Source organism: Clarias gariepinus, chromosome 15 (assembly GCF_024256425.1).
Source record: "Clarias gariepinus isolate MV-2021 ecotype Netherlands chromosome 15, CGAR_prim_01v2, whole genome shotgun sequence".
In the NCBI taxonomy this organism is placed as follows: domain Eukaryota; kingdom Metazoa; phylum Chordata; class Actinopteri; order Siluriformes; family Clariidae; genus Clarias; species Clarias gariepinus.
In genome coordinates this window covers 10,070,564-10,141,230 of record NC_071114.1, presented here as the reverse complement: position 1 = coordinate 10,141,230, position 70,667 = coordinate 10,070,564, and the positions used below count along the sequence as shown (strand labels likewise).

Genomic DNA, 70,667 nt, shown 5'->3' with positions numbered 1-70,667 from the left:
GTTAAAAATGAGAAATGAGCAATAACCAAATTCATGTTTTGTGTCTTAAGTTCACAGGACGTATCACCAGGTTCGGATCTCATTGCGCATCAATGTACATTTTATATGAATTAAATAATAGACTGTAATGGAATAGAATGGAATTGTTCCTTATGAGGTAACTATTCTGTCAATACCTGAACTGCTGTAAGGCTTGTTACTTTAATTTGCAACCTTGGTTTCTTATTAAGCCTAGCAAGCTGATGTGGCTCAGAGATAAAAGAAAACCAAACAAATTATTTCTAAGGAAATCACATTAGCATTGCATTGTTTCAGCTGCCAAGGGTAGTACCATGTAGGTAATACATGGTTGAAATGCAGTTCAGCGTCGAAATGAGGACATAAAACAAGGGTTAAAGTTTTTGATCCCTTTTATCAGTTACTTCCTTTCAAGTTTTTTTTTTTTTTTACTTTGCATGAATGTACAACAAGAACAACCTGTGTTCTACATGATGACATTAACAATGCAAACTCTTTCTTTCTTTTTAATTTTTTTCCTGTAGCAGTCCAGCGTGGACGCATTCCTCCATCACACTCAGGAATCAGCCCAACCTCTATGGTCTCAGTCGGTGGAGGAGGGCCAGGAGGACCGGGCATGGCCGGTGACTTTTTCAACGGTCAGCCAGCGCCTGAGCTTATCTCACAGCTCCTGAGAGCTGAACCATACCCCAACAGTCGCTACGGTGCTCAGTGTGGTCAACAGTTGCCTGGAGGCCACGGATCTGTCATGGGCATCGATAGTATTTGTGAGCTGGCTGCCCGACTTCTCTTCAGCACCATTGAGTGGGCCCGGAACATTCCCTTCTTTCCTGACTTACCTGTCTCGGAGCAAGTGGCCCTGCTGCGCCTCAGCTGGAGCGAACTGTTCATCCTGAATGCAGCACAATCAGCCCTGCCCCTACACATGGCCCCATTGCTGGCTGCCGCTGGCTTCCACGCTTCCCCCATGTCTGCCGAGCGTGTCGTCTCTTTCATGGACCAGGTGCGAGTCTTCCAGGACCAGGTGGATAAGCTTACACGACTACAGGTGGACTCTGCTGAATACAGCTGCCTCAAAGCCATAGCCCTCTTTTCACCAGGTACGTGGTGCGAATTCACGACTCAGTTAATCATATGTCTTAGAAATATGCACACCTATGTAAAAGACACTTTGCTAGTTTTACTGAATTTTCTTAAAAACAATATTTTAGACAAGGCACTTTATCTTTCTGTGGAACTCTGACACTGAAGTTCACTTTCTGTCTCTGATAGATGCATGTGGACTGACAGATCCAGCCCATGTCGAGAGTCTGCAGGAGAAGGCTCAGGTGGCTCTGACTGAATACGAACGCATTCAGTATCCGACTCAACCGCAGCGCTTCGGTCGCCTCCTTCTCCGCCTGCCCTCTCTCAGAGCTGTCCCCGCAAACCTCATATCTCAGCTCTTCTTCATGCGACTGGTGGGCAAGACACCAATCGAGACACTCATTCGAGACATGCAGCTCTCTGGCAGCTCCATCAGCTGGCCGTACGTGCCTGGACAGTAGCTGGGTCGGACACCCTGCAAGCAGATGGCAGTCAGCCACTCAAAACTTTGACTTTCGTGTTCTGTGTGGGCTTTTAGGATTGTGATATGTAATTTCCTTTTAGGGTGCTGCAAGATTATTCATGTTGTGTTGCAGCATCTCATTGCTCATTAGTGTACATGGAGAAGGATGGCCAAAGGTCAATATGCTGTCACATGTCCTTGGGCAGATGAATAGTGTCACTTGATTTTGGGATACCTCAGGTTTTTTACGTAAAATAGCAGAACTTATAGAGGTGACTCTATTGTAAATGCATAAGCACAGTGACAGATCGTTGACAAAAATTATGTCTAGTGAAAGAAAAGACAATACATTTAAGGCATTGCATTCAGAGATGACTATCTCAACGCTGTGATATATGACTGATCCAGGTCCAGCTTTAAACAATTACAGGAACGTTCCTGCTATACCTAAGAAGAATTACTATTTCAGTTATAACAATTGATTATGTAGTTTAGACAAATTAACCTACTCATGAAGGTAATGCCATGGACTGCAGTGCTACTTACTTGAGAAATCAGTAGTGAATATGTATTGTAAAATGTGATGGTCACATTGTTTAAAAAAAGCTCTGTGTACTCTTACGTAATTGGGTCCAAATAGTTTTTTCACATTGTCGGCCATGAAAAAAAAATCCAATATTTTTGCATACGAATAATTAAAAAGCATTCATCCAAACACTCTGAACATTTTGTGCTGAAATTCTGACTGGACTTTTTTAAAATATAGTTTTATAGAACTATTCCATCATAGGTCACATGGTTTTATTCAAGATTTAGTTAATTATCATGAAACGCAGATATTTATGTCCAAATATTTTAGGTATACACTTACCAAGCACTTCTTTAGGTACGGCTTGCTGAGTTAATACTGGGTTGGACACCATTTTGCCTTCAAAGTCTTATTTCATTATGGCATAGATTCAACTGCAAGCATTCATCAGAATTTTTAACAACATGCAGTTGCGGCAGATTTGTTGACTGCACATCCCAAAGGTTTTGTTGGATTAAGACCTGTTGAGTGTGGATATTCATTGTCATATCCAAAAAAACCAGTATACGGTTATTTTAGCTTTTAGAGACATGGCACGCTATGCCGTGGTGTCAAAGGGATGAGTGGTGCTCAGTTGGTATTTAAGGGCCAATCTGCCAATAGCCTGACTGGTTGATATAAGGCAAGATAGACCCATGTTTTCATTTTTGCAGCAGACTCTGACCCTACAACTCGAGATGCATCAGACCAGGCAACGTTTTTCCAATCTTCTATTTTCCAATTTTCATCACGACAATGTTGTTGGAGTCATTGTCTCACCGTCTATACCACTTTATCCTGTATAAAGGGTTGCGGGGGCCCAGGAGCCTATCGCGGGAGACTTAGGGCACTAGGCAGGGTACACTTTGGATGGGGAACCAATTAATCTTATCTGCATGTCTTTGGACTGTAGGAGGAAACCGGAGGAAACACACCAAACACGGGAAGAACATGTATCCTCCATGTCCGCCTCTTGACAATGCCTAAATGCTTTTAGTCACTATGATGTAATTAACTGATTAGATATTTGCGTTAATGAGCAGCTGAACAGGTGTACCTAATGAAGTGGCTGGTGGGTGTAAATTATTCATAAAAACTGAAGAGCTATTTTTTATTCAAACTAAAATTATTTTGCTTTCTTTTTATTTGGTAGTTTAAATTATTTTAAAAATTCCTAAACATTTCTACAAATGTATTGGCCTGATTTCAATGACCAAATAAAATTTCATGGTGCCATTTCATAAATATTTTATTATAGCTTTGTTTTAGATTAACCTCCAAAATAGGAATGTACTGTATGTCAGTGCACTTTACAACCTGAATTCCATAAAATTTTGGATGCTTTTTAAATTTAAATAAAATGAAAACCAAAAGACTTTTAAATGACATATTTACAATATAACATAGAGAACATAAATGCTTAAACTTAGAAATATTACACTTTTATCCACTAACTGATCTCATTTCAAATTTGATGGCCGCCACAGGTCACAAAAAAGTTAGGACAGGGGCAACAAAGGACCGAACAAGCAAGACATTTTGGAATGATTAACTGGAAAAGTATCTAGCATCAGGTCTGTAATATGATTAGCTATAAGAGGGATGTCTTAGAGAGGCACAGTTTCTCAGGAGTAAAGATGGATAGAGGAGCTCCAAAAAAAAAGAACAAAAGAAGATTGTGGTATACGTTAAACAATGTTCCTCGAAGTCAAATTGCAAAGGCTTTGCAAATCTTATGATCTACAATGCATAACATTATTAAAAGATTCAGAGAAACTGAAGAAATCTATGTGCATAAGGGACAAGGCTGAAGACCTTTGATGGATGCCCATGGTCTTCGGGCCCTCGCACGACACTACATCACTCATCTGCATTTTTGTGTTATTGACATTACTAAATGGGCCAGGGAATACTTCCAGAAACCACTGTTGGTAAACACATAATCAGTCGTGCCATCTGCAGATGCCAACTAAATCATCATGAAAAATTATGAAAAAAGGAAGCCATATGTGAACATGGACCAAAAATGCTGTCGTGTCCTATGGGCCAAGGCTCATTTAAAGTTTTTAAGTGGAAAAGTGCGCTATGGTCAGACCAGTCCAAATTTGACATTCTTTTTTAAAATTATGGACGCCATGTCCTCCTTGCTAAAGAGGAGGGAGACATTCCATCGTGTTATCAGCATTAGGTTCAAAAGCAAGCAACTCTGATGGTATGGAGGTGCATAAGTGCATACGATATGGGCAGCTTGCATGTATTGGAAGGCACTATGAATGTTGAAATGTATACAGTATAAAGATTTTAGACGAGGTCTATTTCAGGGAAGCCCTTGTGTATTTTAGCAGGACAATGCAAAACCATATACTGTAACTAAGTAACAACCTGTAACTTGTAACTTTTGAGACCTGTAACAGGCATCAAATTTAAAATTGACTCAATTAGTGGATAAAATAGTAAGATTTCTCAGTTTAAACATTTATGTTTTCTATGTTCTATTGTGAATGGAATATTGACTCGTGTGATTTAAAAGTATTTTAGTTTTTTTATTTTATTCAAATTTAAAAACGTCCCAACTTTTCCAGAATTCGGGTTGTACATAGAAACATAGATAGACTAAATGCAGCGTCAAATTTAGTCCATAATATATATTTTGTTAACCCAACCATTCGGGTCACATGACTGTAATGTTCAGGGGTACAATTAGCTAACAAGTCATTGCAATCTCATGCAGTTTTAATGCAGGGACAAAATGGTGGGAAATAACAGTTTAGAAATGTATTTGGGGCAATAAAGTTCTTTATATTTTAGATATAGTTGTTTTGCTTCACTGAGAACAGATATAAGTTGGAAACAAAAACCACATTTTCCATAAAAGCTGAGGTAATTTCATTGTTTTTGTTGCTAGCTAGTTAGCATGCTGGATCATTAACCATCTAGCTCATAAAATTATACGGGTAAACACACCCCTGTGCTGTAAGTCATTATTTGTGTGATGTAGGTTAATAAATGAACCTGGAAGCAGGAAGTCAGAGCTTGGATTTACAGTTTGGAATTTCTACCTCTAACCTGCAGTGGGAGTAGCTAGCTAACTGTGATAAGTGGTGCATATTTTCCTGCTCAAAACAGCAATTTGTACAGTCAGGTTTATAGATAAACAAGTGTATGTCAATATGCTGATTAAGCTAAGGTTAGGGATAGCCCTAAGGTTAGGGTGTTTATGTTTCTTTATGTTGATCAATCTAGGGTTAAGGGTTAGATTTTAAAAATAGGGTCAACCCTTACCCCTGAAGGGGCTACCCCAAAGGAATATATAGTAGCTAGCTATATATCCAGCAAATACTGGATTGGACCCTGGGCACCCTTATGCACCATATTTAAATTTTGCACATAGCAAATGTATCACAAAGGCTAAACCCTACTTACTTACATCATTTTATCCTTACGGATTACCCATAAAGGAAAAAGCCAAAAGCACAAATAAAACAGCTACAAGAATTATTGACAAATGTTTAAACAGATTATAGTTGGAGACATGGTCTTTCAAAATATTTATGAGCTGAACTAAACAGATGTTACTACAACTATTACAAATACCCTTATCTATGAATGAATTTGGATTCAATTCCTAAATGTATTTAAAGATCCAAGTTACAGCCAGGTCAAGATATATTTAGGCTACGACAATATAAATAGTCGGACAGCAAAATGTAAAAAACAAAATTTTTGGACTGTTAGTGATTTTCGCAAGTAATTTTTCTTTGACAAACGGTGTTGTCTATAATAAAATTGTGTGTGAGAAGCTTTTTCTTTTTCTTTGTCTGGTTCCGTCCTGTTATGTAACAAAATTCATAGACAACAGATGGATACATGGATGATGCACAAATATGGTGCATACCTGTTAGATAGGGAGCTGTCATCGCGCACCATTGTGAAACTAAAACCAGTAGAAGACAAGGCTGATGATGCTGCAAACTGAAGCTTCTGTATTGTTCATAGGATTCTCATGATCTACAATATTTGTAATTAAAAAGGTTTTATGTAAAACAAAACACTTTTTTCTTTGATCTAATTTGCTGTCACTACCTTCTGTTTGACTCAGCATGAGTTTGCTATATTTTTATTAAAATTCTAACAAAACATTACTATAAATTAACACATCATCAACATGATTTATCCTTTGTGTCAGAATGTGGGATGTGGGGTTATAGCTTTTTGTGTAATCATGCATAATGCACACTTATATAACCCAAATGATTTTGACAGGATATTTTGGTCATTGTTCTTTTAACACAATTGCAAAAATATTATATTAGTTTGCATTAGTTTGAATTCGTTATTTGATTTTGCTGTCAAACTGTTTATATACACATAGTAGAGTTGGAGTACAGTGTATTATAGATATTTGGATGAGATATTTGGGGTCTAGCATCATGATAAACAGCAATTTGGCATGTTTCTATGTTTTCTCCAGTTCAACTTACAGTAACCAAATTTACAACATATTAAAGTATTTTTAACCCACAAATTTACATGCTGCATGAATTGGAATTCATGTGGACGTGTTATATTGCATACTTCAATTCATGTGTGAGAGTTGTCAGGTTTCATAATCGATAACCTCAAAAACCTGAAATGTTACTTTAAACAATTACTGACAATGAGTTAACTTTATGGATCTCAGGATTGGTGGATACCATGATGTCTTGGAACAAAGAAGTAGGAGAGAAGTTTATTGGATTCAAGTGGTAAAAACATTGACAAGGCTTCAATACAAGATTCAGTATATAAGGATAGCAGTTAGGCAGTGGTCATTTATTGTTTCCTTAAGTTTTTTAGATGGAAGGTAGAGGGAAACAAACATTTATATTGGTAACATTTGCCCTTTTTTAATGTATTTACTTATTTATTCCATTTATCCATCTAGGAACCTCTGTAGTCCATCTAGGAAACGTAAATGCGAGTGGTGATTACTATTGTATTTTATCCCATTTTTATGACTGTGGTGGTCAACATTTACACACACATTTACACACTATAGAACACCAGTTAACCTAACCTGCAAGTATTTGGGCCATGGAAGGAAACCGGAGTACCCGGACGAAACCCACCAAGCACAGGGAAAACATGCAAACTCCATGCACACAGACCCAAGGTGGAAATCGAACCCGGAACCTGGAGGTGATTTGTTAATTCTATTACTCTTGCAGTATTTATGGATTCTTACTTACTTACCTACTTATTTATTTACTGATTGATTGGTTGATTGATTGATTGATTCTCCTTTACCAGACTTCAAATTCATTGTGTGTGGGATAAACCTGTCTAGGTGATTTAAAAAAAAAAAAAAAAGCACTTATCCTTTTATCATTTAAACTAATTTTAAGCACCTTTCAGACTACCTTCATAGGGTAACCCTAACCCCAACATTGGGTTTTGACATCAAAACAATTGCAAAGTAGGATTTCTTAAGTAGGATGCAGCATAAGCAAAGTAAGATTTTTTATCTTTAAATACAGTACAGTGTCTTAAGTCACACCCTCATTTCTTGAGCCACACCCTCATTTTTAAATATTGAATTAAATAATGTGCAAAGATACAATTTAAATCGGTTATTTATGTAACAACCACAGCAGCAACCTTATTTCCCCTCTCGTCTGTTCAAACCACTCAGCAGTCAACATCACCACTGTATTAAATCACTGGCCTGAACATCTGCCATCATCTGCACCTGTTTCTCACTGTGAACGAAATTATGGCAGATGATCATAAATCTTAAATGATTCATAGGTCACTCTGTGGCATAACAAACAAAAAAATTTCTCTGAAACTGGTCTGATACAGGGGCGGGGCTAAAAATGAGAGTGCTTCAGGAAGCCAGGAGAAGGATTCTTCAAGCAGAATTTAAAGAAATGATATGTAGTATAATCAGAGTAAAAATTTTTTTACACATATCCCAGTAAGAAAGCTGGGTAGACAGAATACAGCACACACGGAGCAGATAGGGCCTTGCTCAAAGGCTCAATCAGTAGCAACTTTGTGGGGCTGGGGCATGAAACCACCCAACCTTCCAATCAATACCCAGAGCTTAAGCTTTTGAGTCAACACTGCCCTCTGTGTTAGGATTAGTGTTTTATTTAGTGTCATACTTTCCTCTATTTTAAAGACTAATTTTACCATTCCCAAGGATTGGTCCTCTTTCAAAGTAATAAATAGGGTAAAATTAACCAAGTAGACAACGGGTATCTTTTCAAATCCACTATAAAACTGAAAGTTGCGCTGAAAATCTAGTAAAAAACTGGCTGTGTGGCAATGGCTTTCAGCTACTGGAGCCATGGCCTGGGTCATCTCCAGAATTAAACTCAATAAAATGGTTCGACAATGGTGAATGCAGTAGGAGTCAAGAAACCATCTTCTGTACATGGTCTTCAGGATGCAACCAAGCAGGCATGAATTGTGCAAATGACACCAAAGTACTGCACACGTCTCTTTGACTTTGTGCCCAGCCGGATCCAGCTGGTTTAGAAGAATAGTTTAGAATAATTCTTTACTGGTTTAGAGGGACCCTCATACTGAATATTGTTGTTGTATAGCAATTTCTTTGCATAAAAACACATTATTATTATTATGAGGAGAATATGATAAAAAAAAAAACACAGAATTTCACTTTTGGCCACCATTGTATAAACAAGAAATCTTTTTGTAAAGGTACTTTACATTTTAAGGTACACAAAAAGGTATTTTACATCTTTTGATATAAAGATTTCTTAAAGATGGTTAGTTCACACATCAACAAACACCGATTTGTCATTATACATACTTTAATGTGAAGAATTTTAAGATAACCCAAGGGCATAGGCCTTGAACTGAATCTGAAGTTATTTTCTTTTAGGAGATAATGTGTGTTTTTAGAGATGACAAAAAAAGCAGCTTACTATATTTAAAGCAACACTTACAGTCATATTTTTATGCTACTGTAAAAAGTTTTTATGTGATAATTTATGCCTCACAGCTATTAGTGCAATGCTCATATCCAAGAACATGATCCTGAGACACTGAAAAAAAGACAGTGAGCTTAATTTGGAAATGGTTTCTGGCTATATTATTCTGAATGTTTGAAGAGAATGAACATCTCTTCCTTGCAATCACCACATTCGAGTAGAATGACAGCCAGCTAAGGAACAATCATAAATAAATAAAAAATGAATATTCTTGTTTTTTTATTTTGCAGAAATAGATGTTCTTTAGACAAGTTAAGAGGGAATGTTTGGATCTTGTACTGTATCTGCCATGCCCTCAGGGAGAAATTATGTTCTCTTAGATAATGAGACATGGTGGCAAACAGAAAAAATTCATACAGTTATATACAACTACTACTGTGTAGAATATTGTTCTTTTTTTAATTTTATTATGTTATATATATATATATATATATATATATATATATATATATATATATATATATATATACATGTAGACTATTGGCATAAATAAGACTGCACTTAGCTGACTTGTTTTCTCTTAACAAAGGCATATGAAAAATGAAAGTGCAAACAGCATTAACAGCAGAAAGATAAAGACATAGCTATAAAAAGTAATAAAAGTTTAAATGATATCACAATTTAATTTGGATTAACTTTAGTAGGTATGAACTACTCACCTTTATGCAGTCACAATGGTAAAAATAAAATGGTTATTTCATGATATTTTTCCTCCTGAGAGGTAACTTAGCTAAGAGGGGCAATTTTAGCTCTGCCTGTGCAGTGGCCTTTACAATCTCCAGATTCGAATCCACACACACACACAAATATATATATATATATATATATATATATATATATATATATATATATATATATATAGTGTGTGTGTGTGTGTGCATATATATGGGGACTACAATTTTCAGCATAGGTGCATTTCCACTGTAAGAGACAGAATCTAAAAAAGAAAAATCCAGAAATCACATTGTATAATTTTTAAACAATTTATTTGTGAATTACTGTGTCAAATAAGTATATGATCACTTGCTTATCAGCCAGATTTCTGACCCTCAAAGACCAGTTATTTTTCTTTAAAATAGTCCAGCTACACTCTGCTCATGATTCTAAATAAGTAGCACCTGTTTGAGGTTGTTAGCAGTCATAAAGACACCTGTGCACCCCACAATCAGCCAAAGTCCAAGTACATACATGGGGTATTAATGATGCAAAGAATGGTGAAGAATCAGCCCAGAACTACGCGGGAGGAGCTGGTCAATGCTGTGAAGATAGCTAGGAACATCGTTTCCAAGGCTACTATCAGTAATACACAAAGATGTCATGGTTTAAAATCTTGCATTGCACGGAAGGTTCCTCTGCTTAAGTCAGCCCATGTCCAGACCCATCTAAAGTTTGCCAGGGACCATCTAGATGATCCAGAGGAGTCATAGAAGAAAGTCCTGTGGTCAGATGAGACCAAAGTAGAACTTTTTGGTCTTAACTCCATTCGCTGTGTTTGAAGGAAGAAGAATGATGAGTATCATCCCAATAATACCATACCTACAGTGAAGCATGGGGTGTTTTTCTGCACAGGGGACAGGACGACTGCACTGTATTAAGGAGAGGAAGAACGGGCCATGTATTGTGACATATTTGGCAAAAACCTCCTTTCCTCAGGAAGAGCATTAAAGATGGCTCGTGGCTGGGTCTTCCAACATGACAATGACCCAAAGCACACAGCCAGGAAAACCAAGGAGTGGCTCCGTAAGAAGCATATGGACTATTTAAAAGCAAAATAACAGGTCTTATCTGGTTGATAAGCAAGTGATCAAATACTTATTTGACACAGTAATTCACAAATAAATTGTAAAAAAATCATACAATGTGATTTCCGGATTTTTCTTTTTTAGATTCTGTCTCTCACAGTGGAAATGCACCTATGCTGAAAATTGTAGTCCCCTCCATGATTTCTAAGTAAGAGAACTTGCAAAATCACAGGGTGATCAAATACTTATTGACCTCACTGTACTGTATATACACATACTACAGGCAATTTCAGAATGCAAAGTAACCCAACCTACATGTTTTTGGACTGTGGGAGGAAATCAGAGTACCCGGGGGAAACCCTCCATGCACACAGAGACGGGAATCGAGCCCAGACCCTGGAGGTGCAAGGCGACAGGGCTAACCACTACACCACTGGGCCGCCCTAAAAAGTGCTCTATGAATCAATATTTTTATTTTAACTTTACCTTATACTTGTGATTATTAAACAATTACAGTTTAGACATTGTTATTGCTGTCTGGACACCTGTGTATTATTATTGCCAATTGTATCACTGTTGTTGATCAAATTATTCTTCACTTACAGTGTAAAACATATTTAAATTTATTATTGGTCATTTATCCTGTTTAGTGTTTTCCTAGTAGCTACTGTGGCATACAACACCTAAATGCATACAGGATCCTCTATCCGCCCACATTGTTCTTCTATAACAATCTACTTGTAGCCTCTGTGCCACTGCCCTGTTTGCCTACAAACAAGAACCATAAACAAAAATTCAGTACGAATTAATTTTCTGTAAACCTGTCACTTGAAACTATAGGATGCAGATTTTGCTTATTTCTTCTATTTCCTTATTCTTTAAATGTGAACCCTCTGATCAACCTTTAATGATTGCAGATTTACATTGATCCTGTAGAGGGCACTCATTGGTCTTTTAAAAAGCAGTGTGGTATTTTGTAAAACATTTAACACTTCTACAGCAACTACTACCACTATGTTTACTGATGTGATTGTTGATACTAATTGGGAAATTTTAAACATAAAGTCACACTTAAAATATCCATATTTACATAAATATTACAAAAAATCCTGCTTTTAACAGTATAAGTGAATAAATAGGTCTGTTTAAGTAGTTAAACCTTGTAGGCCTAAGATTTAATCTAATCTAAGATCTCATCATAGTCTGAAAGAAAGGGGGTTAAAAAAAGAGATTTCAAAATAACTGTCAGGGGTGAAGGTCATGTTGGATTTGGACCCCATGGGACAGGACAGGTGACTGGGTTGTGGTGGGCTGTGATGGATCGACCGAAGGTACAACCAGGATGGGGATGTTCCCACATGCCCACAAACTCATTCAGTGTGCCTGAAGTTTGCATGTTCTATCTGTGCTTGGTAGGTTTCCTCCGGTTGCTCTGGTTTCCTCCCACAGTCCAAAGATATTCAACTGATGTTTACAGGTTGCCCATGCCTTGCATTCTGTCCTAACTCCCTTGAGATAACCTCCAGATCACCAGAGACCCACAGACCCCAAGATGAGAATCGAACCTGGACCCTGGAGGAGGAAGGCGACATTGCTAACCACTAAGCCACTGTTCTAGTGAAACAGTCAGAGGGGGAAAAAACAATTGCATACTTAAACAAACTTATTAAAAAAAAATAGCACATTAATTGTTGGTGGTATTTGTTAGGCTATACAAATTCTTGTATCTAATTAAATACTTCACTCATAATTTGAACATTCAGGCATTGAAATTATTATTTATAATAACACATTATTTGTTAGAAGTAGTGATTTCAAAAGTAAAAATAGTAAATTAGGAGGCGAATACATAATTTAAGCAAATGCACGCACGCGCACACACACGCGCGCCCCTCCCCCCCCCCATTCGCGCCCCCTCCCCCTCTTGGCTCCGCCCACAGCGTGGTATCTGCATGCTGTCACTCATGGGTGGAACCACAGCTCCGTGTCTCAAATCGCTGTAAGGGGCGCGTTTTATTGTTCGCGGATTCAGTGGGTAAAAAAAAATATCAACAACTTGTATTACATTTTTAAGCATGTCGTTCATACCCGGACAACCTGTCACCGCTGTCGTGGTAAGTCGTGTTTGATTCTGGCATGCAGAAAGTTTCAGGCTCGTCCCCAGTCAGGAACACTGGGTTAGCTAGTAAGGCATCAGGCTAACTTGTTTTACTTTCGAACAACAGTCGTGTAAAAACTATAAAACTGCCTTAAATACGGATTTAATTAATTGACATATTGGTCTTTTAGCTAACCTTCGTGTAAGTGCGCCATGTAGCTAGCCAAATGTAGTTTATTAAAGTTACCGGTCTGTCTCGTAGCTAGTAGCTGTGTTGTCTGATCATACAAACATGACTAATGACCAGCTCCTACATTACAGTAAATAGATTAGCTGAATATACAGTGCCTGGTGTGTTTAAATGACTAAATCAAACGATTTATATGACTTGCTAAGAAACAGCAGTTAGGATGTATGTTAACCAGCTAACCGAAGTTTAACGAGAGCTTGATAATTATTAACTCAGTAGGTCTGAGTGGGGAATAACCTCACTCACACTGAGGTAAAATACACAACATTGTTTATAAAGGGCTGTTCTGGCTCCTCAGGTGAACACTGGGCGTGGCTTATTGTTTCTAACTGACCTGCAGGTAACGTTAGTGTGTGTGCTTCCATATAAGGAGAAGCCGCACAATCAGCTCTGAGCTCAGTGTGTCAATGAGCTGCATATGAACACAGCTGAAGAAACTCTGCTTTCTGTGTATCTTTCAGCAACGGATCGAGATTCATAAACTACATGATGGGGATAATTTAATATTAGGATTCAGCATTGGAGGTGGAATTGATCAGGATCCGAGTCAGAATCCATTCTCAGAGGACAAGACAGACAAGGTGAGAAAGAGAGAGAGAGAGAGAGAGAGAGTGTGACATTTGTCTTGAACATGCATGCATGCATGCTGATGTTTTTTTTTTATTTTTGACCTGATCATGAAATGTTACTGCCTGCTTTTCCCTAAAAAATAAGGGCATTTATGTCACGAGGGTATCAAAAGGAGGACCAGCCGAAGTTGCCGGTCTCATGATGGGGGATAAAATAATGCAGGTAAGAACATCAGATGTATTCTGTATAAATGAATCATTGTCGAACTTTGATCACTTTTTGGCCTTTATGAGTTATATCCAGATCTGTAATGTGGAAGGAAGAGACCAGAGGACATTACAGCTTGAACATTGGATGAAAACGCTAATGCAGCACTGACATGAACGAGGAATGCATATTCAAACCAGACAGTCTAAGTTTTAAAGGCTATACGGTGGTCCCTCCTCATACGAATTTAATCTGTTTTGGTCGCAAATTCGCAAGGTGAAAATTCTCAAGGCGAAACGCATTTTCCCATAGGAAAATTGTTTATGCAGATAATCCATTCCAGGCACCCAAAAATATTACCGATCCTACCAATTTCCACATTATAATCATATTTTTAGAAAAGACATGTAAATGAAGTAAAATATGAAATAAATAGACATTAAAACTCACTTAACCTTAATTTATGATCCCTCTTGGCACCGGCTGTTTTAAAAACAAAACTGAAAGTGGCTTCTCTTGGCTTTCCATTGATGCAAACAAGTTTTGAACAGCTCCCCAGATGTACGCCCAACTCAGTTGGCTTTGCTTATTCGCTCATATGCTGGAAATACTTCGTATGCCAGTTTATACTTACAGCGCCCCTGGAGCAGATATGGTTAGGGGCCTTGCTCAAGGGCTCAACAGTGGCAACTTGGCAGTGCTGCAACTTGAACCCCTGAACGTCTGATCAGGAACCCTAAGCCTTAACCGTAACCCTTTAAGCCACCATTGGCCCCAAGGAGAATTTATCTCTTCCTGCATGCAGGCTTATACCACTGTAGCCTCCAGAATGACAACCACTGTGTGTTTAAAACTTACAATGTCTTGTCTGCATGGTCGTTCCTCATTTCTGTTAGTGCTGCATCAGCATTTACATCCAAAGGTCGAGCTGTAATGTCCTCTGGTCGCTCCTAGCCTTTCTTGGTACAGATCAGGGTATAAATATTGTCGGCAAAAAGTGTCCAGAGTTTCTTTTTTTTTTTTTTTTTTAAATATCATGTTTTGTGTTAAAAGTACATTGTATTTATCATTCCCAAAGTGTGTAATTGTTGGGGTGGCCACGAGTTAAGCTGTACTAGAAATTTAAATTATGTACATGTTATGTGTTAATATAATTAAAAAACGATGATGCAGCACTAACCCGCATGAGGAACTATTCAGACCTGACATTCTGTATTTAAACCGGTCATTGTTGTCCTGGAGGCTATACAGATGTAAGCCTGCATGTAGGAATTATTGGATTACTCCATGAGAATTTTTAAATAATTTTGTCCACCAGGGCAGCACAGTGCCATAGTTGTTCGCAATGTGGCCGCACACCTCCTGGTTCGATTTGTGCCTAAGGTCTGCGTGCTTGGAGTTAGCATGTTCTCTTCATCGTTGGTGGGTTTCCTCCCACAATCATAAGACAAGCAGATTAGGCTAATTGTCATTTCTAAATTATCTGTTGTATGTGGGAGTATCCTGGGGGATTCTATGATTGGCACCCTGTCCAGTGTGTCCCCTGCCTAGTGCCCAGAGTTCCCCGGGATAGGGTACAGGCCTTCCACAATCCTGTACCGTATAAGCGGTATAGTGAATGAGAGATTTTGTCCACCAGAGGCTGCTCTCATGTTGATTCTTGGATTTCTGTCACATACTGTACATACAGTAGACCCCCATGTGGGACGTATGTTACTAGGCACAGCCTTAAGATCAATCTTCTGAAATATCTATTGCCAGATTTATGACCGGTTACTGACTGTAGACTTAAAGAGAGAGTGCAACATCTGGGACAATTTAAAGGACATTTAACCTGTCAGAATGGTTGGATTGCTTTTAACATCTGAACACAAGCCAGATGTTTGTGAGCTTTGATCATGCTTTACTTTATTCATTTAGCTGCACATACATGAAATATTTCATTGTCATTAACATTAACATGATTCAAAACACATGGGAACGTAGAGATCTTGGTAATAGTAAATCAAATGCAAACTTAGAATTGACAACAAGATAATTTATGGTACATGTGATAAACCCTGACATGTTTAAAAGTTCATAATCCATCTGTATAAAATAAAACACAATGTAAATGTTTATCCTTGCCCTTGGCCTTACAAGGTTGCCCTTACAACATGGTTTGAAAATAATAAATTAGTAACATTCATAACCTACAAAGGCTGATGTGTGTGGACCGGTCAGCCAGGCAGCCAACATAAAATGCTTGATTTCAGTGTAAATTTCTGTCACATTAACTCAGATGTGAAATTTGCATATTAATCTGCAATAAAAAAAATCTGTTCCACACATGGTTTGTATACACTCTACAAAGTTGCATTTGACTTAACCTGCAGACACATTCAGAAAAGACAAACTCAAGCTATTTCCAGAGTCTTTTATTAAAGTTTCAATGTGCTGAAATGTTTGCATTAGCTAAACCAGACTAAAATTCTGTCAGGAATCTGAGGTTATTATGGGTGCAGACTCAGTAAAAACTAAACAGTTCAAGAGTGAAAAAGTACTAGGTGACTCACGTGTCTGGTTTTAGTGAGTTTGTGCCCATAATTGCTGACAGGAAGGGAACATAATGTGGTCTTCTGCTGTTGTAGCTCATCTTTCCCAAAAATGTATTATTTTATTTTTGGTCCATGCTGAAATGCTTTTATGCTTATCATGGGTGTAAAGAGTGATTATAATTTCTACATAACTTAAAAGACTTTAAGATGCAGTTATTTGTTTAATTTGTTTTAATAACAGTGTATGAGTATTTTTACATATAAGTAAGGAAGCTTGGGTCAGAGTTCAGGGTCAGCTAGGATACAGCGCCCCTGGAGCAGATATGGTTAAGGGCCTTGCTCAACTTGGCAGTGCTGCGACTTGAACCCCTGACCGTCTGATCAGGAACTCTAAGCCTTAACCCTTTAAGGCCCCAAGGAGAATAATTTTTTCTTGCATGCAAGCTTCTACCACTATAGCCTCCAGAGTGACAACGACTATGTGTTTAAAACTAAGTCTTACTGAATGGTGGTTCCTCATTTCTGTTAGTGCTGCATCAGCATTTTTATCCAAAGGTCGAGCTGTAATGTCCTCTGGTCACTCCTAACCTTCCTCCATAAAGTGTCCAGTGTTCATTTTTTTTCTTTTTTTAAATATCATGTTTTTGTGTTAAACGAACATTGTATTAATGCTCCCCAAAGTGTGTAATTGTTGGGGTGGCATCGAGTTAAGCTGTACTAGAAATATACATTTTTGACATGTGTTAATATAATTTGTTGTTAAATTGTGTGTCCATATTTGTATGTAAAACAGGTGAATGGCTGGGATATGACCATGGTGACTCATGACCAAGCCAGGAAAAGACTAACGAAAAAGAACGAAGACATCGTCCGGCTACTGGTAACCAGAAAATCTCTGGAGGAGGCAGTCAGACAGTCCATGATGCACTAAGAGAACTCACTATTGAATCACACGTTTATGAATGACCCGTTTTAGTCGTTCTTACACATTTTGTAACTTTTGATATATAGTTTTTTCAATCAATCCAAAGAAAAACTAAATGTTTGTCTCATAGGATTTACTGTTTTTTTTCTTCATCCAGAAAGAATCTAAAGATGTTTCATCTTTAAATTTAAACTGACAGCATAATTTAGTAAAGTTTGTAAAACATTATCACTTTTTTGTACACCTTGTACTTGCATTCCATAGGGTTAGTTTGACAGTGCATTATTCCAAGTCTTGCAATGAAAATGTCCACATGATCAATCCCCCCCCCCCCCCTCCCCACCCATAGATGACAAGAGCTGCATGTAGGTTTATATCAGTTAATGGTTTCAATTGTGTTTTTTTATGATCTAGAATGATTCCAGTTATGATATTTGTCAACCACAATTAAAAGACCACTAACATTTCCTTTTATATGTTTATATGCTGTATTCATCCATACCTGTTTGTCTACTTGTCTGTGTTTTTGTTGCCAAAATCTGCTAGATTTTTTTTTATGTTATTTCAATTTTACTATAATACACTACACTAATAACTTCCTGTATTTTGTAAGACGACCATGAAAGCCTTATTGTTGCTACATAATAAACCTTGATTCGCAGGAATTCTTACACTGTTTTGTTTATTGTCTTTAATAGACTGTAAAATTGGTTTCCACTTTTTACAAAAAGTAATTCTTTGAGTGACATGTCCGGTTCGTTTCAAGCATTGTTTGTTTTGTAGTTGCTCTGACATAATACACTGCTTAGCCTGCTAATAAAAAGTCACCACCTACCTTTAATTAATTACTTCTGTGATCAATATGGATTCATTTGGCAAGAAGTTATTTAACCCTAACTAATGCAGCTTCTCATTTCCTAAACAATCATATCAGAAGACTTGGCCTGTGGTTGTGACAAAAATTATTGGCCTGCATCAAGCAGTATTGAAACCTGGAAGGATTGTGGTGAACCATCATCTTTGAAGCTTTTTTTTTTTTAATGATCAGCAAAGGTCACAAGCATTTGATATTAAATCATAAAAAAAAACCAACACCTAACTATGTTTAATAGTAAACGTAAGAGCATTTCTGCATACACAATGTGAAGAGCGCACTAAGGATTGGGACTAAACAGCAGTGTAGCCTTAAAAAAACATTTATCGTTAAGGCTAGTTCGCTAGAGAGCATAAACAATGGATTGTGAAGCAATAATGAAAAAAGGTCATGTGGTCCGGCTCTCACATCAATACATGATCATGAAGAGAAATTAATGTGACTCTGGAATAAATATTGTGACATTTTGCATAAGCTTATTAAAATGATGCATGCCGCAATCAAACCAAAGGCAGTGCAGTGAAATGTGAGAGCGTGACTTTTTTTTTTGGCCAGGCAATGTATAAGTCAAGAGAATTTTAAGGAAAATGAGCAAGTTAGCTTCCTGTATGGCAGGGAGATGTGAGAGAGAGAACATAATCAGGTGACATTTCAAAGCATAAAATCTATTGCCTGACCTTTTGCTGTTTGCTCGGTCGGTTGAGTACAGCGATAACTTCACTTTCATCTCTTAATTTAGCCTTTAAGCATTTTCCTTTTATCTCATGAATGTACTCTAAGTACATTACTTTTGTCACTGCTTTATATACAGTAGGTAATTAAATTAATTGTAAATTCTTTTTTTGGATACTAATAGAATGGTAGTTTGATTATGCATTTCAGTGTCATGATTTTGTTAGGCCAGCAATATACTATATATTATTTCATACTGGAAATAATAGCAAAAACTGTATAACTGGTTATAAGTTTTGCCCTCACTTCTCCAAGTTGATTCATCATATAACTGCAAAAGATTTACTAGGAGGAATGAGTCAGCCTCACTAGTTTCATTGACTCAGTCTGGAAGCATGATGATAGAAAATGGCTGTCCTGATGGTGAATAATACAACTTTTGGCAAATCCTCAACAAAAAGGAGTTCACAGTCTAATACAGTGGAAAAGAGCTCTGGGACAATATGGCGTCTGGGATTCAAGAAAGGGTACCGATAAAGTCAGGGTCAATTTAATTCAATTCAATTCAATTTTATTTATAGCGCTTTTAACAATGGTCATTGGTTTAAAGCAGCTTCACAAAAATGAAAGAAATTATTTTTTTTTATTTCAAAAAAAAAAAAAATAATGATGATAATAAATTGTGTATGTGTGAGAAAAATGTGTCTAGATAATAATGAAATGAATGCATGATGAATGAAATGTCTCTTATGAGCAAGCCCAGGGTGACGGCGACAGTGGCAAGGAAAAACTCCTGAGATGGCAATAGGAAGAAACCTTGAGAGGAACCAGACTCAACAGGGAACCCATCCTCATTTGGCTGATAACATTTAGAGATGATATGACATTATGTGTGTTATGCAGGTGAAAGTTCAATATAACAGAAATTCTTTAAATTAACAAGAAGTGCATATACTTTACATTGTATATTAATGTCAAAGGCGTATAAGACTTATGAATTAGACTTATGAACAAAATCGGACTTATGAACTAGCTCCAGGAACAGAACTTGTTCTTAAGTCAGAAGGTGGTGGCACGGCGGCTTAGTGGTTAGCACTGTCCCCTTGCACCTCCAGGTCCTGGGTGGGTTTCCTTCGGGTTCTCTATTTTCCTTTCATAGTGCAAAGACTTTCAGATTAGGCTAATTGGCGTTCCAAAAATGCCCGCAGATGGTCATCTGGACAAGGAACTATCAACTCACTTCAGTATCCTTGCCAAGTATCCTTTCGTCCCGTGGACGAAATCTACGAAGGCCTATTGTGCTATGGTCCATTAAGTCATGAAGAGTCAGACACGACTGAACAACTAAACAAAGTTTTTTGTGAATAAAAACTAACATTTACAAAAAAATTACAGTCCGGTAAGGAGACTCTTACCCACAGTAAAACATTTAAATGGTGTAAACTGGTTAAATGGTGTAAAGAAGGCCATACATCTGTGAATGATGATACCTGTGAGTCATTCTTATGTCATAGTCATTCCCATGAACATTTAAGTGAGGGGAACATCTGATCCTTGAAAATCAAAAGATAACTTGTCACCCACTTGCAGAGGAGACACATCTGTCTGTGGGAACTGTACACACAATCATTCAACACCCTTTGCACATATAGGAACTATGTTAGGAAATCTTGCCACATCCCCCATACAGTCCTGACCTCGCTAAAAGCGTTTTCACATGTATGGCTCCTAAAAGGAGTTCCTGAAAGGCCAGCGCTTTAGACGCCAAGAGGGAAACCAGTCATGGCTCTGGCGTACTGAAAAAGCTTTCTGCATTGATGGTATCAAAGCACTAGTAAAAAGCTGGGGTACGTGCATTAGTGTAGGAGGGGATTATATAGACAGATAAAGGAAGTTTTTACTCTCATAACGTGTTCTGTTATTCTGCACAATAAAAAATCTGGTTTGACTTGAACACTGCACGTACAAAGAAATTCTTAAGATCTTTCATAAAACCCCCTTTACACATTTATTTTTAAACACCACATATAAAACACATAAGAAAGGAGGAGGATAAATATTGCAGTTGATGTGGCAAGAGCTATATAAAGTATACATATTGTTCATTGTATACAATAGGTTCAGGATGCAGTGCATGTAGTGAAAAAACAGATATTTTCAGTTTGTATTTGAAGTGTGCATTGGGGTAATATTGCACTTGATTAAGTATGTGTGCATTGCATTTAATAAATTATTTCCCATCAACATACAGTACAATATAAAGTAGACACGATTAAGAATTACAAGTGAAGTAATCTAAGTGGTGTGAAGAGTGGTGTTTGTAGTAAAGTAACTGGTTCAAGATGATGTACAGGTGGAAAGTGATGAGTCTAAGATGATGTGGATGTGGAAGGTGGGTGTGTGGGAGGCTGGAGGAGTTCACGGTCATCACAACAAGCTTGGACCTTAAGAGACACATAGGTGGGTTGTCATGGCAATGCAGCTCATAGCATGTTTTCTCAGTTAATTCAGTACCGCTTAATCATTTGCATATTGATTTCTTTAATTTGTATCTGTTCATATCAGTATTCATATGATGCATTTATTTCCCAACAATATCATTATGCTTAACTTCCTCAAAGCCAATTTGCTGCATATAAACCTGTGAAAGAATGGGAATTTCACTTGTATGTGCATAAAGGTCCACATTTTGCCAGCTGCAATTAATTCGCTCTGCTTACTCCGGCCAACCCATCTCCTCATGTTTCTCCTCCTCCTCTTCCTCTTCAGTCTACAAACAGAATATTAACCAACGGTGTTGCAGCAACCAGTTGCTCTTTTCACCTGGAGGATGCTTAAGCATCTCTTCCCACACAAACCTACACATTTCTCTTTTTCCCCCAAGTCAGAATCAGGAACCAGAGTCAGATGTTACAGAATTATTAGTCATTGTAGGAGGAACAAGCTGATATAGCATGACTTTCTGAAACGTCTTTATCACTCCTACTTCTGCTGATTTCTCATCACTTACTGGTGCATCGATCAGTTTAGACACGGTAAGTAATTTTTTTTTATATGGTGCAATTAAAAAACTTAAAATATGCACATTGTTCTATTTACAATAGGATAACTATTAATGCAATGAATCTTATTCAGTTGCTGTACCTTGTAGAAAAATTTGTTAATATAATTTGTATGGAGAAGTGATAGATGGAAAAAATGAGGCAAGCCTCGTTCACAGAGTGTGATGTGAGTATATACATATATATATATTGCACAGATCTGAGATATTATTATTATTTTTATTATCATCGTTCATTTCAGGTAAAGTCCTCTAAGTCTTTCCATCATGTGGTGATTAAAAGGTCACGGTGCCACTACTGGCATCTAAAGTCGCTGCTAAGTGAAAAAAACAGATTTTTTTTTTTATGTGTGTGAGAAAATTATTTTATGATAATAACTACTGAAATTATACCAGACTTAATTATCTAAGTAGCACATTAAATCAGGGTATTAGAAATAATCATGGTTTACCTTTTTTTCTCCATGCAGAAACAAATGTCTTGATCCAAGGTCAGGATGTGCAAGTCGTTCCTGCGCCGCAACACCTTTGTGCTCTTTACCGTGGCAGCAGTTGTAGCCGGTAAGAATGAACCATTAACATTAAAAAAGAAGTTGAGCAGATGCTTAGTGATGTTGATTTGCATTGATGAACCCTGAACCTTGTAATATTGCTCAGGAATCGTGTTGGGATTTGTTATGCGACCACACAACTTAACCTTGAGGGAAATAAAATATTTCTCCTTCCCTGGGGAGCTACTGATGAGGATGTTACAGATGCTTGTCCTTCCACTCATTGTGTCCAGTCTTGTTACAGGTACATGGATACAACAGATGTAGTTCAGTGTTGTGACAGAACTGTAAGCTGGTTCGAGGCATGTTTAAGCTGTTCTGGCCTTCTCTCTTAGCTTTTGTAAACAGATGTAAACTGATTTGATTCAGTTTGTAATTAGAAAAGAGTTCTAGTCTAAACGCTTTCCATGTGTAATAAAGTTTACGCCATTTTGCCCCCTTTTTAGGGATTTCCTCCTTGGATAGTGGAGCTTCTGGAAAGATGGGAGCACGAGCTGTGGTTTACTACATGGTGACCACTATCATCGCTGTGTTTATCGGTATTGTCATGGTGATCATCGTAAAGCCGGGAAAAGGCAACAGAGACAGTCCAATGTCCTCTACTGGGAGTATTGAATCAGTGCAAGCTGCTGATGCCTTTCTGGATCTTATCAGGTGAAGAGACACACCCATATGTACAGAAGGGGATTAACGCCACAATAATCGATGTATTTGAGTTTTGACTTTAATCAATATTTATATATAAAGGCAAATAGGTATAATAATTAACTTTTTTTTTTTTACTCCTTTTACAGAAACATGTTTCCTCCTAATTTAGTTGAAGCTTGTTTCAAACAGGTATGGGATATATGATGCTTATATATGATCACTAAGGTAAAGAAAAACATGTGCAATTGAAATAAGTAAAACTTATTTGTACATGTCTTCTATTTTTTTGTTGAGACAGTACAAAACGATTTACAAGAAAACAGTTTTCACCAAGGACATCACTATTTTAGTCAATGTGAGTCATGAGACCAATGCCACCAAGTTCATCCAGGTTGGAAATTACAGCACAGTCCTGCAGACCATACAGGAGACAGTGGAGGAGATGATTCCAGTCTCAGGCTCCTCTAATGGGGTTAATGCTCTTGGTCTGGTGGTGTTTTCTGTGTTCTTTGGCTTAGTGATCGGGAATATGAAGCAGCAGGGCCAGCCGCTGAAGGAATTCTTCGACTGCCTCAATGATGCCATAATGCGCTTAGTAGCAATCATAATCTGGTAGGTATTCTGGTTAAGTAGGAATAGATTATATGTGACACATTTCTTTTGTCTTCCACTAAGTAATAAACATCTTATGCGTCCTATTCACACATTCTTTAGGTATGCACCAGTTGGGATCCTTTTTCTAATTGCTGGAAAGATCATGGAGATGAAAGATCTGGCACAGGTTGGAGGGCAGTTGGGCATGTACACCTTCTGTGTCATCATTGGTTTACTCATCCATGGTCTCTTCATTCTGCCCTCACTCTTCTTTCTGATTACTCGAAGAAACCCCTATACATTTATCGGTGGTCTCATCCAGGCTTTGGTTATGGCCTTAGGAACATCTTCCAGGTAATTAGGGCATTTCCAATATTTCCCTTAATGCATCTATTATGTGAAAAACAGCAGGCAAGAGGGCACCTGGACTATGGTTGAGAGGGCAATGATACTGCACTTTCTGTAGCACCAGGTGGCACTATTGCAACAAACATGAGAAGGACTGAGTGCATAGAGCCAGGAGTAATTGCAATGACTGAGATGGAGACTTGGACTAAGTCTCCATCTCTTGGAGTATAATCCAAGGCCTGGAACTATCAAAAAGACGGTTAAGGTGGGGTTTGAGAGAGAAAGAGGCTATAGCAGGGACATAGTCTTGACACATAATAGAAGGTCCCCAGTAAATAGAAGTCATCACAGACACAGGGGACACGTCACAGACTTGGGATTTGACCAGAAGACCATACAGTAAACTTGTAGTTATGTAAGGCATCTTATTGTTCTAAAGATATCACAGCCATGCTGGTAGTCAGTACAACTGTTGTACTCTATAACAGCACTCATTGAATATCATTGAACACTATGATGTGTGTGAACGAAGCAAAATGTTATAAAGAGCTCTAAGCAAATAATAATGTTCAGCAGTTTTTGTGCAATGCAACACATAATCTGCTTTTTCTGCAGTTCAGCCACGCTTCCCATCACCTTCCGTTGCTTAGAAGAGAACAACCATGTGGACAAACGTGTAACGCGGTTTGTTTTACCTGTGGGCGCCACCATAAACATGGATGGTACAGCTCTGTATGAAGCAGTGGCTGCCATTTTCATAGCCCAAGTTAATGACATGGACCTGAACTTTGGACAAATCCTTACCATCAGGTAATAATGAATTATTCCAAATAAGAATGGTTAAAGTCTTGTTGTTTCAAAGGTCGTTATGTTATAGTGCTACATCAATATACCAATTAGCCATAACATCAACACCACTGCCAGATAAACTGATTAACAACAACAAGCTGCTGACGGGATCATGAGCACTCAAGTCTCCCCCATGGCCATGGGGATCAAAGTCCAGAGCATCTGGTCCAATCCCACAAAAAAGCTATTGCAACACAAGTTGCTAAAGAAATGTAAATTCTGAGCCACGATATAAAGGAATCGGAACATCCAGCCCATCACAGCCTGGCAGGTTTGACCTTGCAGGCAAAGAGCCCAAAAGTGCTGACCCGACCTCCAAATTCCCCAGATTCAAGGATTGTTGGGATCCATCTGATTCACAGAGGACATATCCAACAACCCCCAAAGTCCTGCTACAAGACACCAGAGGACATCCCCAAAGGTACTTTGGAGCCATGCCCCAAGCAGATAGTGCTACCCATGTGGCACAACAGGAACCCAAATCCTAGTTGGTTTAAATGGTAATGGTTTTAATGTTATGGCTTACTGGTGTGTTTCGAATATATATATATATATATATATATCTATATCTATATATATATATATATATATATATCTATATATATCTATATATATATATATATATATATATATATATATATATATATATATATATACCTAAACACTTTTTGAGAATTCCTTTCAATATCTTTCTTATTAAAATGTCATTTTCCAGTATCACAGCAACAGCTGCCAGCATTGGAGCAGCAGGTATTCCTCAGGCTGGTCTGGTAACCATGGTGATTGTATTGACATCTGTGGGACTGCCCACCGAGGACATAACACTCATCATTGCTGTGGATTGGTTCTTGTAAGTCTTGACTAAATGTCACATTCAAGCATGCGGCTCCAGCAGAGAGCACTCTTGCAAAAGGTTATTGATACATAATGCAGGCAGATGATCTGATAAAATAAGAAATGTTTTCAAGCCAGTACGGTGGCCAATGCACCAAATATAGCATGCATCTTGTTATGGATGCAAAATCTCAAATCAAATTTCGAAATGCCTTGAAAGCAAGTCATGTGTTATCTTTTATTGAGAAGATCTGTCTGTGTGTTCGTGTTCAGGGATCGTCTCAGAACCACTGCCAATGTCCTGGGAGACTCCTTAGGAGCTGGTATTGTGGAACATCTGTCACGAAAGGAACTGCAGAACCAGGACACAGATATTGGCAACACTGAGACTGAGGAAAACAAAAAGACCTATAAACTGATCTGCCAGGAGGATGACTGCCTGGGACACCAAAACAGTGAAAGTACAATGTAAAAAATTATAATAAAGATAGGCTGCTTGGAAGAACATCTGAAAACATGTTAAGGTTGATTATAACATATTAGTATAATCAAAAATAAATAGGCATGCCACAATGTAATTAGAGGTCAAATGTGAGTAAATGTTCACCCTTACAGAAGTAATATTACATACCATAATTCTACACAAATCTTTGGTCGATAATTTCTAGCCATTATTTTCAACACAAAGATCCTTCATCATGTTAAATTGTACGTAGTAATATAGGGCAACATGCTAATGAACCTTTTCTAGTATTTAACCTTTGGAGGTTGTGTCTCAACTCTTATTCATTTTACAAAATGTTTCCACTTTAATATAGGCCTAATTCTATGTAATACAGTATGTAGCACATTATATATTATGATTTTAATATTCCAGGGTAATCTTTTACATGGCTATCCAAGCTTTCAATGCTAAATGTACACTACCGCTCAAAAGTTCGAGATCACTTGCAAATGTCTTTGTTTAGTTATTTCTTTCCTACATTCTACAACAATACTGGGGATAAAAAAAATAAACTATGAAATAACATGGAATTAGGTAATTATGTAACAATAACAGTCAATTGTTATTTTAAGACACAGAGGTCAGCCTTTCTGGAACAGTTCTTGCAAAACAGTATTGTCAAGTAAATTTGCAAAACCCATCAAGCACCATGATGAAACTGACCCAGCACAGGAAAGCATGATCGAAACTTACCTCTGCCGCAGAGGAGATGTCATGTAGAGTTACCAGCCTCAAAAATCAAAAGCTGTTATAAAGGCTTTACAGATCATGAGTAGAAGATACATCTCAATATTAACTGTCTAAAAGAAATGATTGCATATTTTGAACACCTTCAGCATTGCTTTACAGTGTAATTTATTTTTTTTTAATCAGGAATGACCATGGAGTTAGAAAGTAATCCCGGTTTTGAGCGGTAATGTACATGATATGTAGTGCCTCCTGAAAATACCTAACTCCTGTAGACTGGCAATAAATAACGTTGGACAGTGTAAACATGTACATACTGTATGTATAAAAGAAGAGTTTGTTTGCAAAACATGCTAAATTCTTTTTTTCAGGCTGTTAATAACTCACTCACTCATCTTCTATACCGCATTATCCTGTATTCAGGGTTGCGGGGACCTGGAGCCTATTCTAGGAGGCTTAGGGTACGAGGCGGGGTACACCCTGCACTCTATGCACACAGAGACGGGAATCAAGTCTGACCGGGAATCGAGGTAGCTCAGTGGTTAAGGCATTGGACTACGGTTCGGAAGATCCCAGGTTCAAACCCCACAACCACCAAGTTGCCACTGTTGGGTCCTTGAGCAAGGCCCTTAACCCTCAACTGCTCAGATGTGTAATGAGATAAAAATGTAAGTCGCTCTGGATAAGAGCGTCTGCCAAATGACTAAATGTAAATGTAAATGAACCTGTGCAAGGCGACAGTGCTAACCACTACACCACCATGCCGCTGTTAATAATAAAATGTTTAATTTGAAAATCATAATATATCATTCAGGAGATATGGTGGTGTAGTGGTTAGCAATGTTGCCTGACCCTTGGCAGTCGAGCGTGCAATTCCCACCTCGGGTCAGTGTGTGGAGTTTGCGTGTTCTCCCTGTGCTTGGTTGGTTTCCTCCAGGTACTTTGGTTTCCTCCCACAGTCTAAAGATATTCAGATTAGGCTAACTGGCAAAATACCCACGGTGTGTGTGTGTGTGCCCTGTAATGGATTAGCACTCTGTCCAGGGTGTACCCCGCCTCGTGCCCTGTCTCTTCTGTACACAAAATAAAGCGGTATAGAAGATGAATGAATCAATAAAGACATATAATTCTTTTAAAAACTTTGAACATACACATTCTTGGGTGAAATGTGACAGCAAATGACTGGAATACATGGCAAAATGCTTTAGAAGCAGATGCATTGCTTCTTTGTGTCTTGTGATCTATGAAGCAAAACTACAGTATAAGCAGGGACAAATAGCGCCTGCCATGAGTAAACTAAATACGCTCCTTAGTTTTTTTGGGAATATTGAAGCCAAGGCGAAGAATGCTTAGAGTCTGTTACTGGAATTGCAGTTTCCCCAGCACTCATGGACTTCTATAATAAGGCACTATCATTAACTACCAATGTGAAGTTGAAACTGGTAGAGAAGGATGTATTGGAAACTGAACTTTTTGTATTGATTTTAATGTTTCTTATTATCCTCAACATTCTGTGTAATTAAAGTGATGAGAGAAACCCTTTTTTTCTTGTTTTAGTTTAGTTCATGATGGAAGGTGGAGTTATAGCATTTTGCAAAACACAAAATTAACATAATAGTTTGCCATTTGTGCTTTTTAATAACATTGTGAACCAAATAACATTCTCTATCAGTTTGTGATTTATTTATTTTGTAATATGCCTTTTCCCCAAAGTGCAAAAAACAAAAAGGATTTATCTTGCAGTCAAATAATTAAAACATGCTTGCACAAACATAACGGAGAGTGACGCAGAAGGGAACGAAACATTATACATGGGTTACTGTAGGCATGATAGTTATCATTATCTTTTTGGAAATCAGAGTGTACAAACAATTCATGAAATTTTACCTGGAATCTGGACCCTCATTTATATTGGATATGTGTGTAAATTGAACATATAAATCTTTCAAGCCATGTGGGATTTATCAAAACAAACAGTTGCTTAAGTGCTTTCCAGTGCGTCACAATGCTTCAATTAAAAACAGGTATTTCTCAACCATGGTATAGGACTGTGCACGTTGGTAAATATCACATCCTCTTGGCTCAAACTAACCACTTCCCCTACAGTGAAGTTAAGTATGCAGATATGAAACAGGACTTGTTGCAAAGACTTTTTTCCTTGACAGTAGTTTGGATGCCTTTATGCGGCAGGTCATGAACTAAATATCTTGGGATATACATTATATAAGCAAAAAGATTTTTTTTTTTACCTGAAGCATTTTGCTTAGATGGTGCCTTCAGGGTTGGAGGTTCAAATTGCATCTCTGGTCTGTGTGGGTGGAGTTTGCATGCTGTCTCCCAGGTGGGTTTCCTTTGGGTAGTCTGTTTTTCTCCCACAATTCAAAGACATACATTGTAGGCATTGTAGCGTGTGAATGTTTTTTGCATTTGCCCTGCAATAGGTTGGCACCCATCCAGAGTGATCCATGCCTTGTGCCATGAGTTCCCCGCTTAAGACTCCAGGCAACTCATGACTCCACACAGGATAAGCGGTATGATAAAAGAGGTGGCGAGTGAGTGAGTCATTCTGGTTATATGCTAGGTTAAACACCAATTACCCTTCTATTTCTTTGTATAACTAAATCGAAAAAAGAGATAATAAGCACTTTTCTCGGCTTGGAATAGCACACCCAGTGCAGCTGAAGCTATGGGTGAAGTGATATGAGAGCAGGTGCACAAACATTTTGAAACAAACCAAAACATCTGGTTGGGCGGTCTACTACAGACGTCATGTCTATTTAGCAGGTGTCAATTAATGCCTTGGTATATTGACCACCTCAGCCATCTTATTTATTAATGAGGTAACATATGATCTACTCTTACACCCCAGTATCATGCATTACACAGTTTCCATGTTTCTTACTTTAAACCCGCAGTCTATTAAAGGAACATCACACTGTCAAATGCCACCACAAGTGGCCACCACCACAGTAAGGTCCATGTCCGAGCTTGGCATGGGATACCTAAAGTACCTCACTGACTAAAATTACCGCGTGAATGTTCAGTATCTCTTGGACCCAGCCTTCTTTAGATATAACTATGGGACTCACAACTAATTCACCTGGGAAAAGGCCAAATGGAGCTCCTCTAACCATTGTTTAACTTCCAAAAAAATTAAATAAAAATAAATAAAATAGTCACAATCACCTGGATATGCCCCGTCTATACACAAGACATTTATACTTGTCACAGCAAACTGTAAAACCTCAATACCTTTACTGTCCACCAGGGGGTTTCAGTGTTCTGAACTCTGTTTCCTGTACAGTATATATGTCTCTGGCCAAGTCTCAGTTGGACAATGTAATGCACCATTCAAATATTTTTGTTTAAAAAATATTTGTGTATGGTCTACAACTGGTACAAGATAGTATTATGTATTTCAAAAAAACTCCTGTTGGCTTTGTATGAAAAGTAAAAATCAAATTGTAAGAATGTAAAGCTTGTTTTTGAGTCATTATGTAATAAAAACAACAGAACAAGTCAATCCGAAAAATTAAATAAAAACCTTTTTTTATTTGATTTATAATTTATATATTTGTACTTATTAAATATACATTATTACAGTATGATATATTATAAAAATGCATTAAAACTAATGTGATATTTATCTAAATCCAAATACCAGGCCAAGAGGAAATAATTTATTAGGTTATAAGGTAAATGAAAATGTTTAAATGAATACCAGATAGATAAATTAACATCAATGTCTAGGAAAAATGATACATAATCTGATGCCAAAAAAAGAACAAAAACCTAATTTGCATTGAAGGACAATTATGGTGATTAAAACCTTGCGTCAGTCGCTCGTCTTAAGCCTCTAGTATAACACTTTAAGCAGTGTTAACTTTATCTTTTTAACTGTTTCCAGGCTTTGTAACCACTAAGTGACATTCAGGTTAATCTCGTGGAAATACCATTAAGTAACATGCATTAGCTTGGTATATTACAAGTTTTAGGGTTAAAAGGAGAAAACTCTGAGACACAAACAAGTATTTAATATTTTACACAGTATCTTTATTACATCACATGAGCAAATCAGTTACATATTTACATATAAGTTATAAAAATGCATTTCTTTAACAGTACCCCTCAATGCATTACCCTATACTACAATTGGATTATTTATATGCAATGCAATACGCACTAAAGTAGTACCCTTAAACCGTGTTAGGAGATAAAGACAATTCTGATATTGTCCTGTGTGCTATACAAGTATCGTCAATCTGCTCTTTACAGCACTGTACAAACAGTGGACGCCTCAGACTTTCTGTTCCATTGCTTCCTGTCACATAAATCTTCGGGATTCAGTGCTGAATATCCCACAGTCTCTACCAATTTCCTTTTCTGGATGCCATGATGCAAAATACGATATGTCCCCGTGATGGGATTACACAAGTCTATGCAAGGGTTATTCTCCAGATGCATGCTGCTGATTCCCAAGTCTTCCAACGCTAACTTGACTGCCTCATCCTCAGCACACAGGCCCTGGGAGGACTTAACCAGGTGACCAGGTGTAAGGCTGAGGCAAGGAAAAGGCTTCGGGTAGTCAATGCCACTCATCCAGGAACAGCTTATTATCTGGGAAATGCTGCTGCGGTCTGGAGGAACAGGCCTTAGCATACCCTTAATGGTCTGCTGGCAGGGCTCAGGGACGTACTGCGGGATGGTGTAGATGCCTTGCAAGATGCAGCGCTTTAGACGACCCAGGTTGTCAGCGTTGAATGGCATGGTAGCGGTCACCATGAAGTACAGCAAAACACCTAGTGCCCAGATGTCTACGTAACGGCCCACGTAGCCTTTCTCTCTAAACAGCTCTGGTGCCGCGTAAGGAGGAGAGCCACAAAATGTGGTCAGGATGTCACTTGGGCCACTTACAGTGCTGAAACCAAAATCACCTATCTTGATGCAGTAGCTGGTAGTGTAGAAAATGTTTTCAGCCTTTAGGTCACGATGAACGATATTGCTCTCATGCTGGAATGGTAGACAAAAAAAAAGGAGTTATTGTAATTTCCTCTAATTATGTTGTCTAATGTTTTTAAGGATAGCTACTATGTCAGACACATATAGTACTGTGCAAAAGTCTTAAGCCATCCCTCTTTTCTTAATATTTTGCTTACAAAACAGCCAGACCTTCATCTCTTTGTAATGTATTTTTGAGGAATAGTTCTTCAGTCTTCCTGGAGAACTTATTTTACTCTCATTTTTGCCAAGTTTTTGACCAGTCCCTCTATGTGACCAGTTTCAAAGGAATGTTTTTTTTTGTTTGGTCTTTAGCCACATGGTGAACTATGTATGATCCAAACATAAAAAACATCTAACATAAGGCATAAAGTGGTGACAAACAGGTGCAGATGATAACAGTTGATCAGCTGATGCTCAATGCTGAATGGTCGGAACTGGCGAGAGGGGAAATGAGGTTGCTGCTGAGGTTGTTACATAAACAACCATTTTTTAATTGTATCTTTAGGCAATTTGCAGCCTATTGCAGTAAAATATTTATTCCCATTTCTTTACTTTAATCTACATCATTTAATTTAATATGAAGAAATGGGAGGGCTGAAAGTGTCATCATAATATAATCTGTAAGAGGAAATACTTCTTATCGATGTATATTACTATAAATTTAGGACTGCTTTCATCACTAACTAATTTTGTATCTTAGATCAGCTTAAATGTAGGAAATGTCTCACCATGTATTTGACAGCAGAAATGATCTGTGCAAACATGAGCTTGCTCTCCAGATCCGACAGCCGTCCCCTTGCGCTGATACGTGAAAAGAGGTCTCCTCCACTTCCATACTCCATAACCAAGTAAAGCTGTTTACGTGTTTCTATCACCTCATAAAGACGCACAATGTTTGGATGGGACAGTCTTTGCAAGCAAGAGATTTCAGAAGCAAAGAACATTGGTGTCTTCTTGTCCAAGCGCCTTTTATTAAGAATCTTGATCGCAACGCGCTCTGGGAAGAGGACAGCAGAGAACACATCAACCAAGAGGACAAGTAAATTGTTCTATAAATAAATGTAAAATAAAAAGTGTATTATACGTAAGCTGGCTATAGGGGGTCATGGAAATAGAATAAGCTCTATTATATAATATAACTGGCATCTACAGTATGTAACTCAAGTCTTTAAATAATATTCCTAGGAAAGGTTTGCAGACAAATATAAAGCCACCATACAAATACCCCAGATTTCCTTCAGGATATCAGAAAAACATCAGTATATGAATGATCCAAACATAACATTTCCATCAGAATATCAGAGAAAAAGAGCCATGATGGACATGATGTTTATATGAATAGATCAGCTATGGCTACTGGCATATACAGTTATAATTACACTATACAATGATTTTTATGTAGTGCCCTGTGGTGAGTTTTTATGGTGTCTTGCACTGCACATTGTAAGGTTTGATTCTGCTTTAAAACATCATACATGACTGTTAATTGGTTAATGAGTTGTTAAGACTGCTGAGAACAGGAAAAACACAAAAATCCTATACAAGCATTGCTCTTCAGGGTATACAGTGAACCATGATTTTTTTTAGAGCTTATGTATAGTAACATAGCATATTATTAATATACAGTACCGTGCAAATGTCTTGAGCTACTCCTCATTTCTTCATATTACGTGAAATGAACAGAATTTTTAAATATTATGTTGATTAAATTAAAGAAATGGGAACAAATGTGTTTTTTTTCTGTAACAGGCTGCAAAGTGCCTAAAGATTTAAAATTTTAAAATTGGATGTTCAATTTTACAACCAATACAACCTCTGCAGCAGCCTCATTTCCCCTCTCGCCTGTTCCATTTTTAGAAGTATTTACCTTTTAAGCATTTTAACCAATTTTAAGCACTTTTTAGACCTACCTCTTCAGGGTAACCCTAACCCTAAACCTAACATCGGGTTTTGGCATCAAAACAATATGACAGCACACAACAATATGGCAGTAACAACCTCAGAAGCAATCACATTTCCCCTATCATCTGTTCTAATCACTCAGCAATCAGCAGCACCAGTATACTAATCAACTGCCCAATCTTCATCTGCACCAGCTTATCAGTGGTTCATGCCTTAGATGAGATGTTTTAGATGCTTTAATGATTCATAGGATGCAAACAAAAACATTTGTCTGAAACTGGTCAGATACAGGGACTGGACTGAAGTTAAGAGTCAAAAACTTGGCAAAAATTAGAATACAAAAAAAAGTCCTTCAGGATGCATGGAGAACTATTCCTCAAGATTACATTAAACAAATACAAGTAATTCTGTCTCTTTGGAAGAAAAATATGAAGAAATAAGGCATGGGTTATGACATTTTGCACAGTATTGTATGTACTGTAGTTACAAGAGTTTCACCTTTAGTTAAGGCGTGAACACCAAGTCTGACATGTGAGAAATTGCCAGTGCCAATTTCCCCTCTGAGATCGTAGAAGGCTATCCTTTTGCCAAGAATAATGTCGCTGATGATCGCTTCATTATGGGACATGTCGTACACAACCCTCTCAAATGCTGTTTGCTTCAATTGTTGCTCTGCTGTTATAGCTGCTGCTTTGGATACCAGCAGTGGAGATCTTGTCGGCTTGATCAGTGTTTGGTTTTTGTTTTTTTTATCTTCATATCGCTTTGGACATCCCTTCGAGAACACGTAACCTGGGTAAGAATCAGAATAGGAAAAATTCTATGATAAAATCCATCTAATTGTTAAATCCAAAAATAGTTAAATAATATACATCTTATATAGAATATATAATATATAGTTCAACCTATTAACTTTTTATTCACAGATTAGAAATAGTACAAAGAGACTAACAATACATGGATCAAGAGCACTAATAAAAACAAAAGTGATTAAATGTGCTTAGACTTTTCTTCAGATTACAGAAGCTGTAATAAGGAAAAGGATGACTTTGCTTATTAGTGCCAGACACTAAGCATGTCTGAAACTCTTACAGGTCATCCTGTGCATGCTAATCATACGAGCAACAAACATGTCTGTGAGTTTGAGGACACTGTATATCTGTAATATTTTTGTCTAATTTATGTCTCAGCACACAATGATATCCAGATTGCCAAATGTTTAAAATCACAACAGCCCAAAACAATGCTTAGTAGAATGCTCCAGTGATGTAATGTGTTGTACATGATATTCTCTTTTGTTCACAATTTGTTCAAATCTGTAAATAGTTATTACACAATAAATGTGTGACTGTAGGTTTACTTTTTTTAATGTGATCTCAAAATCTTAGTGCTTAAGGCTGAGAAGACCTTGAATGCTGATTGATCCTCTACATATAAGTGACTGTCTGGATCCCAACGGATGACCGTGACCATGTCGATGGAGCAGACACCACATGTTAAATCTCCCAGACAGTTACTCAGCAAGGTGAGGACAGAACAGCAAAGCACATTGTAATCAGCTCTTGACATGGTTTATGAAGAATGACTAAATATTTTAAAAGAGGTAATTAATAATATAATTATATACCACATTATTAATTTGTGTATAAATGACAAACATTCTACTATTTTTAAGAACTAGGTTAAATTATAATTTTAAAAAAACTTTTTTTTTTTTTTTGGATCATTCTTATTTTCCTGTTGGTAATGTTAAGTGTTTTCTTTTTGAAGTACAGAGTGTTCTTTCCCGTCTAACTTAATCGCTTTAGCTTTCGATAGCCTGGAGAGATCAAGGCAGTGCCACTGATAGGGAAACGATTTTGTAAGAGTTTGAGATTAGAGGCCAGGTATAGAATCACAGATTAAGGACTAGCTTTGTGTCTAAAAATAGATTTCAACAAATCTGTTAGTTTTATTTTAATTTTGTTGACGTTTAATGTTTAATTCTCATTATATAAACTGGTATCTACAAATTGAATAAAATAAAATAAAACAAAATTTTATTTATGAAACAAAAAAATCTTAGTATTGGATACAGTTTATGCTGGGCATCATTTGGGTTAAATTATTTAAATCGTTTTTTTTTTCTTTCTTTTTTTTTTTTTTTAGAAAGTAAACTTGGCTTTAGAAAGTACATAAACAGAGACCTTACAAATGTGTCCAATAAAAATAATCATAGATGCCAAAACCACACTTTTAGAGCAAACATATGCTATATTATAAATATAAAAATATATAATATAATAAACAATAATAAATTATATATAATAAATAATAAACAAATGAAGGTAATCATCAAATATCATCAATCAGAAGAAGAAGAGAAGAAGTTAACCTGCACTGAGTATTTAGATTGTATTCTTCATTGATCTCCAGTATATAAAGTAAATGTATTTAACACTTACCTGGCAGTTGGGGGTCCTTCATCTTACTCTCTGTATGAGAGAAACGTCTATACTGAGAAAGACAGCAGTGTGCATCTCTAAACCTTTGCAGATCATTAGTGGCTAATCCAATTAGGAGAACGTATTAATATCTGAGCTGTTGCTGCCTGTCAAAATGCTGCAGACATGCCTTATCCATGTGCTGCTCCAACTCCTTAACTGTGTAATCAGTGAGGAATGCAGTTAATGATATAAAACAACATAATCCTGCAGGAATAGAATAGATACTAATATAAATGTGTATAATACCCTTATATACCTTAGTCAGAAATAAAGGTAGTGACGTTACTTTGACATTTTATGTCCATGAAACCCTTTAAAATACAGACACTGTATAATTGTGAGAGTTGTGTGTGTGGCGGAACGATGGCTGGGTGGTTAGCACTATAACCCTGCACCTCAAGTGTCTGGGTTCGACTCCTGCCTTGGGGTGTATGTGCATAAAGTTTGCATGTTCTCCCTGTGCTTGGTAAGCTTCCTTAAGTTACTCCAGTTTCCTCCCACAGTCCAAAGACATGCAGATTATTTCTACCATGGTTGTAAAAATTGGAATACATATATTGGTCCCAATCCATAGTTGGACTACAGAGGTTCCTAAATGGATGAATGGGTGGATATATACATGATAATGTTTTTAAATGTAACTGTATGTATGACCAAGTGACAACAGTGCTACTAATAATACAATACTAATAATTGTGCAATGAACAGCATGAAAGTGTCAACTGACTGGGTATATGAACATTGGCATAATATGTACAACTGAGAGTAGTAAGCAGACCCTGAAGCTAAAAGATATCATGCGTACACAACAAACACATGGATGAATAGCTAGAAAACTGGCACTGAGTTTCTAAAAATATTTTGTTTTATAAACAAAAAGGAAACTATTCAAGAAAATCTATTTTAGACACTTGATCTTGTTCTAATCTTGACCCCATTTAGATCAATTTAAAAATCTAATTGAATCATCTAGTGGTCAGAATGATTCAACCCCGTCATGTCAAAGGTATAACGGCTAACTAAGTGTAGGTTTTTGCAACATGATGAAGATGGCACGGTGGCACAGGGGATTGTGTTGCTGCCTTACAGTGCCACAGTTCCAGGTTCAGTACTGAGTTCTGGTTAGTGTGTGTGTAATGGATTTTCTCCAGGGTTTTACTCTTCTGGCTCCTGCTGGAGCTGTGTGAGGCGCATCAGAGTGGATGAAGGTCCTGAGGCAGACCCAAGAAAACTTGAGAGCTGGCTTGAGAACATCTCGTGGTGATAGAGAATGAGCTGGACAAACAGAAAATAAAAAAACAACACAATCCAGAAATAAGACGTTTGTCAGGAAAGCCTTCTCCCTAACCCTTTAGTCATGACGTGACGTCTGTTATGAGCCCCGCCCCTTCCTGTCTGTAGTGTGATTTGGTGGAACAGAAATCGCGCGCTTTCAGTACACGTTTCAAAACGCATGCTTCCTCTTGTGCTTATTGGAGTAAGTATTCAGCACTCATGGCCACGGGAGTAGCGGTGAGTGTGCCTGCCTCGGAGCCGGAGTTTGAGCGGAGTGAAGAGGAAGCGCGGGGACATGATGCCGAGGAGGAACACACACAGCAGCACCCCGGGCCTGCCCCGGGCCCTCAGCACCGTCTCGCCAAATTACCCCTGTCCCGGATTAAAGCCCTGATGAAGGCTGACCCGGACGTGAGTCTGGCGAGTCAGGAGTCTGTGTTCATCATAGCTAAAGCCACGGTGAGTCAGGATTACTGCAACATAACCGGGTTAGCTCACTTTTACATCAAACATTAGCATTAATATTAGTTAGTTTCCCAAATTAGTAGCATGTTTTTAATGATAATAATCAACATTCATGTGAGAAGTAGGCTAGCTGGCGAGCTTGTCATCAAATAAACACTTTGTGTGGTGCTAGCGAGCTAAGTTAGCTTGCTCAGGTTTGTCGCACGAGCTAGAAACTCAGCAAAAATGACTGTTTGAAAGCTAACTCAGGCGCTGAAATAGTATTTAAGATTTTATACTATCGTTTTTATTATTATTATTATTCAGATAATGAGCTCTCCGCGTGTTGTCCGGTCTTATCGTGGATAACGGCTAACGCACGCGCGGTACCAGTTTCTACGCGCGGTGACGTCACGAACTAATATGCCTAGTTTCTTCTTATTTGTATATTATATGTGTGTGTATATGTGAAATCGCGGCAAACCCAGGCATTTACTAAAATGCTTAAGAGCACAAACGAAATTTATGAGTATTTCTAAACTCAACTTTACTTGCGAGAATGTGGATGTGTGCGACTTCTGACTTATGTGATTTTTGACTAATTAGTGCTTGCAGTTTATTGCCCCAACCCCAGCCACTAGATACAGTGTCGATCCCAAGCCTGGATAAAATGGGAGGATTGTGCCAAGAAGGGTCAAACCCGTGCCAAGTTGCTGTGTGGATCAGATGATCCTCTGTGGCGAGCTGCAACTAACAACAACTGCGCTCGCAGTGATTTAAACCTGGTGACCAGCTTGTGTAATGAGTGGGGTTGAGACTAATTTACTCTGAGTTTGGATAAAAAGGCAGATTGGAGGGTTTTAAAGCATGTGATAGTGTTATTCTGATAACACTATAAAAATGTGTTCCTGTTGCGCCACTTGGAATCTTCTGCGCTTAGTACAGAATAGTTTATATCCGAGGCTAATTGACTAATCACTGGTCATGACCAATCAAAGTGACAACCAACAAATTATGGTCACTGGCTGACCAGTTCATCTCAATTAGAAATGTAAAAATAGTTTTTAAAAATCGATTTTGGAATCAGTGTGGTGATCCGTGAATCACCACACAAAAGGAATTCCATTTCATAACTGAAAACAATCCCAGATTGCTGTATCAGTCACACTCACACAGTGTAAAACAATATTAATTCTAAAGGATTAGCCATGCAACTTGTTTACTTCCCTCACCTCACCTCTCATCCTCGTATACATTGTTCCAGTATTAGTGCAAGCCCACGATGCTCGCTCGCTCAATTCTAGTCAATCAGAGGCTAGAGAAGGGACAGTACCAGCCAATCAGAAACTGGGAGGGGGTTACAGTCTGACGACCTGTTTTAATGCTTTCTCTGTCCCTCAATGCACATGTCAAATTGCTAAGTTTTTCGTCTGTTTTTTTTTTGCATTTAGCAGCAAGTATACGCTTACTCATTCCATTGAACAGAGACGGGTGTGTACAATTTTTATTTTAGACATCAATAAATTCTATAATGTAAGTTATGCATGTAATTTTAAAATACCTAACAAACTCTGACATTTACCTTATACAGCTAAAAATAAGATATAAACTAACGCAGGCGATGATGAAGTTCTGTAGTTGGCTGAATATCAGTTATTTATTGTGTTGAACAGCTTTGAAATTATTCACTATAAGAAAGAAAAAGCAACTTTTGTTACCAGAGTTTTTAAAATTTATTAGTTAATAATAGTGCAATACATTTTTTGGTAGGAAAAAATTCGTTGTGAGAGACTCATTATCTTAATTCACATGGAGAAACATTGTGCAGGCCTAGGTGGAATAACTATTTTAGTGCTTGTAAGTTTACTAATAATAAAATCATACAAAAGCAATTAATTAATGGGCCTCATTAGTGATTAGATGTTGAGAACAGAAGCTTTACACACCGTTGGTAAGTTGCTCTGTCTATTTATCTACCCTGCAGATAATGTGAGTCTTTTTAGCTATATGTGTGCATAATCTTGGTAGTTTTTCTATGGCTTAATTACTACACATATAGAAATTGAGGCTGTGTGATCTAGTTAGATATGTCAGATGACCCTGGCTGTGGTTATTAATATTTTTTAATTTGGGACTCTAAATATTAAATATCACTTACTCACTCATCTTCTATACCGCTTTATCCTGTATTCAGGGTCGCAGGTACTAAATATCAATACCTCTAAATATAAATATCTAAATACTCGGCCAACCAGTAGTAATGATGAATATTCCAATTTTCTGTTACTCTTGAAGGAGCTGTTTGTGGAAATGATCGCCAAGGATGCGCTTTTTTATGCACAGCAAGGAAAAAGGAAAACATTACAGAGGAAAGATCTAGGTACGTTAAAGCGGTATAAGGTTAGTAACTTTGAGTCTGATTTTGAAACATGCCCACATTATAGTAAATCGTATCTCTTTTTGGCAGACAATGCTATTGAGGCAGCAGATGAGTTTGCATTTCTAGAGGGTAAGTAAGCAAAATATACAGTACCAGTCCAAAGTTTGCACACACCTATTGTGTTTTTGTTTGCTGATTTATTTTTTACATTCTGGAAAAATACTGGACTTGTAAACTTGTGAAATAACACGTACAACATTAGGTCCATGAAACCAGCTAAGGACATTATAAAATGGTTGACTTGTGGTCTAAAATGAGTGTAGATGGTCAGAAACAATATTCATATAATGACTGAGCATTATGGACCAAATTTTGTCCATCACAGTATGGATCATTTTATAGCTTTAGATGATATAAGGCACGTTATCGGGAACTAATACTGGGTAGTGCTCCCCTCTTCTTACAGTTTGTGGCATGGATTTCACTAGTTGTTGGAAATATGTGGTCCATGTTGACATGAATGCAAATTCTCCAAACTGGATGCAGGACATTCTTAGTTTCGTACCAAATAAGTGCAAGTGTCCTAGAATGCTGTTACGGGGCACTGTGAGGGAATGGTACAGGATCTCATGTGAGTTTTTTTTTTTTTTTATCCCAGTTTGATGAGTCCACTGATACAGTAGTAGTGCAGTAGCACCTAAAGCAGGATTATAATAGCACAAAGTATAAGTTACTTTTTATAGTCTGTTATACCCAATAAAAAAACCTTCAAAATAAGCAGGAAATAAATACTTCATAGTACTAATGCAGTTTATTGAATACCCCAATGCACATCCATCACTCAGTGGGATGTACGTATGTTTAAAAAAAAAAAAACATGAACACGGATGTCTTTAAACATGCAGCAAAAAAAGCTGCTTTTATCCATTGTTTCAGTGGCACAGAGAACTCTACTACAATTGTGCACTTTATTTGCACTTTATTTCTGACAGCTAGTGCTTGTCTTTTTAATGATGTGCCAAGTGGCCAACAGCGGGACAAGGGCATTTATGGTTTCAGTGCAATGTATCGTTAACTATGAAGGCCACTAAAGAACAGGAACACTTGGTTATAAATTCAGTTACTTGTATTAATTTAGTTTTAATGTTTATGTGCCAGCTGGAGGTGTTTTACATATTAATCTGTCAATGTTATAGATATACAATAACAAATGTCATGCTTTTGTACTTTTTTTTTTTTTTCCCTAGGTACCTTGGACTAACTTGCACCCACCTTCCTTTAATAAGGAAAAGATGGGTATTTTGTTTATTTTTGTACAGTATTGGGCTGGGAAACTGTATTTTCAAGACAGATGTTTTTTTTTTTTTTTATAAGTATGAACATGTACAGTTTAGAATATATTTACATACCTGTGTCTGAAATATGTCTGTAAAGTGACAGTTTTATTTGTGAATAGTACTTTGCTCTTGCCAAATATTTTAATGCTGAAATAAAATGTGTTTATTATAAATATTATTGTTATTATTGTTATTATTATTATTATTATTATTATTATTATTTGTAGTAGTATGAGTATTGTGTTATTAGTAGTGTGCTGTTTGTCTAAGTTGATGAATTAATTTAAAGAGAACTAAAACATTTGAGAAGTGTTCAAGTCAAACTGGGACTTGAGATGAAATTTATCACCTATAAAGGTGTAAAATCGATGAACAGGAGACTTTAAACACAGTGCGGTGATAAGAATAGTGTAAATGTTTCCATGAAGAGTGGAACGCCTGATCCTTGATAATTGATGGACAACTTGTCATTAATATGAAAAAGAGATGGATTTGTTTGTGGGAACTGTACGCACAATATGAAACTGTACACACAATCATTCACTAACAACACTTGCACATTACAGGATCTCGGCTGGGAGTTATTGTCATAACCTCAGTCATGACCTCACTCAAAGAGATTACTACATGTTTGGGACATTACAGGAGTTCCTGGGAGGCCAGTGTTTTAGACGTGAAGCAGACAGTCTGATCATGGTTCTGGTGTACTGAGAACACTTGATGATCCAAGCGCTAGTGAAATTAACAATACGTAGCAGGGAATTATATATAGAAATAAAATGATGGTTTTTAGGTCTATTATTCTGCGCAATCTAAAGTCCCAGTTTGACTTGAAAGCCCCTTATAGATTTTTTTAATCAGTAATGATTTTGTTTCAGTTACCACTGGGTACTTTGGTTTCTTCTCAGAATCCCAAGTTTTTTGTTGTAGGCTGACTGTCATTTCCGAATTGCCTGAATGATTGGTGGGTCAGTGGGTGTACGCTTGCGCCCTGTGATAGGATGGCAGTGCATCCAGAATATGCCCTCCGTGTGCCTGGAGTTCCCTGAGATAGGCTATAGTGATATACAAAGTGGATACCACAACTCGCAGTTTTTTTCATAGTAAAAATCAATCAATGTTGATTTTTTTTATATATAACTAAAAGCCCAGAATGTCTACTTTCATATGAAACAATACTTAATAAATAAATAAAATGCTAAACCCAGGCACCACTAACACATGTACAATTTTTTTTGTCCTGTGGTAAAAAGAGTTAACTGTCCTCCTGAAAGGCCATTCCCTTGTCCCCAATTTTTACAGTAAATGTCTTGATTTTTCCTAGTTAAAATGAAAATTCAGTGCATGTTCTTCTTAGGTTGGACAGTAATAACATCATCCTCTATAGTAGTTGATTAATAGGACTTGCATCAATCTGACAATTTTTTTTTTTGCTAAATGGAGGGATTTGCACTTTACTGAAACTGTACATCTTTGCTCAGAGTTTCTCTGGTCAGTCTTTTGTAAATCCTTCATGATTGTCATTTTTATAACTTCATAGAGATTTGATGACGCTTTCTGTCAATATGACGCAGAATTATGTCTGCACAATGTTCAATTATTTATTTGATCTCACAATTACCAAAAAGGTATGCAGAAAATGTGGAAAAGTGGAAATGTGCATACCTTTGTGGACACTGGCTTAAATGAGAAGGAATGTTTTTTTTTTTTACAGCTAAAGAATTCCAGCCTGAATTCCTGGTATTTATCTTGGTCTTAACTTCATACAGACTTTTTTTTTTCATGACCTTAGGTATGTGTTCCTCAAAGCATCGAATGACTTGTTCAAACATCGACAAATCTGAAACCAAATTTAATTCTGTTGTTATTTTAAAGATATAATTAAAAAAAATTCTTGGGTTTCGTCCAGTCTTTATTGCCATGCACTAAACTTTAAATAGTTAAATGTATATTCCTTTATTTATTAAATGAACGCATGATCAACTCAGTACTTACTTCATATTGTTGTTTTCATTTAAATGAGATGAAGCAGTATGATTTCAGATGCAACTATAAGTATTGAACAATTTAAATGTAAGTAAAGTACATAACATGTTTAATGACCTGTTGGATTGTAATCAGTGTTTCCTAAGTTAGTGTTGATTAATTTGGTGTAATTATTAGTGCACTCTTGGGTCCCTCATTGGTTCTTTGAATGTTTAGCTTCTTAGTTGCTAAAGAGGGTCTACTTCACTGGTAACTTGAGAAAATTTTTATACCATCTTTGGCTTACAGGTGCTCACAAGCTTTTATGTGCGGACCAAGTGTCTGCTGTGGCAACCCCTTGCCAGGAGCAGCCGAAAGTCACAACAACTTTTTTTTGTTAATGCTTAAGCTGAAATACTCCTTAATTAATGCATGATTTAATACCTCAAACTACCTTCATCTTATTCCCCACCAAATGCACCAAATCTTAGTGATTATTTAAACAAGGTACTGAGGTCCACAGGGAGAACATGCAAATAGTGAATTTGCATAGTGGATGCCCTTTAAGGGGTTCTCAGAAGTGCAAGGGTAAGTACAAGGGGTGTTCGTCAAACTGGGACTTTGTGCAGGATAACAGAACACAGTTATGCGAGTAAAAACTATCTTTATTTCTCTATATAATCCACCAAAACAGGAATGCACTTATCCCAGCGTTTCACTAGTGCTTGGGATAACATTAAAGTAGAATTTGTTTCTTAGTAAACCTGAACCATGATCAGAGTGTCTGCTTCACATCTGGAACGGATCGGTCAGGGCTGTGCTGTGATGTCCCTGAGTTCTTCTAATGTGCAAGTGATGTTGGTGAATGATTGTATGTACAGTTCCCACGGACAAATGCGTCTCTATCAAGTCCTTGACAAGTGAATTAATTCATCATTTAATCTTATTTTTCGCTGAAGCCTATCCCAGGAGACTTGCAAAGACCTGAGGCCCGAACACTTGACCCTGGAGGTGCGAGTCCACAATGCCGATACCCGGCCGCCTCTGCGAAGAGTTATCTATTGATTTTTTGCAAAACCCAAAAAGTCTCATCATACTGTGCTTAAAGCCTTTTAAAACTATTTTAACTTTGTATATTGTTAATAGGTACCTACCTTGTTTATTAGTTGACACAACTTCTATCCAACTAAATAAAAGGTTATTTAAAAAAAACACTATAAAATTTTAACTACTGTAAGCTATTATAAATCTTGCTGTCATAAATGATGAATACTGAATAAATATTGATGTGTGGATTTTTTTTCCTCCTTTTTGCCTTTAAATCAGTTAAATATGGAGTTCTCTGAAGTGTCCATAGAGTGTTGTCCTGCAACAGATTGAAGTGGAACCTCTACAGAAATTTGATAAATGACTCTTTTAAGTAAACAGTATGGTTCTCTGTATGAATGTAACATTTGGGAGTCATGAAAGGTGTTTATAAATTGAATACACTTTCCGTCTACAGTATATGAAGTACTGTTTGGTCATATGAAACCTTTCACATGGCCAAACTGGATTAACCTTCATCGAGACACTTATTCATTATGCAAACATGTCATTTTATGTTTTTTTTTATTTTATTATAAAAACATTTAGAGCTAAATTTGGAAAAATGGCCTTAACAACATCTCATATGCCAACATAGTAACAAATTATACTGTATATGTATATTATATGCCATATACTGTAAAGCTGAACATCTGGTTATCATTAAAACTCTACCAAAAAAAAAAAAAAACCCTCTTATTGTAAAAGGATAAAAAAGTAATTCTTCCACTTCAGACACAGCTGCAAATCTTCATTATTACAGAACGAAGCACTTATAAGAGTCTGCATAGAAGACTCAGAGCGCGGATCACACACACAAGAAGAGCGAGGAGGAGGTGGGTGTGTTAGCATGTGAGAAAACGACAGCAGGCAAAGGGAGGGAGTCTGTGAGTGGAGAGATATATAAATAAAAAAATAACCTCCAGAAGATAGCAGATAACAGTCGGTTATGATAAGCAGAAGATTGACCATGTTGCTGCAGACCGTCTTCATGCTCTCTGCAACTGTTTTCTTAGGATATCTAGAAGGTAAGAGCTTCGAGATGTTCTGGACTTTTGCCTTAATGGGATGTCGAAAATTGGCACAGGGGACAGATCATGGTGGAAAGGAATAGTGTCTTATCTATTTGGTGTAATAAGCTTTTGATGCAAATCAGCCATGTGTGCTGATAGGAAAAGAGGCTGTTCTGTGTTACTATGCCAGCCACAGGAAGAACCTTGCACGTCAGCTCGTTTTTGTTTGCTCTGCATTTTCAATCATTACAATATTTGCCATAATGTTGCATAATACTATTAAATAATGAATAGTGGGCAAATACATGAATATATGTGAAGGTCATTTGTGTCAGCCATGTTGTGTCATGCTTAAGCAGTAACAAAACATATAGCTGTAGAACACAACCCATGTACTAAATGTTATTTTAAGCGTCCACTCCAGCGATGTTTTTTTTTTTTTTTTTGACCTATATACCTCTTTTGACCATGCATTGGCAAGCATATAGGTCAAGAATGGCACAGTCCAGAATGTTTCAAAAAGATTTACATCCGAAAGTTTGTTGTCATTTTGAAAATTAATGACATTAATGGGAGCTTTTCGGCAGGGAACGGTGTTCAGATGCAGCGGAGTGTCCAGTGTTGTATGCAGTACTCGGAGCAGAATGTGCGGACCAAAGACGTTCTCAAGTTTGAGGTGCAGAACGAGGGGCCGGACTGCAGCATAAAAGCCATCATGCAAGTATTTCAGGCATCTTAAAACAATCACATACCTGGAACTAAATTAAACTATGCCCTTTTTTATATCATGCGGGTCATATTTCTATGATAAATTGTAGTGTTGTCAGTCAAAAATGAACCCTAGTTTGGATAACAAATATCCAAGCACTTTTCTTAATGGGCTAGTCTTGCTGGTGTTGATTTAAACCTTCATTATGCATGAAATGAAAACTAGAAACTGAAGCTGTCTTTGCCTGACTTTGTATTAATTTGGACAGATTGTACACTAAGAAGTTGGTGAAGTGTGCAGACCCGAGTGACCGGAAAGTGAAGAGATTGCTGAAGAAACTGAGGCAGAGAGAAAACGCCAACAAGTCCACCCAGGTTCTGCAACAAAGACAATTGCCTGTCATGTCAAATGTGAGTCTTTCGACTCATTGTAGCAGGATGTTTCTTTTAATTACATAGTCTAGGATTCTTTAATCTTATCGCTGCAGGCTTTCATTCCAACCAAGCAAGAGCCTGATTTCACATGTTCAATTAGTCCATCCTAGTCCCCAGTCAACTGTACCTCCTATTTGCCTGTAGCACACCTGCAGCTACACCAACTCTTTGGAGATACAAATGTGACTGACTTTTAGACACAAGAACTTATTTTTATAAAATTCAGCAAGTGCAATAAAATTATAGCATGAGTAATATCACAGTGTACCAACCAACCATTTGTAACCATATATTCTAGTGGGACAGACTGACGTTATTAATGGTATAACCTTAAACCAAATTAAGTTGAGATGCTTGACACTTTTACTACTGTACACTTGACTTGATATATGCTGATCAGCCAAGGCTTTGAAATCAACTGACAGGCCTTGTGGGGTATTTCCAGTATTCAGTGATGTATCACAGGGTCATTGGTGCTCAAGACCGATTGACAGTGGGGAAGTGAAGGCTAACCTGGCTTGTCTGAACCCACAGAAGAGTTACTGTAGTACAAACTGCTGAAAGATTGAATGCTGGCTCTGATAGAAAGATGTCAGAACATACAGTGCTATGCAGTTGTGTATGGGGCCATGTAGCTTTGAATCCATCAGGGTGCCCATGCTGACCTCTGTCCACTGCTTAAATCATTTACAATGGGCATGTAAGCATCTGGACCACATGAGCACTGGACCATGGAGCAATGGTGGAAGGTGATCTGATTTCATGAGGCAGTATGATGCTCTGGACAAGGTTCTGCTGGGACACCTTGTGTCCTGCCATTTATGTCATGGTTATTTTAACATGTCCACCTACCTAAACCTTGCTGCTGACCTTTTAAGTACTTTTATCAGGATAATGCAGTCTTACACACTGCAAAAATTGTTCAGGAACAAATTAAGGATCATGACAAAGAGTTGATCACTTGGCCTTAAAATTCCCCAGATATTAATCCAAGATATGCTGGACATTGCTGGACATTATCCTGATCCATTATCCTTAAAATAACCATGACATAAATGGCAGGACACAAGGTATCCCAGCAGAACCTTGTCCAGAGCATCATAAGATCATGAGCCTCATGAGACCAGATCACCTTCCACCATTGCTCTATGGTCCAGTGCTTATGTGGTCCAGATGCTTACATGCCCATTGTAAATGATTTAAGCAGTGGACAGAGGTCAGCATGGGCACCCTGATGGACTCATGGAGACCCAATGTGCTCAATGTGGTGTAAAATAAACCACAACCATGTCATTAACTGTTCTGTCCACTGGAGGAGTGTGTAAGGGTAGTGGACGTTCTATCCCAATCAGCCTTTGTTAGTAATTTTTACAGATTCAATTTTTGTCCAGTAGGTGCTATAATACTTTTTTTTTTAGAGCTGTCCAATGATTGGGCATCATCTAGACAGGTGTTGTGTGAATATAGGCTTACAGTCAGGTCCATAAGTATTTGGACAGTGACACTATATGTAATTCTATTATATTTTTTAAAGATGTGATTGAAATGTACTACTAGGTTTACTAAAGGATTACTTTTACTATATATGAATTACAGCCATTTTTTTAACTCAAAAGTAATTGCACAAGAACACCCAATTTCCTTGGCATGGATTTAGTTTTAAGCCATTATTCATCTGGATGGTGTTGCATTCACAATTTTGCACCGTTTGACTGCATCTGACAGAAAGTATAACTCTACTTCTCTACTACAGATACTTCTGTCAGCAGTCACAACATAAGAAACACCACTGACCCAGTTCCACCAGAAGCCATACATTTATACTCATGAAGGCGTCTGCTGATTGTAGACTTTGACAATCAAGCTGTACCTCCTTAAGAGTGTTCTTGACTTAACTCGATTTCAAAAATGTTTTTTTTTTTAACAAGTAAAGAATTCTGTGATCATCCATTTTAAGTGTTCTTTCTGTGGCCTTCAGAGCCTTTGTATGTTGCTCTGCTCACTCTAAATGTTTGCGATCTCTTCGATAGGTCTGTTCTTTTTGTTTGTTTTTGTTTATTTGATTGTTTCAGCCTAATGATGGCGTCCTTCACTTGCATTGACACTTCTTTGGACTCTCATTGAGAGTTTCCATGAACAGCTACAAAAGTGTAAAATGAACACTTAATAAACTCCAGAGCTTTGGTCATTTTTCTGGTCAAATAAAAAAAAAAATTCTGGTCATTCTATGAAGTAAAAAATATGAAGTATGTTTTGTTTTGCGTGTATCTTAATTATGAGGTATCATTTTAAAATCTGATTACCCAATGATTGATCAATATCATAACTTTCTCAGCACCAGAGATACAAGTTACAAGATACACTTGACGAATCTCTGCGCATGTTAGCATGGATGAGAAATAACTGATGATTCGTTTAGTTCTACTCGAATTCCTAAATTTGAGTCTTTTTATTAGGCAAATTAATTTATATATTTACTGATTCATCATCATCCTGACCAGGGGGAAGCAATTACTTAAAATGAACAAGTAGTTGAATTTCTTTGAGTAGAATATGGTAATTTGATGAACCATGTTGTTCAGAAAAATTGCTTGAGATTTAAAACTGCTTTGCAGATTCCCAAAGGTTCCAGTAGATCTTTTCCACTGGAGGCTTTTCCTACAAACAGGTATACAGTGACTGAAATTACTTTATATAATAAATGCAATTTATTGATCATTATCATTATTACTGTTTTTTTCTTTTCTTTTTATCTCCATCAGATCCAGTAAATAATGGGGAGAATTTGACTGGCCACTTTAGCCTTTTCATCTGTCCCTGTCTCCTTGAACGTATGTACATCACTAACTTTCAAAACAGAACTGTATGCTGTCCATCTAAGATATGTAATATTTTAGATCTCTTTAAAAACTGACTGTTAATCTATATATGCCAAAGTATTATTTTTAACTCTGTACTTCAAGCTTGTTCTTTCTCTATATACATTATATGTGTACCTTATAAGCTATACAAGCTGTTATATAGAGTTAAAGTGACATGACTGTTCCTGGCTCAATCATAGTGCAAATAAATATTCTATTATGTATGGTAATGCAATCAATTTTTATATATAAAGAAATGTTGGAGAAATGCTGTGTGCATTATTTTTATTGAAAAAAAAGGTGGAATTATTTGTCATTTTAAAAAGACAAATGATGCATGCAGAGATGTTTTAACAAATAAAAAGCAATGTTGGCACAATAATTGTTTTACTTTGGAAGGATGAAGAGGGATAGCATTAGTCAGGTTTGAAACTGTGACAATGGACAAGTTTGATTATTACAAAAAAAAAACATAAGTGCAGCAAGCTCATGACTAAGACTTATTTAATGCTAAATAACTAACATGGTCAGGAATGTTGGTTTCTGCAAATGATTAAAAACCTGATAACTGTTTGTTGTCTGTTTAACCTGATACTTGTTTAGACTGTTATGATAAACAGATTCTTAATTTACACCTGGTGCTGTGTAGTGACTGACTTTCTAGTGATTACTGCATATAATAAATATGCACTAAATGCAAATGTTCAAGCATATCATTACACACAGCATTACATGGACCATTTTAAATCATTGGTTTTGCACGACTACATATTTAGATGCTGATTGTTCTGACACAAAAAAAATTAAAATGTTCAGGTAATAACAACCTTTCAGATTTTTTAAATAAAAACAAAGAAATCTATTTATTAACCAACAGCATGCAAATACATGTACAAGGCCACACCATGCGGTTTGGCTTTTTTCAAAAATAACACAATATGTCTTTACAGTTACTAGTAATCATTTTTTACTCTCCATAAGTAAAATATCTCCCTTTAGACTCTTTACAGTCAACAAACCATGTATACAACCACCAGCCATAACACCAACACCACCACCAAGTGAACTGAACAACACTGATCACCAACTCCTGAAGAAAAGCCAATGCCAGTACAAATTACTGAAAAAAGTAAGTCCTTGTGACAGTAGAAAAAGAAACCTAGTGCATGAACGAGGCCTGGCATGCAAAGAGCCCAAGGCCACTGAAGCAGCCTCCAAACTCCCCAGATCCCAATCTGATTTAGCACCCATGTGATGTGCTGGACAAACAAGTGGAGCCATGCCCTGATGGACCAGAGCCATGAAACACAAACCCTGATTGGTTTTAATGTTATGGCTGACTGGTGTAGACTGGCATGATTCAGTTCCTCAAATGATTATAAACATCTCTTCTTTTAGTTATATATGATAATGTATTTTGACATAGTACACATTTCCATTTAATAGTATTTAGATAAATTAAGAAACTGAGACATTAAATTGACAATCGGAATAAAGTGCATAAGTAAAATATACTAAATATCAACAATCATAAAATATAAATTCTGTTGAATTCTTAAATCTGATTGGTCAGAAACTGTTGGTTAATTTTTGGTAACAGCATGTCCAACAATTACACGTTATATTTAATACTACACTTTTGTAGTATTGCACATTTTATGCTTTTCCTCCATTTGCTGTAGTCTACTAATAAAACAGTTTGATATGTAAAAAAAAAAAAAAAAAAATCTGTATGACTGCATAAATCAAATTTGAAGACACTGTGCATTTTACAAAAGTGCGGATGTAAATAATAATAAAAAAAACCCCACAGATTCGTGTGTGTTTGACGTTAAAGTGTGAAACAGTACAGTACAGTATGAGGACTAAAGCACACTGCACTGCTGAACTTAATCAGGAGCTGTTTCAGTGTTCACATTTTAATAGCACAATTGTGCTCAGGAGTGGAAAGCAATTTACAGCATTGTACAATACAGAGCACAAAACTCAAGAGCAATCAACACACAGGCACACACACACACACACACACCTTTCCATCTGTTTTCTGAGGTCTTTATTGTGCTTTATATCAACATATCAGCTTAAAAATATTGGCCCTTTATATTTAAGAAAGACAAAAAAGAGAAAGCTAAACTAGAAAAGATCAGGCGCTCGTAAAATGGCTCCCTGAGAAAATTGATCAAGACGTGGGACACTTTTTTTGTATATACTGTACGTGAAAAAAAATTATTTAGTTTGAGAGTAGTATGCACAAAATTGGATCGTTCTTACCTCATTATTATTACTTTGACCAATATATTTCTAATGTCCATTTCTAATCAGTCAGAAGTAAAGCTGTTATGCATTATGTTTTCCACATTGGCATGTCTTCAGGATAGTCTTGTAACTTAAAGTGTAAGAATAAGTGTTTGCAGCTGCTGTATCATTAGTGATAACAGGAACTAACTTATATTGCAAGTGTTCCCCAACATAACAACAAAAGTATTTTAAAATACATATTTACTGGCAAACTTGCTAGATAAGGGATAAACATTTAATAATGATAATCTACATCATCATCATCATCACAGTAGTATACACTAGGGTTAACGGACAGCTCAGCCACATGCTTACACACATCCATTTCTAAAATTCCACTGTATACGTAGTGTTAATATCCTTTTTAACCAATTACAAGGCAGCAACTCAACGCATTCAGGCATTAAGACGTGGTCAAGACGATCTGCTAAAGTTCTTACTGACCAGCAGAGTATGGTGAAAGGTGATTTAAGTGATTTTTTCATGGTTGTTGGTGCCAAACCCCACTGGCACCTGCATTTCTGAAACTGCTGATCTACTGGGGTTTTCTCTAGCGTTTATGGTCTCTGTGGTTTATAGAGAATGGTCTGAAATAGAGTAAACGTCCAGTAAATGGAAGTTCTCGGAGCAAAAATGCCTTGTCGATGCCAGAGGTCAAGAGAAGAATTGCCCTGATAGAAAGGTAACAGTAACTGAAATAACATCTCGTTACAACCGAGGTATGTCGAAAAGCATAGAAAAGCATACAGAGTGCCAATCCTGTCAGCTAAGAAAAGGAAACTAAGGCCAAAATTTACACGCACTCATCGGAATTTTACAATAGAAGATTCAAATTTTTTTTCCCTTGGAATGAGTCTCGTGTTCCGCTACAATATTTGGATGATGAAGTCAAAATTTGGCATAAACATGAAAGCATGGATCCATCATGCCTTTTATCAATGGTTTAGGCTGCTGCTGGTGGTGGTGTAATGGTGCGAGGGATATATTTTTTTTCCAGAGACTATTCGCCCCTGAACCATATGCCACAGCCTACCTGAGTATTGTTGCTAAACATGCCTATTCCCTTATGACCACAGGATAACATGCCATGCCACAAATTAAAATAATCTTAAACGGGTTTCTTTAACATGACAATGAGTTTAAAGTACTTAAGAGTCAGCAGTTAAGGAATGTTTAAAGAGCCTTGCTGAATCTATGGCACAAAGAATAACGGCAGGATAAAGGGGAAAAAAGGGTGTTTAACCTAATGTAGTACTAGCAGGCAGTACTAGTGTACAAGGTGGCTGGTGTGTGTGTGTGTGTGTGTGTATATATACTCAGCAAAAAAAGAAACGTCCCTTTTTCAGGACTGTGTATTTCCACAATAATGTTGTAAAAATCCAAATAACTTTACAGATCTTCATTGTAAAGGGTTTAAACAATGTTTTCCATGCATGATCAATTAACCATAATCAATTAATTAACATACACCTGTGGAATGGTCGTTAAGACCTTAACAGCTTACAGAAAGTAGGCATTTAAGGTCACAGTTCTAAAAACGCAGGACACTAAAGAGACTTGTCTACCGACTGTGAAAAACACCCAAAGAAAGATGCCCAGGGTCCCTGCTCATCTGCGTGAACGTGCATTGGGCATGCTGCAGGGAGGCATGAGGACTGCTGATGTGGCTAGGCCAATAAATCGCCATGTCCGCACTGTGAGACGCCTAAGACAGCGCTACAAGGAGACAGGAAGGACAGCTGATCATCCTCGCAGTGGAAGACCACGTGTAACAACACCTGCACAGGATCATAACATCCGAATATAACACCTGCGTGACAGGTACAGGATGGCCACAACAACTGGCCGAGTCACACCAGGAACACACAATCCCTCCATCAGTGCTTAGACTGTCCGCAATAGGCAGTCCATGAGGAGGAGATGCACTGCAGTACTTCAAGCAGCTGGTGGCCACACCAGATACTGACTGGTACTTTTGATTTTGAGCCTCCCTTCATTCAGGGACACATTGGAAAACATTTTTAGTTTATGTCTTATGGTGTTGACTCTTTTAGTGTTCATACAAATATTTACACATTAAGTTTACTGAAAGTAAAAGCAGTTGAAAGTCAGAGGACGTTTCTTTTTTTTGCCAAGTATATATGGCTTTTGTGAGCTTTTACAAAAATATGTAAGATTTATTGTTCTGTTATATTTAATTGTTGCATTTTAATTTATTATTTCACATCATAAACTTAAAAAGGTTTATACTCAAAAAACGGTTACATGTGTAGCAAAAATAAAACTGTAATACTGGTCCCTCTGTATTCAATACTCTTCCTAATAGTCCTAATCTGTTCAATGTGCGTCTGTTGAAGAGTTATGACTGATAATCTGTTTAATTCTCTTGGTTAAAAAATAAAGTTTATTTATTTAATTTATTTATTAATTAACCGTTCATGCTGGTACAACACTAACAATACCATGTTACCATTCTAGATGATGTTCAACATAATGCTCATTACATTGTTGTTTCACTGTTTGGATGTCTGAGACAATCATCCTCCTGGGAGATTAGCTGGTAAGGTTTTTCATTGACCTCAATCACAGAGCTGCTGATCCCAGCATCCAGGTTCTGCAGCTCCTCTCTTGACAGATGTTCCACAATACCAGCTCCTAACGAGTCTCCCAGCACATTGGTGACGGTTCTGAGGCGATCCCTGTTTCGGTGAAAAAGAAAATGCAAGTATAAGTGCATGTTATAGACATCTAAAAGTCTCTGCAATAAGCACTTCCTCAGCCAGTGTGTCAGTATGATGGCTGTTGTATACTGTAGTTATTAGAACATTTCATATTCTCTTACATTGCATCTGCATTATGTATCAGTAACCTTTTACAAGAGTGCTCTCTGCTGGAGATGGGACAAATGTGACATTTAGTCAAGACTTACAGGAACCAATCCACAGCAACGATGAGTGTTATGTCCTCGGTGGGCAGTCCTACGGATGTCAATACAATCACCATGGTTACCAGGCCAGCCTGTGGAATGGCTGCTGCTCCAATGCTGGCAGCAGTTGCTGTGATACTGGAAAATGACATCGTAAAAATGAGAGAATACAGCTGGAATGTGTGCCAAGATGTGATGTAATTTGAAAAATGTTAAACATCTGCTGTGAGACAGAACTAGATTAAATATTATCAGCTTATAGTTTTAGACTTAACTTTAATAAGCAATATACTGTATATCAAAAACCCTCTACAAATCCAATTTATAACACATTAGATTTTATTGCCTTGATTTTATTATTTTTAACTAAGTTCCCTCTGGGATTATTAAAGTTCTTTGAATCTTGAATGTTATTGTTACCTGATGGTAAGGATTTGTCCAAAGTTCAGGTCCATGTCATTAACTTGAGCTATGAAAATGGCAGCAACTGCTTCATACAGAGCTGTACCATCCATGTTTATGGTGGCGCCCACAGGCAAAACAAGGCGTGTAACACGTTTGTCCACATGGTTGTTCTCCTCCAAACAGCGTAAGGTGATAGGAAGGGTGGCGGAACTACAAAAAAAATATAAAATGTTTAACAACCCCTGCTTAAAAGTCTATCTGGCAAAACATCTGGTAGACCATCTTTGCCAGTTGGTTCAAGCTGGTAGAAAGAAAAGAGTTTCTGAATGACTGATAGCAACGCAAAACACTTATTATATAAGAAATTCTCAAAGTAGAAAACCTCTCTGTACCGATAAATTTATTTAAATCATTCAAATGCTGGGAAATAAGACTTACCAGCTGGCAAAGATGGTCAGCTTGACCAGGTCAGCCTGTGTTTTTGGTTGCTGGTCAAATAAAGCTGGATTTTTTTTTTACCAGGGATATTTCCCTTTTTATAATATTTTAAAGTATTGCTTTATAATATCCTTTGTGAAAGTCCACACACACTATAATAAAAAGTTCTGAACAATAAAATATGAATCAGAATGTAGAACTCCAGATCACTTTACCTTGAGGATGTTCCGAAGGCGGTAATTAAAGCCTGGAGCAGACCACAAATATAGGCGTAGGGGTTCCTCCGCGTACTCAAATAGAAAAGTAGAGGCAGAACAACAATGCTATGCATCAACAGACCGACAATGACGCACAACATGTACATCCCTAGCTGTCCTCCAACTTGTAGCATGTCTTTCATTTCAGCAATCTTCCCAGCAATTAGAAAGAGAATCCCAACTGGAGCATACCTGAAAGAGAATGTGTGAAGAAATGGGTGCCAAATACTGCAGATGCACATTCACAGGCATTATCCTCCGTTTAATCAGGGAAATAAATATTATTTGATGATAGAAACCCGATCTACTGTATGAACATGAATCAAAGTCAGAATATGAGCTAATCGAAGACGGATTAGACAAAAGCGGCCTACAGGGATTAATAACTGGCTGGTACTCACCACATGATGATTGCAACTAAGCGCATTATGGCATCATTGAGACAGTCGAAGAAATCCTTGAGTGGCTGGCCCTGTTGCTTCATATTCCCGATCACGAAGCCGAAGAACATTGAGAACACCACTAGCCCCAAAGCATTCACTCCATTCGAAGAGCCAGAGACTGGAGAGATCTCCTCTATTGTCTCCGTCTGCAGGACTGTGCTGTAATTTCCCATTTGGCCTAACGCAGTGGTATTTATAACATTGTCACTTGCATTCACCATAACAGTGATGTTCCTTGTCAAAATGGTTTTCTTGTAAAGTGTCCTGTACTGGAACGGATAAACAAGGGGAAGCTTTTAAGGAGAAGGAACCCAGATGCTGCCATATTGTAGAGAAGCATAACACAGTATACAAACAGTAATATACAGCATAAACACGGATTATATACCTGTTTAAAACAAGCTTCCACTAAATTAGAGGGAAACATATTTCTGTAAGGAAAAAAAGTGTTTGTGTAAGTCAAAACGATACATTTTAACAATACATTTTCAAACACATACTTGTAGGAAGAACATAACAAGCATGTGTCTCTCTTTACCTAATAAGATCAAGAAATGCATCAGCTGCTGTCACTGTATCCGCCCTGCTACTATCAGACATCGGAGTGTCTCTTTGGCCGTTTCCAGGTCTTATGACAGTCACTATGACAATACCAATGAACACGGCAATAAAAGTAGTCACAACATAGTAAACGATTGCACGCACTCCCATCTTTCCAGTGGCTTTACTGTCCAAATATGAAACACCTGGAAAAATAATAATAATAAAAGAAAAACATCCCACATTGTTATTGTAATACTGTATGTGAAAGGCAAAAGACTCTCGAAGAGAACCAAGCTAATTTTCAGTCTCTTGAAAAAGAACATTATGAAGCGTCAGAATCGTACGCAACTATATGGCCAAAAGTATGTGGACACTTTACCACTCAAGTTCTTCCACACCAACCTCGTCAACCCACGTGTTCATGGGCCTTGCTTTGTGCACAGGGGCATTTTCATACTGAAGCAGGTTTTGACCTAGTAGTTCTGCCTCAAAATTTTTTTATAAAATTGTTAGATTCTAACTTTGTTGCAATATTTTCCAGAAGTCCAACAAAGATATGATGGTCAGGTGTCCACATATTTTCGAATATAGTGTACATGCATATAATTCCATCACTTGACTTTGTCCACATACCTGTTACAAGACTGGATACAATAAGTGGAAGGACCATCATTTGTAACATCCTCATCAGTAACTCCCCAGGGAAGGATAAATACCTAATTTCTCTCTCAGATAAGTTTTGAGGTCGCACAGCAAATCCCAGAATGATTCCTGAACAAGGAAGCACAAGTCTTAACGTCCTATTCAAATTCACTTGCTATTTATTTCTTAGTGCATACATGAAAAACTACAACAAATACATACTGCATACATGTGTGCATCTTTATTTCAAAGGCATCTAAGTAATGCTGTAGTGATAATCGTTACCTACTACAACTGCTACCATGGTAAAGATCACAAAAGAATTGCGATGCAGGAACGCCTTGATGGCATTTCGGTTGATGGAGCACATCCTGACTGTGGTTTCGGACACCTGTTTCTGGATTGCTCTGTGCAACCAGTGAAGGTCCTTCTCAGGGTGATGGCGCTTCTCGGAATCTTTGTCGAGAAAGATGCTGTTGCTGTTTGGGGGCTTCTCATTTATAATCAACTCAAAGACTTGGTCAAGGAGGCAGGTTTCATGGGACACTGATCAAAAATAAAGACACAAGATAAAGATGAACTTTAGAGATTGTTTTTAGTCGGTTCATTCAACAGTACACCTACAGTGCATTCGGAAAGTATTCACAGGGCATCACTTTTTCCACATTTTTTATGTCACAGCCACATAATCTACACACAACACCCCATAATGACAACATGCAAAAAAGTTTACCTGTGATTTTTTGCAAATGTATTAAAAATAAAAAAATTAAGAAAGCACATGTACGCAAGTATTCACAGCCTTTGCAAAACTGAGCTTAGGCGCATCCTGTTTCCCCTGATCATCCTGGAGATGTTTCTGCAGCCTAATGGGAGTCCACCTGTGGTAAAGTCAGTTGATTGGACATTATTTGGAAAGGCACACGCCTGTCTTATTTAACATTTAAACCCTTAAAACTCACTCACTCATCATCTATACCTCTTTATCCTGTGTTCATGGCCTGGAGCCATATCCAAGGAGACTTAGGGCATGAGGCAGGGTACACCCTGGACAGAGTGCCAATCCATCGCAGGGCACACTTATTCACACACTACGGGCAATTTGGGAATGCCAATTAGCCTATCTGCATGTCTTTGGACTGTGGGAGGAAACCCACCAACCTTGGGGAGAACTTGCTCACCACACCACATCACTGTGCCGCCTCCTTGCAACTCTTTGTCTCATATGTGCCAACAACACAGCACTTGTCAATGACTATTTAAAATATATTTGTGTGTGCCATTGTGTGTTAATAGGGAGGTGTCAGACTTTGATTTGTGTATTTGGGATATGTCAAGTAGACCAAAAAATATCATTACTTTTATAAAAAGTACATTTTACTACTACCAGCATACGGGAATGACTTTGCAAAAAAAAACAAAAACAAAAACATGATCATGTGTATCCGTATTTTAGCCTATGTAGCCTTTTTTTTTTTTGCTGAGTCATGTTTGAGTAGTTGGTTAAAAAGAGCTAAAATTCAGTTCAATTTCCTGAGCCCCACTATATATAATAACGCTTATCAAAACAAATAATGGGTCAAATGATCTGAGCTTTCTTCATTACACATTTTTACTTTCAGATGTTATTCAACTTGTTGCATCCCATCTTTAGCAGTTATTAATATTTATTCAAACAGTAGCCCTGTCCACCAAGGCTTACATTTGGTTGAGATACACCAGGTTCATCTGGTTCAGGCCAGCATATTTACAAGAATTTACAAGGATTTACAAGAATGATGTGCCATCTACCTATCCTCTGAATGTTGCCGCCCTTCAACAACCAATTTCCCAGGAATTTTTAATTATTGCTATCGCTATCCGGCTGAGCCTGTCTTGGTTGCTAGTCCTGTCATCCTTGAACCAGGTCAAGACCTTAACTGTCACAGGCAATGATTTGGAATATTGGAGCTAAATCAAATGTTGTAAATCACAACACTTTAATGCAATTATTAATGCAAACTGCAGTTGCTTTAAGACCTGTGCAGAATGTCTTTAAACAATGATTAGAAATACTTACTTATAGGCTCTTACACAGCTACTTATACAGTAAATGACTTTTTGGATAAAGATATTTAGATCTTTTGAATAAAGTCTTATTTTTTTATATAAAAACGAAGCATAGCTGCAGGCCTACCAGCCAAACAAAAAGCACACATGTGACTGTTGATTGATGAACCGATTAGATGTTTGAAACAGGTGTGTCTCCTGCTCAATTGGAATGAAAGCCTGCAGCCACATTGGAACTTTGAGGACTCTTATTTTAATTGATGTATGCTCTCTGTGCACATTTTTCCATTTCTGTTTGGGAAGGAATTGCTTTACCTGACGTGGTTCTTTGTCCTCACACAGGTTTGCATACGCACATTACCTTTGCAGCACTTCATTTTTTTTTTTCTGAGCAAGATCACTCCTCAAGCCAACAATGTAACCAATTAGGCTTGATTTTCACATGAATGAAAAGGCAATTCAGGTGTACTGCCTGAAACCAAAGGCACATGATTTGACAAATCTAGCCTGTTATATTGTGGGTTTGCTATGCTGCACAATTATGCAATTTTCCTCTAGATAGTAAGATATATAATATTCAAATCTGAAAAACCTGTTTAGGTTTGTCCAGTAAAGGTCCTCATTTTAAGCCTAATGCTTTCTAGCTTGCTCATCAGCTACACTGCATTATTCTATAGTAGATACAAGGTCACAGAGAGGAAGCCTGGAGCTCAGGAGATTTAAGGCACGAGACAGGGTACACCCTAAATGGGGTGCCAATTAATTGCAGGGCACTCACAAGCAATTTGGGAATGCAAATTAGCCTTATCTGTATGTCTTTGTACTGTGGGAGAAAAACCACCAACCCTGGGGAGAACTTGCAAACTGCATGCATACAGTACAGACCCGAGGCTGGAATCGAACCCGGAGGTAGAAGGTGACAGTGCTAACCACTAAGCACTGTGCTGCATAGGTTTACTTTAATTCCATACATCTCTCAATATCTCCATTTACCTTCCTTTATATTTCTAACCACTGTTATTATTATATAGAATTATTTAATTTACATTATTAAACATTACTATTGATAACATTATTTGCCTATATACAGTAATTTTAAACTGTATTTTATAACTTACTTACTCATCTTCTATACTGCTTTATCCTGTATTCAGGGTTGTGGGGACCTGGAGCCTATCCCAGGAGGTAGGGTACACCTTGGACAAGGTGCCAATCCATCGCAGGGCACACACACACACACACACACACTCACTCACACACTATGGGCAAATTGGGAACGCCAATTAGTCTAACATGCATATCTTTGGACTGTGAAAGGAAACCGAAGTACCCGGAGGAAACCCACAAAGCACACCGAGTGTATTTTATTAGTCATACTTAATATGCTCGGCACCTCCATTGCTACTGTGCTCTAGGTTTAGTACATAGTCCCAAGTATTACATAATTCTAGGTGAGTTATGTTAAATATGCTGTAAGACCATGTGATATTATAAGGTAGCTCAGAATACGCCAGGAATTAATTATTTAAATATAAAACAATAAAACAAACACATTGCAAAGATCCCACAATTAAACTATACATAAATTTTTGCCTTTTTTTTTTTTTTTTTATAAAAAACTAGCTAGCATGAACCAAATTCATGTCCACTTACCACTCATGATTATAAGATGTTGCTGTTACACGCCGTCTACGAAGCGATATAACTGTAATTCGAAGTAGAGTTCAAAGCTAAGCTTGTGACTTCTGCGGACTGCTACACTTATGTGCTGATAAACATGAAACAGTCTGTCATCTCCCCTGACCTGACCATCAGAAGGTCAATTTACCCTCCCCTTGACCACACACTGGGCAACACTGGGTAAAGGTTGCCCTTTCGCATTGGCCAAAAACAACAAATCACTAAAGTGATGAATATAAGTATCAAAGCCTAGTCTCATATCAGTACAAAAAAAAGCAAGACATGGATTGGGTTTTAAAGCTGGATCTTTGCAGTAGGGATGTAACCATATATTTTTAAATTCTGCTTCAGGATTGAGATCCCTCAGGAAGCAACAAATGAGTGAAGAGTTTTTACTTTCATGCAAGCGAGAGAAAGTAGTGAGATGTGAAGCTCAGGGTAAAATAAAGACTACAATAAGATTAATGTATCTGTCTGCATGCGGCAAATGACTTACCTTGGAGGTGATAAGTCGTCAAAGTTCAGACTGACGCTATTTTTCATCCTTTGTACAATACGTTAGCCAGCAGTAACTGTTTTGTTATAGTAAAGTATATTTTTCTTCCCAAACAATTCACTGCTTCATGCTAGTTTTAGTTATAAACTTCACAAACGAATGCATGTATGTAGTTTTCTCTAAAACAAATGCTATGTAATTTAAGAAGTGCTATGTGGGTTCCTCCTGATGATGATGTGCAGCCATGATGATTTGACATCACTCCTTAAGGAGCTTATCATGAACATATTCTGTACCTTAAATTACAAGATATGACCTCTGGTCTAATCCATCCATCCATCTAGGAACCTCTGTAGTCCAACTAGGGACCGTGGAAGCCAATGGAGGCCATTGTATTTATTTGCATTTTGTACGACCGTGGTGCACACCTCTATTTGGGACCATTGATGAACTAGAGTGAGGTCGTTGAAGTGCAAGAGCCAGAATTTACTGGCTCTTGCACCCTGTGTTGGCCTCTCTAGCTCCTTTATTTAATCAAGCAGATAAACACATCTTCTTACCATGCACCCTCACCAAGTGTTTAAGTGATCTTTATAAAAAAAAAATTTGCAGCACTTTCCTTCCAAATTTGGATAATGTCAAATTTTTTTACATTTTTTTTTTATTTGCTTAATGCATTTAAACAATTTGACCCCTTCTAAAATGGCAATTTTTTTTCTTTGGGCCAGTCAGAATAGTTAGATAGTTGTCTATAGCATTGATGTTATATAATGACTTCTTGCCGCCCAATACACAAGCATTTCCTTTGATTGTTGTTATATTTTAATGTGTCCAAAACTAAAAGCACGTTGTGCTTGCTGTCTAATAAATTAGAAACTTACTATGCAATAGAATTTTTATTTTATATTGAATTATTCTGCCAAAAACATAGTTCCAATTATTGCCATCTGGTGGCCATTTGGTCCCAATAAAAGATTTTTCACAGAGACCCACTTCCTTAATTTTTTACTCGTACATAGGATTGTAAAAAAGCCGCCTGATGAAGACATAAAGCATTTAAAGTAAACTTTACACATGTCAGAATGACATCATCAGTCTTCGGCTGCAATGTCACATGGATTTGCCAAACTAATTTCCTTTAAGTTGTTTAGATTTAATGTTTTATGCAGGTTGATCTGTTGTTCCTTTCCTCTTTTGTCATTACTAAGATATTTTTTACACAAGACACATAAAGATGCGTTAAAATGCAACGTGGCATCATGTCTGTAAAATGCATTCTGTTAATGTTGAAACAGACCTAAAAGCTTTAGATTAAAATTCATTTATAATACAGAACATAGTACGCTAGTATTTCCTCTGTTAGTGGATTGGACATTGGTGTTATTCATACTCAGATCAGGAACAATAGAAATAAAGGGTGGCTTCCAAATCTCTTGGTGCTAAAGAATACTTGAAATGGTATTAGGTGTGCATTCTTCATTGGCTGTTCCACATGTAAGTACTTGCATTCATTACATCCGTTTCTCTGCATACCATGTGCTCATGAAATACTTGCCTGTTTCTGTTTAAACCACTTTAAAATCTTGTTAGCTCATATCCTGTGCTTTATTGTCAAATAGCCAATAAAGAGATGCCAGCTACGAAACATGTTGCATTACAGGACACATTTAATATGCTGCATGTTGGATTACAGGACACATTTAATATGCTGCAGCTCAGATGATACAGTAGCACATGTGTGTGCTATACGCTGCTGTATTATGTAACAAGTTACTGTTTGAGGCACTTTCTGTACTTTTCCTTTAGGTTGAAACAAAATCCATGCTATCATGGAAAGTATTAGGGTATATTTCTTTAAAAAGTAAGACTTACCCAACCGAAATTGCCCCACACTCTGTCCTCACCCTGTTGTCAAAAGTACGCTAAAGAAACTTCAGCGAATCCTTCTGCATGACTTCCTGAAGCCTGAGGTGAAATTTCTAGAAAAAAAAGCCTCGCTGTGGCATCAGAACATACCTTGTCACAACGGCATTCTTCTCTTCCTGATTTCATATGTTCTTGCATATTTGTCATTGTTCCACAGATGAAAAAATAATACAAAACAATCTGCATAATAAATGCATAATGCAAAGAATTTTATTAATTAGGCAGCTAAGGATGAAAGGTACCTGGTAACTTGTGGCCCTGTTTGCAAAATGAATTGCACCTTAGTTACTTAAGCAAACTATTAACCAAACGTACTTAACAACTGGGTTCAGTTAGGCTAAACACATCCAGAATTGATTACTGCAAACCCTGTCAAGTCTAAACCTTCCTTAAATTAAGGAAGTAGGCTAAAATGTCTCAACAAGCAGCATACTTATGTGCGTTAAAAATAAGTCACTGAAATGCCTTTGTCTGGAAAGGGTTACAAAACTGTTAGGGAGTCCAGCAATTCACATTTAAAGTCATTAACCACAAATTGAGAAAACTGGGATGGATGATTAATCTTCCAAAAAGAAGCAAGACTATGGAAATTCTGCAAGAGATGCATAAGAACTGAAGAACTAATGGCCTTGTTTGTTTTATTAGGTTTATAAGGAGACTGATTAAAATTCTTTAGTTGGATGGTGAACATTACTCCTAACTGAGAGGAACATAAAGTCCTGTCTTACATTTGATAAAGAACATCCCGATGTCCCCGAAGTTTTGTTCTGTGTTACATCTGGAATAAAGCTAGCACAGCATTCCACATTAACAACATCATACAAACAGATAGTGTGGGAATGCTTTGCTTATTCAGAGAAACTGAAAATTCTGCTCTCTACCAGGAAATATGAAGCTGGTTCAGGTCCAACTTCTTTCCCACAACCATGACACTGCTAACCACTACACTTCACCGTTAAACTACTTAAACCTCTAATTCCTTTTACCTGTAATACATCATTATAACAATACAACTGCAATTTTTTTGTGCTCAATGTATATTCACTGTATATACACCGTATGTACTGTATAGTCCATAGATATACACTACTGCTCAAAAGTTTGGAATCACTTGCAAATTTCTTATTTTTTTTACAAAAAAACAAACACTTTACAAACAATTAAAGTTAGCCGGAATTCGGACTGTAACGGAGTGCAGAGCACAGTCTCCGGATCTGAACCCTATTGAGCTGTTGTGGGAGCAGCTTGACCGTATGGTATGGAGACTCAATCAAGCCTTATGGGAGATGATCCAAGGAGCATGGGGTGAAATCTCATCAGATTATTTAAAAAAATTGACAGCTAGAATGTCTGCCGGGCTGTAATTGCTACAAAAGGTGTGTTTTTTATTTATTTATTTATTTATTTATTTATTTATTTATTTTATGAAAGCAAAGTTTGAAGAACACATTCATAATTTCCATCAACATCATCAAAGCCCACCTGTCTTGTTCTTTTGCTAGACTTTCTATTCAGAATATTTTTTTTGTTTGTTCACTTGAAAACAATAAAATTCTAAAAGTGATCCCAAACTTTCGAGTGGTAAAGTACAGTAAATTTATATATACACACTCATATATCCTGTCAACTCTTATAGACATTACCTGCTGTATTTTTTATTTTAAGTCCAAGACAAGGTCAAAATAAAAAAAAATAAAAAACAAAAACAAGTCCATGGGTGCAAGGCGCCATCCAGGGGTTGTCACTGATAACATGCTGCTTAAAAGACATATACTGTAACAAGTGTTTTGTGTTAATACAGTGCAGTATTTTGTGTTAATCAGCCATTTAAATAGACAAAAAAATGGGTTATCCACATTGCTGGTGGCCTTGCGTATGCACCATGTGGTGTAATAAACTCTATGTGATACACTATACTGCCAAAAGTACTGACTCACCTGCCTTCACATGAACTTGAGAAATATCTCATTTTTAATCCATAAGGTATAATAGGATGTTGGCCCACGCATTGCAGCTATAACAGTCTAACTCTTCTGGGAAGAATTTACACAAGGTTTGGGAGAGTGTTTCTGGGAATTTTTGACCATTCTTCCAGGAACGCATTTGTGAAGTCAGACACTCATGTTGGACAAGAAGGCCTGGCACGCAGTGTCCGCTCTAATTCATCCCATTCAAGGTGTTGTCAGGACGCTGTATAGGCAAGTCAAGTTCCTCCACACCAAACTTGCTCTTCTATGTCATATGGACTTTGCTTTGTGCACTGGTGCGCAGTCATGTTGGAACAGGACGGGACCATCCCTAAACTGTTTCCACAAAGTTGGGAGCATGAAATTGTCCAAAATGTCTTGGTATGCAGGATCATTAAGAGTTCCTTTCACTGGAACTAAAGGGGCCAACTTAGTTAGTCCAACTCTTGAAAAACAACCCCCACATCATAATAGCCCCCCTACCAAACTTTACACTTGGCAGAATGCAGGCAAGTACTGTTCTCCTGGTAACCGCCAAACCCAGACTTGTCCATCAGATTGCCAAGCAGAGAACGTGATTTGTCACTCCAGTGAACATGTCTCAATGGCTGCACTGAGTCCAGTAGTGAGGTGCTTTACACAACTGCATCTGATGCTTTTCATTGCACTTGGTGATTGAAACCCAATCCACAAAGCTCTCTATGCACTGTTCTTGAGCAAATCTCAAGAACAGTGGCGTCCGGAAGGCGGTGAAAGAGGCGAAGCAGCGCTACGGGAGGAAACTAGAGTCACAGCTCCAACAGAGTGACTCTAGGAGCCTGTGGCAGGGATTAAGAACAATAACGGATTATAAAGCACCAACATCCGGTATGATAAACGCAGACGTGTCTCTGGCAGACGAGCTGAACACTTTCTATGCTCGCTTCGAGGCTGCAGCTAAAGACGCTAGCGATGCTAATGCTAGCGGCGCTAACGGCTGCAGACAGGAAGTCACTGCCAGCACCGGAAGCGCGTTCATCATCACTGAGCATGACGTGAGGAGAGCCTTCAAGAGAGTGAACACCAGGAAAGCAGCAGGACCAGACGGCATCTCAGGCCGTATTCTCAGAGCCTGCGCAGACCAGCTAGCACCTGTGTTCACTGAGATATTCAACATCTCTTTATCTCAGTCGGTGATCCCCACATGCTTCAAAGAGTCCATCATTGTTCCTGTCCCAAAGAAACCTCATCCTGCTTCCCTCAATGATTATCGCCCTGTAGCCCTCACTTCAGTAGTGATGAAGTGCTTTGAACGCCTGGTCAGAGACTTCATCATCTCTTCACTACCAGACACACTAGACCCACTACAGTTCGCTTATCGTACAAACCGTTCCACGGACGATGCAATCTCTCATCTCCTTCATACATCTCTCACTCACCTGGACACTCAGAGGGGGAATTATGTAAAAATGCTCTTCATCGACTACAGTTCTGCATTTAATACCATAATTCCCTCCACACTTACCACCAAGCTGGAGCACCTGGGACTCAGCTCATCAATGTGTCAGTGGATCTCCAATTTTCTGACTGGCAGACCACAGGCAGTAAGGATGGGCGGACATCTCTCAGCCTCCCTCACTCTCAGCACTGGAGCCCCCCAGGGTTGTGTTCTGAGCCCCCTGCTGTACTCTCTGTACACCCACGACTGCGTGGCCACTACCAGCTCCACCACCATCATCAAGTTCGCTGACGACACTGTTGTGGTGGGCCTGATCACGAACAACGATGAGACGGCCTACCTGGAGGAGGTTGGAAATCTGGAGAACTGGTGCCAGAGAAACAATCTCCTCCTGAACGTCAGTAAGACAAAGGAGCTGATAGTGGACTTTAGTACAAAGCAGGTGAGGAACTACCAGACCCCCGTCATCAACAGGAGCCCAGTGGAGAGAGTGGACAGCTTCAGATACCTCGGTGTTCACATCACGCAGGACCTGGCGTGGTCCTGTCACATCAACACCGTGGTAAAAAAGGCCCGGCAGCGTCTCTACCACCTCAGACGCTTGAGAGACTTTAGACTGCCCTCCAAGGTGCTCAGGAATTTCTACTCCTGCACCATAGAGAGCATCCTGACGGGAAATATCACGACCTGGTTCGGGAACAGCACCATGCAGGACAGACGAGCTCTACAGAGGGTGGTGCGATCAGCTGAGCGCATCATCCGCATCGAGCTCCCTGACCTGCACTCAATCTACAGCAAGCGGTGCTTGACCAAGGCCAGGAAGATCGTGAAGGACCTCAGTCACCCCAATAACGGACTGTTTACTCTGTTGCGGTCTGGGAAGCGATTCCGCTCCTTGAAGGCCAACACAGAGAGACTGAGGAGGAGCTTCTTCCCGCAGGCGATAAGGTCTCTCAACCACAACCACACCACTATGCAGAACTAACAATCTTTTCATCTTTTTCATAATTGATCAAATCCATCAATCTTCTTACATCCATGAACACTATGGACAATTACATGCTCACCTTCCTTCATATATACACTACATGTCGTACGCTTACATCCTGGACCATTGCACAAAGACACTTTAATAACTTTGCACACCTACCTTCACAACTACACTACATTTTACAGTTTTACGTTTACATCCTGGACCAGTGCACAAAGACACTTTAATAACCTCTGCACAAAGTCACTTTATTCTATGCATATTTGCACACACAGCACAGTATATTTCAATTTGTACAGTAGATTTCTATTTTTGCACATCATATTTCTATTTTTATTTTTAGTTCTATTTTTTTTTCCTAGCACATTTCTATTTTTATTTTTAGTTCTATTTTTCCTAGTTTAATTTAATTTTTATTTAATTTCTATCGTATTTCTTTTATTCATATTTATTTCTTATTTGTAAACTTAATTCTCTTCTAGGGTCAATGGCAGCCGTAAAATGCATTTCACTACATTTCGTACTGTGTATGTTTGTGTATGTGACAAATAAAATTTAAATTTGAATTTGAAGGCCACATGAAATTTGGAGGTCTGTAGCTATTGACTCTGCAGAAAGGTCGGTGACCTCTCTGTGTACTATTCATCTCAGCATCCGCTGACTTTGCTCTGTGATTTTACGTGGCCTACCACTACCACATCCTATCACAGTACCACACCAGAATTTACTGAGCTCCTGAGAGCGACCCATTTCTTTACAAATGTTGGTAGAAACGATCTGCATGTCTAGATGTTTAACTTTATACACCTGTAACCATGAAAGTGATTGAACTCAATGATTTGTCTGGGTGAGTGAATACTTTAGGCAATAGAATGTATCTGTGATAAGGAAAAAAGAGACCCTGTTGATCTTCTGAGATAGTGCAGCTCCCAAAACAGGCAGTGATAAAGCTGCTCAGGATTGTGAAGATCATCCTGTGGAGGTGAAGGGGGACGATCAGCTTTTCTGAGACGTATCAAAAAGTAGACATGCTGCTAAGGGACCAGGTGAGGTTCTCTTCCATGTGAATGACCAGGAATCTGGTGCTCTCTATGATCTCCAGAGAGGAACCATCAACGTTTTGCAGAGAGTAGTCCTGCAGTAAAGGACTACTACAGAAAGTAATGCTCACTTGGATCAACAACCTTCTTTTTAGTTTTGTCCACATTCAGAGGCAGGGTGTTTGCTTTGCTCCAGTCTTTTAGCCATAATATCTTCTCTGTACGCTGACTGATGTGGAGCTGGGGTATCTGATTGGATTGTTTAGCTTAGCATGATTGAAAATTATTACGCTAAATGCTAAGCTAAACTCTATGAACAACATTCGAAGAACCAAACTGGAAAAAAGGAAATTAAAGTAATGTCATCACAGGATATTTTGAACCCCTCAAGATGTTCTGCAAGGTCAATAAGCTAATTTGCAAATTTAAAAACTGGTATTGAATATTAACTATACTTTATGTTTTACCCTTGAAACCTCTAGTTTGTGGTGTGCAATGTTGGGTGTAATGCATTACAAAGTAACTAGTACTTGGATTACTTTTTTAATGTAACGAGTAATCTAACGCGTTAGGTCCGCCATTTAAGTACTTACTGTAGTTATTTAGTTGACAGTTGCTTCCTACAATTTACCCTTCCTATAACTTGACATATACAGTAGTTATTAATTTCTATGCTGCTCTGTCAAAAAAAAAAGTAACACACAACTAATTTCTTGGACCGCTTTTGCTTTGATTATGGGATGCATTCACCATGGCAGGTTTATATAAACTTGTGCAATGTCACAGCAATTATTTTTGTCCAGAGTTTATTTCTTGCCAAGATCTTGTTTGATGATAGAAGTGTTGGACCACTACATAAAATCTTCTCCAGCACATCCTAAAGTTTCTCAACAGGGTTAAGGTCTTGACTTTGTGGTGGCTAATCCATGTCTAAAAATGATGTCTCATGCTCCCTGAACCACTCTTTCACAATTTTAACCACTCTTTTCACAATTTTGGAATATACTTGTGCCCCAAGGGAAGAAAAAAATCCATTAATTCAAACTTCAATGGGTCATTCAGCATCTTCAGATAGTCAGCTGGCCTCATTTTTGAGAGCATAATAAACAAACAGTTCAAAATTAACGAATAAACATTAAAAAAATCTAAT

General features: G+C 37.7%; 7 protein-coding genes across 14 annotated transcripts in view; 5 read left to right on the top strand and 2 right to left on the bottom strand.

Moving 5' to 3' along the window:
• nr2f6b (nuclear receptor subfamily 2, group F, member 6b) overlaps positions 1–3,305 on the top strand; it is an 8,769-nt gene extending 5,464 nt beyond the window's left edge. The window contains exons 3-4 of one of the 2 annotated variants that reach the window (XM_053513538.1): positions 546–1,118; positions 1,291–3,305. In XM_053513538.1, coding sequence (XP_053369513.1) covers positions 546–1,118; positions 1,291–1,565 — 848 coding nt within the window. In that variant the 3' untranslated portion in view covers positions 1,566–3,305. Of the gene's footprint in view, positions 1–542; positions 1,119–1,290 lie in introns of both variants that reach the window. The other variant, XM_053513537.1, reaches the window with a different exon arrangement.
• A 9,527-nt stretch (positions 3,306–12,832) lies between these two features.
• On the top strand, positions 12,833–18,133 carry tax1bp3 (Tax1 (human T-cell leukemia virus type I) binding protein 3). Its single transcript, XM_053513406.1, has 4 exons — positions 12,833–12,989; positions 13,685–13,804; positions 13,938–14,015; positions 17,331–18,133. The coding sequence occupies exons 1-4, from the start codon at positions 12,951–12,953 to the stop codon at positions 17,466–17,468; spliced, it is 375 nt and encodes a 124-aa protein (XP_053369381.1). The 5' UTR covers positions 12,833–12,950; the 3' UTR covers positions 17,469–18,133.
• A 3,879-nt stretch (positions 18,134–22,012) lies between these two features.
• Positions 22,013–26,385, top strand: slc1a6 (solute carrier family 1 member 6). 4 transcript variants are annotated; one of them, XM_053513166.1, is made up of 10 exons: positions 22,013–22,043; positions 22,540–22,630; positions 22,727–22,864; positions 23,067–23,274; positions 23,415–23,457; positions 23,567–23,880; positions 23,983–24,216; positions 24,826–25,020; positions 25,775–25,909; positions 26,167–26,385. In XM_053513166.1, the coding sequence occupies exons 2-10, from the start codon at positions 22,567–22,569 to the stop codon at positions 26,363–26,365; spliced, it is 1,530 nt and encodes a 509-aa protein (XP_053369141.1). In that variant the 5' UTR covers positions 22,013–22,043; positions 22,540–22,566; the 3' UTR covers positions 26,366–26,385. The 4 variants fall into 4 exon arrangements, with proteins under 4 accessions (XP_053369141.1, XP_053369143.1, XP_053369140.1 ...); XM_053513168.1 differs by lacking the exon at positions 22,727–22,864 and having other exon boundaries at positions 22,024–22,043; XM_053513165.1 differs by lacking the exon at positions 22,013–22,043 and having other exon boundaries at positions 22,417–22,630.
• Positions 26,386–31,198: 4,813 nt separating this feature from the next.
• On the bottom strand, positions 31,199–36,454 carry LOC128543216 (serine/threonine-protein kinase NIM1). Its single transcript, XM_053513581.1, has 4 exons — positions 36,433–36,454; positions 34,487–34,780; positions 32,815–33,083; positions 31,199–32,095 (listed from the first exon to the last, which is right to left on the bottom strand). Exons 1-4 carry the CDS (start codon positions 36,452–36,454, stop codon positions 31,355–31,357), a joined length of 1,326 nt encoding a protein of 441 aa, XP_053369556.1. The 3' UTR covers positions 31,199–31,354.
• A 1,403-nt stretch (positions 36,455–37,857) lies between these two features.
• On the top strand, positions 37,858–42,083 carry pole4 (polymerase (DNA-directed), epsilon 4, accessory subunit). The gene is made up of 4 exons (XM_053512629.1): positions 37,858–38,208; positions 40,489–40,573; positions 40,661–40,702; positions 41,821–42,083. The coding sequence occupies exons 1-4, from the start codon at positions 37,969–37,971 to the stop codon at positions 41,832–41,834; spliced, it is 381 nt and encodes a 126-aa protein (XP_053368604.1). The 5' UTR covers positions 37,858–37,968; the 3' UTR covers positions 41,835–42,083.
• A 3,721-nt stretch (positions 42,084–45,804) lies between these two features.
• ccl44 (chemokine (C-C motif) ligand 44) lies at positions 45,805–51,726 on the top strand. 3 transcript variants are annotated; one of them, XM_053513466.1, is made up of 5 exons: positions 45,805–45,989; positions 46,562–46,691; positions 46,952–47,093; positions 49,733–49,785; positions 49,880–51,726. In XM_053513466.1, the coding sequence occupies exons 1-5, from the start codon at positions 45,911–45,913 to the stop codon at positions 49,890–49,892; spliced, it is 417 nt and encodes a 138-aa protein (XP_053369441.1). In that variant the 5' UTR covers positions 45,805–45,910; the 3' UTR covers positions 49,893–51,726. The 3 variants fall into 3 exon arrangements, with proteins under 3 accessions (XP_053369441.1, XP_053369442.1, XP_053369443.1); XM_053513467.1 differs by having other exon boundaries at positions 45,815–45,989; positions 46,952–47,057; XM_053513468.1 differs by lacking the exon at positions 49,733–49,785 and having other exon boundaries at positions 45,815–45,989.
• A 2,948-nt stretch (positions 51,727–54,674) lies between these two features.
• LOC128543217 (excitatory amino acid transporter 1-like) lies at positions 54,675–64,115 on the bottom strand. 2 transcript variants are annotated; one of them, XM_053513584.1, is made up of 10 exons: positions 64,028–64,115; positions 58,216–58,476; positions 57,922–58,059; positions 57,284–57,491; positions 57,134–57,176; positions 56,704–57,014; positions 56,261–56,494; positions 55,623–55,817; positions 55,206–55,340; positions 54,675–54,975 (listed from the first exon to the last, which is right to left on the bottom strand). In XM_053513584.1, the coding sequence occupies exons 2-10, from the start codon at positions 58,298–58,300 to the stop codon at positions 54,777–54,779; spliced, it is 1,548 nt and encodes a 515-aa protein (XP_053369559.1). In that variant the 5' UTR covers positions 58,301–58,476; positions 64,028–64,115; the 3' UTR covers positions 54,675–54,776. The 2 variants fall into 2 exon arrangements, with proteins under 2 accessions (XP_053369559.1, XP_053369557.1); XM_053513582.1 differs by lacking the exon at positions 64,028–64,115 and adding an exon at positions 59,990–60,006.
• Between the last annotated feature and the right edge of the window lie 6,552 nt (positions 64,116–70,667).

Excerpts from the sequence above, each read along its gene's own strand:
- tax1bp3 (XM_053513406.1), top strand. The coding sequence starts at position 12,951 with ATGTCGTTCATACCCGGACAACCTGTCACCGCTGTCGTG. Across the intron at positions 12,990-13,684 it reads AACCTGTCACCGCTGTCGTG|CAACGGATCGAGATTCATAA; the intron begins GTAAGTCGTGTT and ends TGTATCTTTCAG. Across the intron at positions 13,805-13,937 it reads CAGAGGACAAGACAGACAAG|GGCATTTATGTCACGAGGGT; the intron begins GTGAGAAAGAGA and ends CTAAAAAATAAG.
- slc1a6 (XM_053513166.1), top strand. The coding sequence starts at position 22,567 with ATGTGCAAGTCGTTCCTGCGCCGCAACACCTTTGTGCTCTTTACCGTG. Across the intron at positions 22,631-22,726 it reads CGTGGCAGCAGTTGTAGCCG|GAATCGTGTTGGGATTTGTT; the intron begins GTAAGAATGAAC and ends AATATTGCTCAG. Across the intron at positions 25,910-26,166 it reads ATTGCTGTGGATTGGTTCTT|GGATCGTCTCAGAACCACTG; the intron begins GTAAGTCTTGAC and ends GTTCGTGTTCAG.
- LOC128543216 (XM_053513581.1), bottom strand. The coding sequence starts at position 36,454 with ATGAAGGACCCCCAACTGCCAG. Across the intron at positions 34,781-36,432 it reads GAAGGACCCCCAACTGCCAG|GTTACGTGTTCTCGAAGGGA; the intron begins GTAAGTGTTAAA and ends ATTCTTACCCAG. Across the intron at positions 32,096-32,814 it reads TTTCTGCTGTCAAATACATG|CATGAGAGCAATATCGTTCA; the intron begins GTGAGACATTTC and ends CTACCATTCCAG.
- pole4 (XM_053512629.1), top strand. The coding sequence starts at position 37,969 with ATGGCCACGGGAGTAGCGGTGAGTGTGCCTGCCTCGGAGCCGGAGTTT. Across the intron at positions 38,209-40,488 it reads TCATCATAGCTAAAGCCACG|GAGCTGTTTGTGGAAATGAT; the intron begins GTGAGTCAGGAT and ends TTACTCTTGAAG. Across the intron at positions 40,574-40,660 it reads ATTACAGAGGAAAGATCTAG|ACAATGCTATTGAGGCAGCA; the intron begins GTACGTTAAAGC and ends TCTTTTTGGCAG.
- ccl44 (XM_053513466.1), top strand. The coding sequence starts at position 45,911 with ATGATAAGCAGAAGATTGACCATGTTGCTGCAGACCGTCTTCATGCTC. Across the intron at positions 46,692-46,951 it reads TGCAGCATAAAAGCCATCAT|ATTGTACACTAAGAAGTTGG; the intron begins GCAAGTATTTCA and ends TAATTTGGACAG. Across the intron at positions 47,094-49,732 it reads AATTGCCTGTCATGTCAAAT|ATTCCCAAAGGTTCCAGTAG; the intron begins GTGAGTCTTTCG and ends ACTGCTTTGCAG.
- LOC128543217 (XM_053513582.1), bottom strand. Across the intron at positions 57,177-57,283 it reads GCATTTCTTGATCTTATTAG|AAATATGTTTCCCTCTAATT; the intron begins GTAAAGAGAGAC and ends TTTTCCTTACAG. Across the intron at positions 57,015-57,133 it reads TGGAAGCTTGTTTTAAACAG|TACAGGACACTTTACAAGAA; the intron begins GTATATAATCCG and ends TATCCGTTCCAG.